The sequence below is a fragment of the Amblyomma americanum genome, chromosome 2, assembly GCF_052857255.1.
Source record: "Amblyomma americanum isolate KBUSLIRL-KWMA chromosome 2, ASM5285725v1, whole genome shotgun sequence".
Classification (NCBI taxonomy): domain Eukaryota; kingdom Metazoa; phylum Arthropoda; class Arachnida; order Ixodida; family Ixodidae; genus Amblyomma; species Amblyomma americanum.
Window position 1 is genome coordinate 176,182,476 of NC_135498.1, and position 72,089 is coordinate 176,254,564.

The following is a 72,089-nucleotide window of genomic DNA, read 5'->3' on the forward strand; positions in this document are numbered from 1 at the left end:
AGCGCCGTTCTGCAGTTGACATTTTGGTTATGTGACAATAATAATAATATTGTTACGTACTCAGCACGAACTGAACCCGTACTGGGGCGTCTGACTACAACATTCGGTGACTGGGAGCTCAAGACGGCCAGGCCGACTAATTTTATCTACCTGCTGGCGGAAGCTTGTCAGCCTGGCCGCGTTGAGCTCACCGTCCCAGTCATAGAACTTTCTAGATAGGCGCTCCAGTAAGTGATCCATGAGCGCTGAGTACGTAAATATACATAATTCACAAATATTAACCGCTAACCTATTTATTCACATCACGTTCTCTCTATCCATACGCCACAATAAACTACGTGGTATGCAGTGAAATTGTCCTTCAGATATTTTCTTAGCGGTGATGAATAGGTAGTTTTGGAAGCTGCCCAACATCTACTACCCTGCAGTCCATGCATTTCTTCTCTGCCCTATTAGCAATGTGTTTAGTATAAGCCATGTGAACAACAGCACTTCGTATTGGAATTCGGGGGTACTTCGGCGCAGAAGAGAGTACACAAGGACTCACCTCCCATATTAAAATCCCTTCTTACAGGGACGCCTAATTTTCTTCAAAGGAAGTGGCGAGACGAATCTTTCTTCAGTCGCAGCACAGCAGTGGCTATTTCTTGAGCTTTTGCGTTCTACGGGTGAAAGCCTTCAATATTACTCTATACTACACGCTTCCCGTGTGCGATCGACATCTGTCGGCTCGTGTGTTGATACACGCCTTGCTTGCAGAGGAATTCCCGCCGCAACGCAATTTCGCGTTGAACACTTGTGCGCTCGTAGCAGGAAGACCGGTATAAATTACCACCAACTGGTTCATCTGTCTGAGTTCCATAGACGCCGAACTGTAATGAATGCGGTTCGCGTGCATATCAAAGGCGTGCTGCTCTGCCCTTAAAGAAATAAAACAATACCAGTTACGACTTCGTTGCTACCAGGGTAGTTCTCATCGAGCCGATAATTTTTTTTTTTCCGAGCGATGGTAGAATGAGTGACCTCTAAGTGCCCGTGCATCCGGTGCCTGTATTTCCAGCTGTGTATATTTTGTACCCTGTGCGGAGAAATGTCTCCAGGATGCATGCACAGAAAGCGAGGTTCATCGCTCTGCTATTATTAGAAACTTTTTGTTGGCCGTACGGAACGGGCTCACGTACGCAGGAGCGTCGTGGATCGCGAGTGCGCATGTGCAGAACGTTCCGTGCCGCTGGGCCGTTCCCATACGTACGCACGTATTGTGTTGTGGTGAGCGCGCGCTACCGGCACGTTACGGGATGCGTTGACAAGATGCCGGCGGCCAGCTCGCCCGCTTCGGTATAAAGACATATCGCTGCTACATTCTTCGACAGGATAGCGCGCTCAAATAGTGGCGGTTTGCTTTTATTTCGCACACTATCGCCCATACATAGAGGTATATGCAAAAACTAGTCCATGTTTTACAGACAACTGTCGATTTTCAAGCTGTTAGGCCTAACAAAATGCATTTTGTTTTCCTCGTAGCAACGACACCTGACGAAACATTTCTCTTGCTTTTAGTGAATTGTTACTTTTCTTCTTCTGCTTGCATAGTTTTTGTTCCCGGGACAAAAAAGACTCGCATTGCAGCCAGCTTCGTTACCAGCAATTACGGACGATAATTTCTACAACACAGCCTTGATGAGCTTTGACGTCTTGTCACTACATGGCGCTACTGTATACACGTGCGCATAAAGACGCCCCGGCACGGCCAACTAAAAGCGTCGTGTTTACACTATTCACAGCGTACGCAACGCAGTAAGCTTGCTTACTCAAGCTTACTACGTACGCCCAACTAAAAGTGTCTATTAGAAGATCAGAGATCGCATTGTGGAGGTAAACGTAGACTCACTTTCTTTAATGTATGCAAGTGAGCTGTTGTCATCGGCGAATATTTTGCTGCACTTCGCATAGATTGCATTTCTAGCATCATGGAGACTTTTGTGCCTGATATCTACGTATGAACCATAAGTGTGCTTTTATTTTTATTTTTGTGCCTTTTCTCAAGTTCACTAGATTCAGTATTTCTAGGCAATTCCCTCACCCTGGCCTCCGCAAAAGAGTTGATAGCTGCCTCCCTTCAGAAAGAGGCCAAGGGTCATCGAAACCAAGGAGCATAGCGGGATGTTTATCTTTTTATTTTTTAAACGGCGTTGTTGATCAACTGTTTTTTCAGTGTAATTATATCATCGCTGAGAGATAATTGATTAGAAGGTGGAAAGAAAACAGCCACACCCCGGCGGCGGCATCCGAGCGCACGCCCTCCGAACTTCGGATTCTTTCGGGGATATTCATTTTGCGTGTTACAAACATTTAGAGTGTTCACCTGCACCACCGTCGTCCATAGCAGCGGATGTATTATATCCTGCATTGCCGCCAGTATATATATATATATATATATATATATATATATATATATATATATATATATATATATATATATATATATATATATATATATATATATATATATATATATATATATATATATATGTATATATATATATATATATATATATATATATATATATATATATATATACGACCATACCACTTCTCAGTCGTGTTGCTGAGCGCAGCTACAGCGGTGTTTACCCGTCCCGGTGGCACAGTGGTAAAGGTGCTCGCCTACCGAGACGGAGCACCTGGTTCGAACCCGACCGCGGCGGCCGTGTTTCGATGGAGACAAAACGCATAAGGCACCTGAGTGCTGTGCAATGTCAGTGAGCATTAATGGTTCCCAGGTTGTCAAAATTAATCCGAAGACCTCCACTACGGCACCTCTTCCTTCCTTTAGGGAAAGCTTCCACTCCCTATTTTATTCCTTCCCTTACGGCGTGGTTCGGGTCTCCATCGAGTTGTGAGAAAGACTTACTGGGTTATTTCCTATCCTCAAAAACAAATTTTTATTTCGTTCTTTTTTTTTTTTTGCTTTCAGCGGCACTTGAACGGTAGGCTACCGCATACGGAACACGCAATGCTGAACGAAGGCGGCTTTTAGCTTCAACCTGGGCATCGCGTGCAGGTATTCACTGCCGCTAAACCGTTGCTCGGGCATGGCCGGACTGGAGCGAAGGCGGCGCGCGCGACGTAGCTCAGGTGAATTAACTGCCGCGTGGGCTACACCGGCGCCATCTCCGAGCGCGCGGTGGCCACAACTTGCACTCACCGCGACGCGCTCGGCGCGTACCTGATCCGCGACATGACCGGCGAGGAGCGGACGGCAGCGCGCACTACTCACTTGCAGGCGGCGAAACGTGCCTTAATGCGACCGCCGCGCCCTCCTCCTCCACTTTACGTCCTCTCGCTCTCGTCGATATCGGCGTCTTTCATCCCCCGCTGCGCTCCGTTACGCCGGCGAAGGCGAGGCACGGCACTCAACCCGGCAAACGGCGCCCAATAGCTGTGCTCTAAAACTGAATGTGTATGGTATCTTCTTTGTTGGGAACTGTTACCGCGGCGCCTTCTTTCTCGCAGTAGGCCTAATACATAAACCGCGTTCAACTGATGCTTAAGGCTGCCGTTACCACGTTTGCGTGAGCTATATAAACGTATCAGCCATTGAATGTGCGCTTTGCTAGTTTGGCTACCTGTGGCGATGTTGACCAGATTTTATTTACCAAATTTTACATAAATTTAATATCTCAGTGCCAAACTGCCTATTTATATATGCGGATACCTTTAATGTATAAATGTTATGGTCGTATTGTTAAGTGGTCCAAGGCGGGAACGACGCAAGAACGCCCCAGGTCAGCACACAGGCCAAGAGCACAGAGCCCGCGCAGAGCACACAGCACAGAGCACACCAGCCCGGAGCACGCGCACCTCGGAGACGCTTCGTTCACCTCGTCTTCATCAAGAATATCCTTGCACGGCCCCCGGTCGCAAAAACACCGTCTCGGTGTAGATTAGGGGGTGGCAAGGGATGGCGTTAGCTAGGGCTTGAGGCGAGAGACGTGGACAACGTCACGCTGAGGTGCACGGAGGTGGTCTCCGGGAAGGCCGGGGTGATCTCGTAGGTGACAGCGGTGACCTGGCGGAGCACACGGTGCGGGCCAACGTACTGGGACAGAAGTTTTTCGCAAAGCCCGACGCGGCGTGATGGCGACAACAGCAAGACGAGGGCTCCAGGGTCGCCGGCTATGAGTTCTTAGCCTGCGTCGCTCGGCCATGCCCCCGCCTTTCAGACCCGAACCGACCTCGCCGTTGTCTCCCCCCCCCCCCCTCGCACCGTCCCCCGCCCAGACCACTGAACACGACGAACTGAACCTGACTCAAAGACCTAACCTATCGACTCCACCGACCCGAGACGTGGCTTACATCTGAAGACACCGTTCTCCCGCCCAGGCCGTTCGGCGCGTCCTGGGGCCTCGACCGTCGTCTCTTGGCGACCTGCGACCCGGTAGCTTCGTGGACCAGGAATCATTCAGCCATCTCATTCATCATGACGGCCAGCATCTCGCCCCTTTCTTGTTCCTGTCCAACCATCCTCTTAAGCCCGTAACCACTTAGCGCGTCTCTGTCACTGAACGGGATGATCGCTCGGTGTCCCTGGGTAGTGTGACGAAGACGACGACGAACTGTGCAGTGGCGCGGGCAGGAGCACTCGCACTAGGCCAGCAGCCATTAAATCATCTCATTGCCATCGATCACCGTGTCTGTTTTTTCGGCTGGCCGCCACGTAACAGTATTATGTAAACGAGTACCGTAGGTACACCGGCACAAGTTTAGTGAAGCTTCTGACATAGATGAAAGCGTGGTTTTGAAACGCGGCGTCTTTGTAATGGTGCGGCTGCTAAATTTAGTTGACACTAAGCTAAAGTTACACGAGATACCAGGTAAATTTGATGCGTGAAATTGACAGAGCATTGCCGTAGCATGGAAATAGTGCGCAGCATTAAGGGTGCTGCGCTTATTTAACTTTAAAACTCATACTTGTAAACTCTGCTCAAGTATCTGAATGTTGTGATAGTGACAAGGCCATTTATAACCTGTTACGTAGCACACATAATGCAACCAGCAACAAAAACTTGAACACAAGAAGAAGTACACAGGACAGAGCTGGACAAACAACTTATGTTTTAATGAAAGATAGCCTACCGAGGTAACCAAACAACGCTTATGTATCACCTATCGAGAACATGCACCTGCAACGTAACGTAAATCTCGATCAGCCTTAACCCTTTCGCCATGGAGTTTATTTTCGTCGCAGAATAAATGGCTCTGCGTTTGTGTCACGAAGTGGGAGCGCGACATCAATGGCCTCCACGCTATATGTTGCCAATCCCAGAATAGGAGAGACAAACACCTCCACCCAGCTGAAAGATACTAAGCAGGACCGGTGTGGCTGACCAGCGATAGGTCCACGCCTGACCAGGCCCTGACCGGAGGCACGACGCAGGAGTCGGGAATAAGAGTGAATAGAATTTAATCAACAAAGAAAAAGAACACTTCTACCACGTCATCAAGAATAACAGAGCATATGCACAGGACGGACGCAACAAAATTTAGCTCTCACACACAGCGTCCAATATGACAAGTGGCAGAAAAAACAAATAAACGGTACTTTTGAAGGAACGAATTTGCGGTAGAGTTCGTAAATATGAGAGTGGCGGGGGCTCGAGGTCCGGTCCGAGATGGGCATCGGCCTGTCGAGGTCGGGTCCTCAGAGTCGCTAGTCTCTGGTTATACACTTAGCGACGAGCGACCACCTCTCAGTTGACACTTCACACCCCGCCACGTACGCGACTACTCTTCGCCGAATTCCACAGTCCCCCTCCTGGCATCGCGCTCTCCCCCACAGTCCCCGGACAGTCGGGGTCCGGGACCGACGAATCAGAGGCTGCAACGAAACGTAAACTATTGCGCCGAAACGTCTCGCGCCGAGCCGCCGGCTGGCCTCGCAGACGCCCGAGCTGGAATTCCGCGTACATGGGGCCATTGGACAGACAACTGCTTGCTCACGGTCGGGTCCCGGACAGCCAATAGTGCGTGTGTGTGTGGTTGAGGGATGCGGCCGTGGGTGTTTAGGACGGAGTCCCCGTCGCCGGATTCAACCACCACTTGGGAAAATCGCAAGCGGCACAAATGTTTCACCTTTTACAAAGTCTAGCATCCAAAAACCACGTAATGATAATTTCTCGTGGTGCCAGTAATAATTTATTTACAGATATACTGTAAAAATAGGAAATCACGGTTCACTGGGTGTAAAATGCGAAAGAGACCACTTTAGAGGACTCTAAAGAAGCGTTTTTTACTGTGTGATGGATAGATGGATTTTGCAGCCGATACCATAGACGCTGCTCTCTACTTTTTACTTTGCGTTCTGCATCATTTCTCCTCGTTGTTGTAGCTAACAGGAGTGCATTCGAGTTCCCAACAAACAGAAAACCTCCTCAAAATCTCCCAGAAATAACCCATCAGGACATTTGGAATGTCCCCAGGGGGTTCTCATTTTTGCGGAAGACGTCCATAAAACGTCCCCGCAACAAGCCGTGTCCAAAAAATTGTGCGTCCCAGGGACAGCCCCAAAATGTTAATGCCAGATTTCTCGGCTCTGGCTCAATAAAAAATTATTGTTTTTTATTCAGACTTCAGACATATAAGCGCACATATGTGCCAAATTTCAGGGACATGCTTACGTTACAGGTGGTGTAATACATCTGTCAACTCGCGTGAATGCTTGCTGGCTAGGCCATTAAGTCTTACCTGTTTACATGAAATGTGCTTTAACAAGGTGAATCTTTGGGCTGGTTGGTGCATGATCTTGTGACGGGAGCAGCGCAGCACGAGACAAAAAGAGAGGCGGGACACGACGCTGAATAACAACCAGATTTTTAATGCACGTTCGTCGAATATATACATCTCGCTCGTATAAGAAGGAAAAGAAACAAGAATGAAAAACGCATAAGATGTACACGTGGTGAAATATTAAGACATCGCACGCAGATAATCAATTTCTCTGTCACGAAGCGCTATTGTAGGCATGCAGACGCATATGTCGCTCTTTGGTCGGATGTTGAAGGCTTCTTCAATCTCCCTGGTCCGTTGATCAAAATACGACGGGATGACCATTGTGTTGATAAGATGTGGAGCGCATTCATGCTCTCTGCAGTGTTTTGCTAATTCACTGCTGATGGCGCCCTTTAGGGATCTTTTGTGCACTCGAAGCCGTTTATTGAAACAGTGCCCTGTTTGACCAATGTATGTGCGTCCGCATGACAGAGGTATTTCATAAACCCCGCTTTTCGCACCTTTCACATGCTTTTTCAGGTGTTTTTCTTGCATTGATTTTTTTCTTAGCTCGCTGTTGACTTTGGCGCACAGGCTCCTTAACTTGAGCACTTTTACACCAGCTCTTGCTCTTACCCTTTTGAGACTGTGGGAAATACCATTAATATAAGGAATCACCGCGTACGGCTTCCTTTATTCTGATGTGGTTGTGACATATTTTCTGCCTCTAGGTGCTTGCCGAATCCCTTCTGCGACACTGGATAGCAGTCTCGTCGTGCAACCTGCTGCTTTCAGCCGACGGTTCTGGGTGTCAAAACTGCATTGAACCTCATGATGACAGGATATCGTCAATGCCGCTCTCATTGCTGTTTTTTTCTACCCCCGCTTGATGATCTTGGAGTGCGCAGATGTGTAGGGGAGCAGTCCCTTCTAGCTTCGTGGTCCATACCGCCAGCGTATGTGAGCACCTAGAAAGGCTAGCGTCAAGTCAAGAAATAGCATAACGTTGTTTTCTGGGAGTTCACTTGTTATTTCTAGTCCTAGTTCTTCTAGTCCTTCTAGTCCTTAGAAAAAGTAGCATTGAGAGCCGCATTGCCGAGATCCTGTCATCATGAAGTTCGAGGAAGTTTTGACGCCCAGAACAGTCGGCTGAAAGCAGCAGTTTACCCGACGAGACTGCTATCCAATGTCGCAGAAGGGATTCTGGAAGCACTTAGAGGCAGAAAATATGTCACAACCACATCAGAAGAAAGGAAGCCGTACGCGGTCATTCCTTACATTAATGGCATTTCCCACAGTCTCAAAAAGGTAGGCGCAAGAGCTGGTGTAAAAGTGCTCATGTCAGCACCCAACAAATTAAGGAGCCTGTGCGCCAAAGCCAATAGCGAGCAAAGAAAAATCAATACAAGAAAAAGCACCGGACCCGCCGCGGTGGCTCAGTGGTTAAGGCGCTCGACTACTGAGCCGGAGTTCCCGGGTTCGAACCCGACCGCGGCGGCTGCGTTTTTATGGAGGAAAAACGCTAAGGCGCCCGTGTGCTGTGCGATGTCAGTGCACGTTAAAGATCCCCAGGTGGTCGAAATTAATCCGGAGCCCTCCACTACGGCACCTATTTCTTCCTTTCTTCTTTCACTCCCTCCCTTATCCCTTCCCATACGGCGCGGTTCAGGTGTCCAACGATATATGAGACAGATGCTGCGCCATTTCCTTTCCCTCAAAAAACCAATTATTATTATTATTATTATTAAGCACCGGAAAAAAAAACATGTGAAATGTGTGAAAAGCGGGGTTTAGGAAAAGTTCTGTCATGCGGACGCATCTACATTGGTCAAACAGGGCACTGTTTGAATGAATGGCTTCGAGAGCACAAAATATCCCTAAATAGCGCCATGAGCAGTGAATTAGCAAAACAATGCACAGAGCATGAATGCGCTCCGCACCTTATCAGCACAATGGTCATCCTGTCGTATTTTAATCAACGGGCCAGGGAGATTGAAGAAGCCTTCAACATCGGGCAAAAGAGCGACGTATATGCGTCAGCATACTTTCGATAGCGTTTCGTGACAGCGAAATTGATTATCTGCGTGCGTTGTCCTAATCTTTCACCATGTGTACATCTTTTGCGTTTGTCTTGCTTCTGTCCTTTCCTTATTGCACGAGCGAGATGTTTATATTCGATGGAACGTGGATTAAAAATCTGGTTGTTATTCAGCGTTGATTCCCACCTCTCTATTCTTTGTTTCGTGCTGCGCTGCTCCCGCCACAAGAACATGAAATGTGCTACAATTTTACACCACAAAGGAAATAATAATTCAAAAAGTCGCCCGATCCGACCCATATAACAGGAAATAGCAGCGCAATACAGATATAATTTCAGCTTATTAGATGTGCTCTTCGCATTTAAATGAATACAAACAGGAGACGCATATGTATGCACCATTTAACACAAAATGTACGGAGCACTACGACACCAGCAAATAATAATGGCCAAAATTTTTTCAAGCTCTGAGAAATCTGAAAAAAAAAATGGAGCAATAAAAACATAATACAGGCTGAAAGTTGATGCACCTTAAGCAAACATTCTAAAGGGTACAAAAGCATATATGCACACGCAAAAGCAAACGCATGTAAAGAGCAACCTGGGTGCCAATAGAAAAGACGATATGGGCGTACGATATAGATACGCGGTTTCAGGTTACGGATATTCTGCAGGGTGAAACCTCCCTCTCCCTTTGCCTCTCGCACGAGCCTCGGAGTAATCTTGAGCGTGTTATCAAAACAGGAAAAAAATTAATTCTACGGGGCGAAAATAAAAAAAAACGAGCATAAACCACATACCTTGACGACGTTGCCAACAGAAACCCGGAGATGAAATGAAATGCTGCAACTCTATATATATATATATATATATATATATATATATATATATATATATATATATATATATATATATATATATATATATATATATATATATGAGCTCAAGGCAGCTTTCTGTCTTGCGCATTCTCACGGCACAGCAACCGCTCAAACATACGCGTTACATCCTCCTTACGCCCCCGTTTTATTTTCTTGTGACTAAGTGTGGAGATAAGACTGCTTGGAGCCGGATGGAAAGGGGGGACGTCTTGAGGTAGGAGCCCTGGCTCGCCGCATCCATGGTACAGCAGACCACGCGCGCGGCACAATACAGCGTGGGAGGCGAGATCAAGGTGATAGAAGCACAAGTAATCCGGTGGGGGTGGGTTGGGAGTCAGCGACGCGAACTCTACACAAACTATACCGCTGCGACACGACGGCAATGCATGTAGAGCAGGTTAATCCATGGGCACTCGCAGCAAGAGTCTGGTGGGCTTCCGAAAATCTCTCCCGCCTATGACCACAGTGGACGGCCACGCTGCCGCCAACAACACGCCACAGTCGTCGGAGGCGCTGAGGGATGCAGAGTGCGCGCTAGGAGTCGCCCATTGCCTTGAAATCCGCTGCCGCGAACGACGCCTGTAAGAGCGCCATTATGGTGTAGGGCCGTGAAGCTGTGCAAAAGACTTGCGATACGCCGCGCGCCGCTGCACCAGTTCCAAAAGGAATTATGTGAGCACGCCGAGGTGCGCGGGAAAGCTGCCATGAATCTGCAGCTACGAACTTCACGACAGCCCAGTGATGAGATCAAGAGCTGCTGCGCACTGGGGCTTGCGCGCGAGCGACTAGGGGCTGCGCGAATACGTGTGCGCAAGATGGCTTCCGTCCAGCGAGGAAGCCGGGCGAGCGACGGGAGGCCCATGACTGCGCCTCTGCTAGACAGCGGCGCAGCGAGGACTGCTGGTAGTTGATGCCTGCAGGGGCCGCCGCACCGTGCTGAAGTTGGAAACGCTATTGAAGACGGGCACGTTGGTGACCGCCACTCCCGGCGATGCGATGAAAAGGCAGACCGCCGTCGCCTGCCTGCCTGCAGCATGGAGCCGACGGCCCACGAGAGAGATGCGGGGTGAATTTCGCTGCCTTCGGCTGTTCGTACAAAACTGTCTGATCTCTCAAAACGGCGAATGCAAGCGCAAAACCTTCTCTCCCCGTAGCTTTTGGCGAGAGGGGCAAACCCAGTTTCGAACAACTCAGCCTGCAAAGGTGGTTCGTGTTTCACTCCCCAGTGAAGAGTTCAGACTCAAGACTCGTACGCTCTAACCAGCGTCAGGTTCAACACTATGGTCCTTCGTCAGAAGCGATTCAGAGTATCACTACTACTACATGGACGGGCGCAGACTGTTCGTCCTTGTTTGTATTATTTTGCGCAGTACTTTTACTCAACGATGTACGACTGACTCGCCCAACAACATGCACTCTTGAAACCCATTGAATTGTAAGATCATCTCTCGTGTCTCTATCTTCCACTACTACTCTTCGTTACAGGCAACAGAAAATTCCCTATCATGCATAAGCTTATGTTGCCCGTACTTCTTTCGGCCGGGGCGAAAGCAGAAGCTGTTTGTGAGAACACGGAACAAGTGTTGTCAAGAAAAAGCAGCCACACACGCTACATTGCTCCCAGTACCGAGAATGCGCCACATGTGCTGCACGAGCAATGGTCCGATGTGAATGCCCCGGTCGCTTCTTGCAGCTTGCTGGCGGTACTCACAAGAGGAGGAGGGCGGTAGAAAAAAACTTATAGTGCATGGTCAGGAGCTCATTTATTCTCTATCTTCTTTTTTTTTCGGGCTGCTGTTCACCGACATCCCTACTGTCATTTCCATGCTCTAACCCATCACTCACCTTGTACGATAGCAAAAATTTCCATTTTCCAGTTCATCAGAAGGTTAATGTTAAGATTTCGTCTATTTGCTTCGAAGAATATTCACATCAGCCGTCCACCAAACTCCACAGTGTAGATGCATCCGCAAGAAGGCAAGCAAAACTTCCTCTGGGAGGGTTACCGATCATCTCTCAATGGCTACCGCTGGCGACCATTCAGCCCTGGTGGCGGGAAGATCGCACATGAGAGAAACGAGTTGCAGCGCCGCTCCTATGTGTTCAACAATATTAACGACGCGAATATAAGCTTGAATAGGCGTTTCACAAAACGTTTAAAAATCTGAGCGGAAAAAAATGAATGTTTAGTGAGACATAAATGTATGAATTTGCTATACATCAGCTTCTTCACACCATGCCTACCGAGCTGGCGCTTCTTCTTCCTTAGACCGCATAACTCGCTGGAAATGTGTGAACAGCAATGCCGATATCAACAGTAATGCCGGAGGAACTTTCTTATTAAAAATGAATTGTATTTTCTTCCGTTACTGAGGCGCGAGCGGAATATTTGTGTTTTGGTGTCACTTGACGCCACCAGAGCCGAAAGTGTTAATGCGTAGGCAAAAAATTCTCCCACAAATTTACAAATCGTTGCCATGGTCATTTACTTGCAGGGATCAGAAACTAAATAGAGCCAAAATGTTCTCTACCGTCCTGGCATCGCGCTTACCAAATGTAAAAGTTCTGGCTGACTACGAGCACAGCAAAAGTTAATGACCTTTAAAACTTGAAAATTGTCGCCATTTTCCGTAACCTATGCGGCGAATTGAGACATTGCATGGAACAAAATGAGACGCCCTTCCAAAATCACCATAATACTCAGCCACGCAACAACTGAGCACGAAGACAAATTCGTGGGTACCTAGAGAATCTTTGCGAGCTTATTTGAATTACAGGCACTTTACTGTTGGACGATTGGCACTAGGTGCCCACGGGAAAACCACAAATGAGGCAGTACAGGGGGATATGGGCTGGGCATCGTTCGAAACGCGGGAAGCTAGGAGTAATATACTATACGAAGAACGCCTGAGGAAATTTGACGATAACAGGTTGGCAGGTGAGGTATTTAAATACCTATGCAGAAAGAGCGTTGACTCACAATGGCGGAAAAGAACTAGGAAGCTAACCAGTAAGTTTGCCATACATGAGACCGGAGAAAGACAGAACATTAAACGACAGGTTAAAAACGCGGAAGGAAAAAATTGGATAAATTCAATGTAAAATAAGTATAGTGTAGAACTATATCGATACTGTAAACAGCAGATCAGGAAGGAGGCGTTTCATGATAACTCAAGAGGCAGTGCCCTACTCTTTGAAGCTAGGTAAGGATGTCTTAGAATGCGCAGCTAAAAAAGATATTTAACGAAGAAAATGACACATGTGCTGTGTGTGGTAAGCCTGCAGAAACAACAGAACACATCATACTATAAGATGTGATGGTATCCATTCCGATGTCGATGCAGGTACAGCCGCTCTCCCTGAGGCCCTAGGGTTTACAGATAACAACAGTCATGTAAATAAATCTGCGGTGGAAATTAGGAAAAAGCGATTGGTTCAAAAGCAGAGAGGTGACATAAGGTTAAAAGTGTAGGAAGGCGTATTTAAAGAAAATGGCGAATTTTAATAACTTATAACAAAGTCAAACAAAAATAAAGGATAAAAGCGGAGCATAGTGGTACCTGCCATCACCCCGTATCAAAGAAGACGCTCCTACCATCCATCCATCCATCCATCCATCCATCCATCCATCCATCCATCCATCCATCCATCCATCCATCCATCCATCCATCCATCCATCCATCCATCCATCCATCCATCCATCCATCCATCCATCCATCCATCCATCCATCCATCCATCCATCCATCCATCCATCCATCCATCCATCCGCGAGAGTCACTGGAAGCTGTTCCAGTTACTCAATGTGTGCCAGCGCGCCCATTACCTAATGAGGCCAGCTTAAGCGTCGTTGTTGCCTCGCTCCGAATGTGCCGCCAGGACTGCACGAGCGGCTCTTGGGCCTCCGCGCTGTGCTGTATTCTACAGCTACGTGAAGACACTGTTGTTAAGAATGCGCCGTATTGGTGGCGGCACCGCTGGAAGGACTCTTGCTCAAACTATTTCGATACCAGACTAAACAGATGCTTTCGCACGTCTACTTAGTGTAACTACGTTGAAATCCTACCACATTTTTCGTTCATTTGCTGTCTCAGTAACGTACATGTCTGGGCTCTGAGCCTTGACAATATAAGGGCCCGGTATTGCGCTCGTTATTTTGTTCTTGTCGCTATGCGCCTTCCCATGTCGTGACTTAGTAAATCAGCGCGAATGGAAACTGAGACAAGGAAACACACACAAGGACGAGCGCTCATCCTTGTGTGTCTTCCTTCGTGCCAGTTTAAGTTCGCTCTGTTCCTACCCAGAGGATTACCAACTCACGCAAGCTTGTGTTTTGCCACAAGCCATGGCTTTGCTTTCGTCCGTTCTGGCTTTTTGTTTCGACTACAGTAGAACCATTACCTGATAATATGCAATAAAATTTTTGCAAATTCAGCTCCAGGTTTTTTAGGCTGGCATGTTCTTGGGGGTTGAAACTTCTAGAGTTCAGAATGTCTAATTTTGAATCGCCTGAGTGTCTGAAATGCCTCAGAGAAGCTGTATGTGGTAGATTAGACTGCTAGATACCAGATTATTTGCACCGGTTGCTTTTGACGAACACTGCACGCGTTGTTCTTTCATAACACATTTTAATTCCCTTCTCGATTGCTTGAGTGACAATGCAAATTGTGAGAGTGGACATTTCTTTCTTTCCAATTTTCGAGCGAGACAAAAATTAATAGCACCTCTATAGAGCATTGGAATGCCGCAAAGGGTTGAAATGTCCTTCGCCACATACGGTTTTAACGGGCATATACTACTGACTCACTCTCCATCGGCTTTAACGGCGGAGGATTCTGCCGGCACGAAAGGAGCCAGGAAGATCTTGCAAGGTCACTATCTTGTGTTTATTACCAGCAGTACTCGACGTTGAACAGAAGGTGTTGAAAGTTTCTCACGTCTCACACTGCGATACAGCTCAGAAATGGCAGCGGTCCGGAGTTTCAGCTCCAAGAGAGAGAGTGAGGGTTTATTGACGGGAAAGACAGAGAGGTTGGCCGGAAAAATAAATATCTGGCCTGCTACTCTGCACTGGGAAACGGAAAGAGGAGAAAAAAGAGGGTCGCTATGGAGGATGGTGATGATGAGAGGAGGCAGATGAAAAAAGAAAAAACAAGGCACGCTTTCTAACATTACAAACGTGAGGCAAGGCCCGTGTCGCTTAAAAAGCGTGAGAACGCTCGAGTTGCCTGTATACAGTTTTCAAATTATCTGGCCAAGCGCTGAGGATCAAATCTTCCGAAAGGGCCTAGTGTTAAAAGACTTCAAAGCAGATGCTATCATGAGTCTTTCTCGTGTATATGCGGTGCGCGCCACTAAGACATGTTCTACAGTCTCCAGCACGCCACATGTGGTGCCGCCCATGGAGTCCGCTTGCCCAATTAAGTGCAAGTACTTGCGCGTGAAGGCGACGTTTAAACGTAGCCTATTTATTATGCATGCAATAGGCCGTGATATTCCGCGAGGAACAGAAAAGGTCATCGCCAGATCTAGCCGTTTAAGGCGGATGTGTCGAGTGTCTGCCATGGCCCAGTATCTAGCAGTCGCGCTCCTCATAGATCCCGAAATGAGACAAGCGGTGTCCGGTCTAGAGAACGAAACAGCTGTGCACAGGACACTGCTGAAGGCGCGCGCACTGCTGTGCCGTTCTCTCCCAGTCTGATAGAGATGTTTGAGCGTTATGAGGCTTATCTCGAAAGTGGCCCTTTGTCTTTGTTTGTTCTCAGGAGCTGTCAATTTGACAGGTCCTGAAAACAGCGAGCCATTGGCTGCCTTGCGCTGGCGTCGTTCCTCGTCGCCGCTGAACTCCTTTCATTATTGGGCAATTGTTAGCCGATGCAAACATCCAGTTTCTATGTTCAGTGCATGACAGTGTGTCTTCCTACCGGCAGCTGCCAGTATGCGGCCATATTTCTCTTCAAAGCAGTCACGCATGATTTAATTGAGTCATTTACATACTTACACGCAGTTGCTTTCAATAGAAAGGCCGCTATTCTCCAAGGAGGGTGCATTTCGTTCTTAACGAGAAAAGCACAAGACTACAGTCAAGATACGTGCCGTGAAATATTTTTATTTGCATTCAAACCGGCAGCCGGGTAGTAATGCGCAAGAAGGGTTAGCGAGTGGTCATGGAATTTTTCCCGTCGCCGCATAACGAGGAATCTTGCAAGCCGACAATATCCGTTTTTGTCTTCAAAACCTCCAGGCGTGTTTCAGAGTTTGCAGATGTCACTTCAGGAAACTTGGACTTCTTAAATACAAGATGGAAGCGTTGGTGGTAGAGGACCATTTCCCACACAAGACCCCTCGTTCTTCTTTTTGAGTAATATCGCAACTTTTGCGTTATTATGCGTTAGGAAACTCACTTGCTCTCGCCGCAGCATCATACATCGTACGCAGTCATCCCTTGTAGCCATATCCACCGTATCCACCGTAGCCACCACCGTAGCCAGCACCGTAGCCACCACCGTAGCCTAGACCGCCGCCGTAGCCCAGACCGCCCCCGTATCCGGCGCCCAGTCCTGCTCCTCCGCCGAGGCCGGAGTGGGCGAGGAGGGCTCCTCCGCTGCTGACCTTGTTGACATGATGCACCGTTCTCACGACGAAGGCAGGTCCAGCCACAGCCTTCGCAAATCCGGGCCCGCCTGAGAGAAGAGCGACACTGCTGCCGATGCCCACGCCGCCAGCGCCGCCCAAACCGACGCCAGCACCGCCCAAGCCAGCAGCGCCGCCCAAGCCGCCAAGCCCTCCATATCCTAAGCCGCCGTAGCCCAGGCCTCCGTAGCCCAGGCCTCCGTATCCGAGCCCTCCATAGCCAGCTCCACCGTAGCCCGCTTTTGGAACAGCCGATGCAATGGCGAAGACCAGAAGCAGAACGAGGGGAGTAACCTGGGCAAGATTCAGCAGAAAAATTTTAAGCGAGCTTTATAGGCATAGGCAGAGAGAAACATATACTTCGAGCTATTGCTCTGCCCCGTAATATGAGCACAGATTGCGAGAGCAAAGTGCGAAATTTGAAACGGGGAATTTGCTCCCTGCATGCACGTATCGCAGTTACATAGAAGGGTGCTGTAAAAATCAGTCGCCATTGATTTTAATAGTGAATCAATACGGAACTGAAAGAAACTAAGCGAGATAATATCCCTCCCAAAAATCAAAGCGTGATTTCCTCGTGCAATGCGTACTGATACTTTGTATATTTATTGTCGGTTCTCCTTAATAAATTTATCTATGAGCGTGGAAATGATGCAGGTAATACAGGACTGTGTGGGTGTCATAGAGCTCTCCGCTGCACATCCTTGCTTTGAGTGCTTTCTTCAGTATTCAGTTTTGAAGCCCTTGGAAGTCTGAATGTGCCATGAAATTGATAATGTTTCGCTTTTGTTCCCCTCTTTACCGCGATAGAGACCACTGAATAAAATTAACGTCTATGAATAAGAAGAGGCCTCATCAGGCGTTTCAGACATTGTCAGTGCACGTTAGGATATCGATCCTGTTTTCAACTCTCTGTCAGTCGACCTATTCTGTCAGAATAAATTGTATCGCATTTCCTCAAGCACAGCGAAATGAAAAATCCTCTTTCTGCCTCTGGTTTCGTGCGCTTACTTTTCCTACATGAGCAGCATCGAATTTGTTGTGAAATGTTCTTGAAGAATCATATATGCAGTGAAGTACATCTCTCGAATGCGTACGCGAAAGTTACGCTTCAGAACCACTTTTGTACTACTGGCATGTGATGATGATCAATTTGTGTGATGAAAAGGCAGCTTAAGCCAAAGTGCGTCATGGGTTAAGGTGTTTCGCTTTTACTCAAGGTTGGTTCACACACCCATTCCTCAAGCCTATCACTCTATATAGGCTGGGCGCTAGGCCAGGGGAAACCCTGTCTTCATGTATCACACATGAGTACCCGGCCGCTCTGGGGACCAAACTCTTTTTCGAATCCATTGCGTCCTACCAATTGTTTGTTGTTCAAAATGCTCCGCTCTGTTCTTGTATGTTGGTGTGCTCTCCAATATTCTGCTCACTAAATCAATTAACTGTTCTCAGTTTATTTTCACTGAATCTTTACGTTAATTTCGATGTTCGCGCAGCAATAGTTAATAGCGGAAAAAGAGAACTATTAAACACCATTACTTTCAATGATTCTGCTTTGATTGACCTGAGAGTGCCTACCATATCCACTGCACTCCTATTGTACTTCTAATTTTAGTGTTATACTCCGATCCACGCTCACTTGCTTGCCCAGGTAGGCGAATCGCCGGAGGAGTTTGAATACTTCGATGTAAACGGTCGTTTTCTTAAAAGTGTTTTTAATTGCGCTTAATTTTCATCTACAGAGATTTTATGTCCCCTATCTTGCTCTGTAATATATTCAGCTATCATTCAGCGAATATTAAATTATTTTGCATCAATAATCCTAGGTATTGAAATAATTAGACGAAATTTATAACATACTTCAAGGAACTCCACACGATGGCAATCAACAAGTAATTGATTTTAGCAAGGTGCGGTACACCACTTTTTGTTAATAATTAGCTCACGTTACGTGAGATGGCCTGTATATATACAACACCTGTAGCACACTTGGAAGTTAAGCAGTTTCTTACCATAGCAGTGAGATTAACTGCAGTGGAATCATTACCTCTGCGGGGGGGGGGGGCTTGAGATATTCCTTAGTTTGCTAGATTGCTAAGCATTATTCCTTGCGAATAGCATGAACTACGCGGCCGAATGAACGCATGTAAAAATTAACACAATCAAAGAAGGCATCCATTTACTGGCTGCATGGTGACTTTAACGGGGATGAGTAAAACACCATCGTTTGTGCTAAAGAAAATGGCTGGCAAACGACAAAGCATTACCCCATGAGCAATTGACATCTGAGGTATCACAATGGAGAAGGAAAAAGCAGGAGCTCCCCAAGGCGTTATGATGATACACAGTATTTTTCTCAGCACAATAAAAAATACCAACAAAGTGCTGGTGCCTGCTCGTGCCGTTCACTTGAAAGAATGTTTTGTTTTCACAATTTCCAGGGTGCATGTTATAACAGTGAGAGAGAGAGATAAAATATTTATTATTTCATTGAAGTGTTCTACGAGTCAGGTAGGCCGACTCCTCAGTTCAGGACTCCGGTGGCTAACAGTGAATTCTTTGTGGATTCATGGTGTCCATGTTGCTCGCTGCTATTTATTTTTTTATCTCGTGCCGTTGCATCACTTGTGGTTGCGGGATGCAAAATTAAAAATAAATGAACAACAGACAAAGGAATGTCATGAGCACGAGGCCAACAGCAATTTTGTTCCAAGCAGGCTTCGTTGCACAGGTAACTAATTTTTCGCAAAATAATCAGACTTCAAATGGGAGGTATCAAAGAAATGTTCTGAAACTAATTTTTTCATAGAAAACAGGTGCCTTAATACGGGAGTTCACTTACCAGAGCGTACATCTTTGGTGTTCGAGCACGGACTACTGCGTGAATGGTGTAGAGGTATGGTGGAGCCCACCTTTATATACACCTGTGTACAAACTTTATCGGGAAGAAAGAAGGACGCATAACAGGTTACGCTGGTGGAACTGCAGTGTATAAGATTGAAATAAACAGGTACTGGCGAATAAAAAGCGCGAGCGTTATCTTTGCGGGGCGGCACGTTCTGTAAAATCGTCTGTCTTATTTAGGTTCGTGTGGTAAGGAGAGTCCTCTCAATTGGGTTTGTAAAGCGTGCATCTGATCGGACATAAGAAGGACTTGAGAAGGAAGCTTTCGTTCAGGTACGTCGGCACCGGCGCGAACAGGAAGCCGATCAAGAAGAGCAGACGCTGGTGTTGTTCCGAAAATAAAAGTCCTCGGTTTTGCGAAGCGGAATGCCTTAAGGCGGAAGAAGTCTTATCGAGACGTGCAAGCCATTGTGTCAGACCTGCCCTTCCCACAACAAGTAGATGTTGGAGGGTTGGTAACGATGTGTGTAGGTAAGGCTCTAGCCAATGAAAACGGCTATTCTTAACAGGTTCACCGTCGTTAATATTGCTACCATTTTTCCGAATTCTGTCGCCCCACCATTCTCGACGCTGGAGAGCTTGTAGACCGCCATTCGGCGCCCTGCCTCTTTGTTTGAGGATCGTTTTGAAAACACCATGTTTCGTCTTCAGCAATGATGCTGTCGACGAATGCAGCATCCTTCTCTGCCTCGGAGAGCAAATCAGCGCTCACTGATGCCCGCGTGTCCTTCTGGTCCTGTGTGAGGGAGTGCGGCACAAGTCTGGCATTCAGCTTTCGTTTCCCCATGTTCTCACGCAAAATTTGGTGGCATGTTTTCTTACTAATGTCGAGAGCATCTGATTGCATGCGGATTGTAATGGTGCGGTCTTGCTGTACGAGTTCCCTGATCCGAGCCACGTTGTTTTCATTCTGTGTGGTTGAAGGGCGCCCTTGCCTTGTGTTGTTTTCCACCGACGGCCTCCCGAAACAAACCTCTTGTGCCACTCGAAAAATTGCGCCCGCGATAATGTCTCTGTCTATTAGCGTCACGAAGGAGCTCATACGTCTGTGTGGCTGTCTTGTCAAGCTTCGCACAGAATTTTATGTTTACACGCTGTTTGAAGTGGGCGTCCATCTCTCAACATTCACTCACAGTAGAGTGCGCAGGCGACTAGTGACGGCCTATTTTTCTACATGTAGTGCCATCTAGCCGCTGCCAGAGCAATTAACATAAATAGCTCAGGTTAGCCCGAAAAGATAGCGCTATACATTCGTACCAACATTTGTTTTGGGGAATCAATTGTAGAGAAAAATAAATCAATTTCGAAATTTTACGGACAAGGGTTGTACCTTTTTTGGGGTTTGAGCCCAATCGCACCATATAAAATGAGATGGAAGGATACGCAGAAAAGCATAGTAACAATTGCTTGATATTAGCAATTGTGTTATGTCAGGAAACAGTTAAAATACCGTTTGTGCTCGTTTATAGAGACAATTATAGTTAAAATAATCTCCGAACTTTGTACATTATTTGAAGTCTGTGAAGAGTGAATAAATGTTCTAAATCTTATAAAATTGAGGGTCTACTGAAAGATAGTGTAGCATTTGATGCAAGAGTTATGTGTAAGTTTTTAGAAAACATCGATAGCGGCTGTACAGCCACCAATAGCATCCACAGAGAGTGATAAAATCACAATAACGAAAGGCGTCAGAGTCAGAGACACGACCTCTCCATTAATATTCACAGAATGTGTGCGGGAGGTATGGAGTGATCTCAAGTGCGAAAAGCTGCGAATAAACGTTAATAGAGAGCATACCTTAACAGCCTCCAAATTTTATGAACACATTGCCTTGCGAGGAAACTTATGGGACGAATTGCATTGCTGGCAATCACTTAAAAAGGGAATGCATAAATGTAGGTGTAAAAATAATATGCGACAAAACAGCACTATACGAAAAATGGCTAGGAGCTGGAAATGGTCAAGAGATATATCCGCTTAGCGCAGGTATTTACCGTGGATCGTCGCCACGATATTGAAATCACTAGAAAAATAAGAATAAGGTGAAGCGCCTTTGACAGTCATTCTCTGACCAGGTATGCCAGTTAGCTGGTGCCCTTCAAAAAAAAAAAAGCATATAATACCTAGATCTTACCACCACCCATCCACGGGGAAAGTAAAGAAAGAGAAACATTTAGCGAAACAAAAGAGATCAGTTATTTTTAGGTCGAGTGGGTGGTTTCCTCATTCCGTGACAGCTCTGACCGTGGCTTCTTGACGAACTTCCTGCACGAGAGCTTCATGTGCCGCCAGGCTGTCGCCAGACTGCTGTATCTTCTACAGCGAAAATGACGTTCTAGCCATCTTGATTGTTTTTACGTTGGGTGAAATTGGGTTTGTACCCGCACCCCCATGAAATGTGGAAGGGTGTGGGACTTGTGTCGGTGCACCAGGAGCAGACGCCACGATATGTTAGTACATCTTGCTGTATCTGTGTAGGTTAGGGAATGTGTTTGAATAAAAATGAGAGCCACTGCGTCTTCAGTGCTCAGCTTTTTGTGAGGGGGAGGATAAATCCTGCGATAAGCCACTGGATCTCAAGATGGTAGCCGCAATTAGATGGCAGGGGCATGAAAGTAAATGGTGGAGATTGATCGGACGATTGGGTTTGCCCTGCTCGACTGCTTAACGCTCGACCTAAGGCGTTCGCTATTTCATTCCCCTCCAGTCCCGCGTGGCCCGGCATCCACGTAATATGATGGTATTCTTCCAGCTTTGGACCCATGATCTGAGGCGCCAGCAGCGCTTTTCGTTGCTTTGTTAAAGCTGCGTCTGCCTGCTCTGAGTCGATGACGAATTTAGCTTCCCTACCCACCCTGTCGTAGAGTTTCATGCCTAGCGCCACGGCTATGTTTCAGCCGCCGCCCTCCTGTGCGCCTCGACGGAGGCAAAGTCATGGAGTCTAGTGTAGCGGTGGCCTAGAGTTAGAACTTCCACCTGGCCTGCAAGAGGACCGGGCTTCGAATCCCGATGTCATGCAATTGTCCATCGGATAAAAAATCCGCGTGCCGATGTAATTGCACAACCAGGCCTGAAGAGCGTCCTGATCTCGATGACCAGAACCGACCAAGCACTCCCTCACCAAAACAAGATTTGGCCACCCTGCTGTACTACTTGGCAACAATCTCCTAAATGAACACAGCAATTGAAAAGGTGTGGCGATCTATGGAATAGAAAATTATAGATGCGACGCTAAGAGATAGAAAAAAAGATTGGACCAGAGTATAACCACGAGTTAACGATGCCCAAGTCAAAACTGAAATGAAACGGTCTTGGGCAGGGCATGTAATGCGAAGGGAAGGTTGTGGAAATATGGGGGGACAAAGCCTTTCGCCCCGCCCGCACTCCCACTCCGCGGATGCAGCGTTCCCGCTCGCTAACCGCGGAGGGGTTCGTGCTCGAGGGACAAAGGGAAGGGACGACACAGCGTGAACACTCATATGCTATTTATTACAGTTGCAATCAATACACAGAGCGGGCCAGCTAGCTACAAAACATCAACGAGGCATTCCTCGGAAATAGAAGGCTACGTAAGAAGGACTTCCGACTTACCGGCTGGAGCAGGGGCGCGACTTCGGAGGTATCGGCGGTGAACATTTGTATGCGCCGACAATGGCGGCCGGGTTTTCCCTTGCGCGCTGCATTCTTGAGGCAAAGCCATTCCCTAGCATTTGCTGGGGAAGGCGGTCAGAGCGCGCGTTTGCTGCGCTCGCTTCTCTGCCTGGAACCAGAAGTCCAGCGGCAAGGCACAACGGATCCCCGTGCGCCTGCGGCGGAAGGTGGCGGGAGCGTGCGGCTCCAACCGCTCGCGACGCTGGCCGGATCCCGAAGGGCCTCTCTCCGGTTCCGCAGAATTCCGCGTAACCTACGAGGTGGCGCTCCCGTCGCCGTTTCCTTTCCCCCATGAGGGAGACTTCCCTCCTCGCCCAGCCGGGGCTGCCCGTCCCGACGGCCGACGATGAAGATGGGCCGCATCGAAACGGAGGGGGGGAAACAGGTTCTCCACATCCCTCCCTCCTTAAATGTCGGCCTACGGTTGAACCCGTCCATGGATACCATCGACGAAGGGGCCACTAGCGTTGCGATGATGACTGCAAGACAGCTCGTACAGGCGGGGTGCCGGGGTCATCTGATGAGCAGCAAGGTCCCCGGGCACCCGTCCTTGTCCCGCGGCAGGCATCCAAAATTAGCCTGTCGGGAGGGTGTTCGCGCCGACGCGCCTTTGTTGGAAGGTAGAGGGGCTGGCCCTCCCTCTCGTAGCCGCTGCAAACTGCTCGCCGGAGACTCTGCAGCTCGATGACTCATGGCCGCAAGGCAGTAGGCAGAGACCCATACAATGGACAGCAGGCCAGGGCAGCTTCTCTTCAACTCTGCATATCGCTCCTATAGGATCTCCAAAAGTTTGCAGCAAAAACAATGGAGGCCGCGTAAACTCACCATTTGGTAAAATGCGGAGTAATGCAAGTGCCAAACAATCCTATCCGGCACCGCCCAAACGCTCGGTTCATTTGAACGTAGCTGGCTCTCTTCGGACGAAGCACATTCGCGGTTCGCTTTCCGGCATGGTGATGTTAAGCTCACTTGAGCTGCGTTAGCGTCTCTGGTTCCGCGAAATTATAAATTCGCTTCGCAGCCAAAAAAGGAAGTTCGTTCGAACAAAGTCAGCTTTCTGTAGTTGAGCGAGACCTCTCGGCTCTAGCGAGGTTAAATATACAACAAGCAAGCCCGTTTGCGCGTGCTTGTGCCACGGTACGACTGTGTCCTCCCAAAAGCGACAGGCAGCTCCCGAAGAGCCTTAGGCCTACTCGCTCTTACACTTCCGGGTGCCAACAAAGGGCCAAGGACAATAGCTAGAACACAACGCCACGAGGAGATACGTTTCTGCCAAGGGGACCCTAACGCGAACGGCGCCTACCGCTTCCCGCGGTGTCGCAGCGCCCCGGTGCTTTTCCTGTAATCACGACTGCAATCCAAAACAGCTGACTACGGCACCCGGCTCCCAGAGCCAAAGAGACAGAACAGAGAATATTTACAACTATGTACAAGAAAAATCGGGCCACCCTCCAGGCTTCCGCATTCACTCGCTTCTGGCTTGCTGTTCTCCGTGGGCGTCTCGGTCTCGCTCTCCATGAGCGGACCTCGTAGGTTCACCTTCCACAGGTGTACCGATGAAGTGCTCATCAAAAGCTTAGCATGCACGGCAATCCTCTCATGCTGCTATTACGCTCATCTCGCTGTCAAGAAAGCATCTTCGCCTTGCTAGCAACTCCGAATTCGGTTCAGGCCTAACGCTGTTCCAAATCCGGGCGGGCATTCCACGAACCGAACTGACTGCCGTCCCTCGTCCCAAGAGATTGCCACACGTTGGGACGCCATTGTGGAAATACGGGGGAAACAAAGCCTTCCGCCCCGCCCGCACTCCCACTCCGCGGATGCAGCGTTCCCGCTCGCTAACCGCGGATGGGGTTCGTGTTCGAGGGACAAAGGGAAGGGACGACACAGCGTTAACACTCATATGCTATTTATTACACTTGCAATCAATACACAGAGCGGGCCAGCTAGCTACAAAACATCAACGAGGCATTCCTCGGAAATAGAAGGTTACGTAAGAATGACTTCCGACTTACCGGCTGGGACAGGGGCGCGACTTCGGAGGTATCGGCGGCGAACGTATGTATGCGCCGATAATGGCGGCCGGGTTCTCCCGTGCGCGCCGTATTCTTGAGGCAAAGCCATTCCCTAGCATTTGCCGGGGAAGGCGACCAGAGCGCGCGTTTGCTGCGCTCACTTCGTTGCCTAGAACCAGAAGTCCAGCGGCAAGGCACAACGGATGCCCGTGTGCTTGCCGCGGAAGGTGACGAGAGCGTGCGGCTCCAACCGCTCACGACGCTGGCCGGATCCCGAAGGAGACTCTCTCCGGTTCCGCAGAATTCCGCGTAACCTACGAGGTGGCGCTCCCGTCGCCGTTCCCTTTCCCCCCATGAGGGAGACTTCCCTCCTCGCCCAGCCGGGGCTGCCCTCCCGACGGCCGACGATGAAGATGGGCCGCATCGAAACGGAGGGGGGGAAACAGGTTCTCCACAAGGTAAGCAATGGTCGTTAGGCAATGGACTGGATTCCAAGAGTACACAAACGCTGCATGGGGCGGCAGAAATTTAGGTGGGCGGATGAGATTACTGAGCTTGCCCAGATAAGACCGCCGCACCCGGATCCTGACAAGGTTAATCAGGCTGACGATTACGAAGACTTAAAGGTGCTGAAAACTATGTTTTTCCAAAGTTTGAAGCAATAAAAAATGGAGCGCTAAAATATGTGACACCTCTGCAATATTGCAGCAAGCGTTTATAGTAACTGTCATTTGATTTTTTTCACACATCTGTAAACCTGTTCGCACTTGCGTTGTAGTTATATGCAGTTAGCTGTCTGCTTTGGTTATGAGACAGCACTGTTGATACAGTATTTGCAAATCAAAACAGCTACCGTATTTAGTAATTTCAAGAGCATTGCATAAAAGGTGAATCTTGGACTGCTTACCAAGCACTAAATTACTTAAAGCTCACAGGGGGAAGAAAACATGAGGAACCAGCACAGAACTTCAATGTCAGCTCCTCGCTTAGATTTTTATTTGGACCTCTTTTCCTGAACTCAGTGGCCGATGTGAAATGCGTATTAACTCTAACAATGTTAATTGTGTCAGTTGCATGGTTTCTACATCGTTTGGGCTGGATTTCTTGCCGCCAGCGCAGTGAACATTTCTCTGGACTGTTGCAGGCGATGGCGTGCTCAGCCAATAAGCCTAAAATGAGTGTTTTCCAGCCGAAAATCTACGCGGGCAAGAAGTCTGTTTATGTCAGAAATATTTTTATAAGATAAGCCAACATTTTTTATTCTAATCATTTAATAAATTTACTTTGTTTTGTATGGATACAATTCGTGGTAAGTTCAGTTAAAATTTTGCTGAAGACATAGCTTTAACAAATATAATATATGATACTATAATTAGACAAAAAAGACCTTAATGAACCTCACATTAAACGTGTAAGTCATTACGGACTGGCGTACCTTTAAAAGTACACTGGCACAAGGCTGAATGGTATGTCTGTAGGTATTGCATGCTCAAAAGTGTTCGAACGAGCCAAAGCATATGCCCACACCGCCTGTGTACTGGGCTACTTTCGTTATGTGTGCTTGTTTTCTGGCTGGTTTGAACTCTTTTTTTTTTGACAGAAATACTGCGGACCATGATTAGCTCGCAGCAGGAAGGACACTTTACACTGTAAAAAAGCAAACAAAATTATACAAAATATACAAAATATAGAGCAATTCACAACATAAATGAAACTTATAACATAGAGAATTTGAGAAGTTAATAAACCTTAAGACGCACGAGGAACTCTGAGGTGTAATACAAAAGATATACAAACTTTGCAAGGAAGATGTCAGCATAGAAGGCACTTGAAACATTCGAGTAGCCAGCAGATGTGGAGCTACAAGACGTAGCACAGTTACACAATACATGCGCTATTCCATGTAGGTGTAAATAGATCTGGACAAACAGTTCCAGTCAGAGACCATGTGAGGGAAAAAGAAAATTTATACAAGCCTGTTCGTGCAAAATATGTCGATAAAAACTAGTATGGTAGTGTCGAGTGCTTCTAGCAGGCCGTAGAAATAAATAGTGGGACAGATTAAGTCCAAGCTTGTTTTTTAATAACAAGGAAAAGGATTCTAAACAAAAGATTTTTGGCCGCATTTGTAGGCTCGGTATATCGTGAGTTTGCATTAATTCTAAAATAGAACCGGATTTCAAAAATTTCGACAACACGGACTTGACAGATTTCTTTTGCATTTTATCAAGCTTTATTATATTCGATGTAGTGTGCGGATCCCAGACTCTGCTCGCGTATTCAAGCTTTCGCCTGATTAAAGAAAGGCAGGTATGAAGTATTGGATTGGGTAGAGAATTATGGAGCTTATGCCTCAGGAAACGCAGTTTTTTAAATGCTGCTGCACAGATATTGTCAGCATGTGTATTCCAAGATAGATATAATAGAGAGAGACGGGCTAGTTGGTGACTATTAGTAGAATGCATCTTGAAACCACGCCAAAAAGACAAGGTAAGAGGAATAAACCAACAGCACAGAGCACGGATGTCCTGTGGCGAAAGCTACTTCGGACAAACTGGACGTTGTTTATACGTCAGACTTCAGGAGCACCACGCAAGAGTAGGCGCATTGGCGGGGGGAGGGCATATGGCCGACCATTGCCGCCACTGCCGTGGTTGCACGCCTCGGTTCCGTGATACTACTATCCTCAAAACGTTCGGGTTTAAACTAAGCAGAGAAGTGTATGAGGCCTACTGTATCAAGAAGGAAGCCGGCTCATGTGTCAGCAAAACCTCGGTTAACCCGTCCGATAAAGAGTAATCATATCTAGATTGCATGATGTCTCGTACACGCCTGCGCACAAGTGTTACGTGATGATCGGTTGTCATGTTACCACGTGATTACGATGATGGTATTAATATGACGCACGGTTGTAATAAACCAGTTGAAGTTCCGCGCTCTGTCCTGTTGGTTTCTTCCTCGTCCCTTGTCTTGTTTGCGTGGTTTCAAGATGCATTCTACCAAGATAGATCCCTTGTGATTGCAACACCTAAGTATTTGACAGCGGTGACTTCCTTTAGCTCAGAAGATCCGAAGTTATAATTATAATTTGTGAGATTCTTTTTACGTGTAATGCAGATGGAGAGAGTTTTTTTCCGGATTATGAGCCATGGCCCAACGGCTTCATCAGTTTACGATGTTGCCAAGGGTTGCCATAGGGTCAATTTGACGTTGACTATTACTGATTTAACGGAATAATATGCAATAATCGGCGTACAATTGGATCTGAACACTGGGATAAACATCATATACAATGTAAATAATAAATAACAGAAACAGTAATGGCAGCAGGACGCTTCCAAGGGGCACACCAGGCCAGGACGCTTCCATACCTACGAAGAAACATGCTTGGAATATCGTCAGGTACAGAGGAATTCTTAGTATTTAGGTTCAGAAGCATAGTAGACACACCTTTATAAGTTATGAAATTCACCTCAGACGCATGAGTGCACGTGACGCTCAGCGTGCATGGCTCGAAGGCAGAAAAAAACACTTTGGAAATATTTGTTGAAGTGGTGAGCAATGGCCCTTTGATCATTGATTATTTACTGCACTTACTGCACTTACAGTAACTGGACTTACAGAAACCGGGAAATATTACTCAGCCATCTTTCTCATTCATATACATTTCCTGCGTGTAGAAAATTCAGTGAATTAATTATCTTTTCATCTTGAAAATGGACCACCGCGAGTGCACCCCGTGAGGTAAGAGTTCATTCGATAGAATGTCTACGGTACGAAGACCGGACGCCGTTCTCCGGGCTGTGTGTACTCAGTTTATACAAGGGTGTCATTTCTTATGCTTCGGTGAGTGTAAGATATTTGTCTTAATTAAGCCATCGCTGAGCTCTGTCCCTGCAAGCGAGGGCAGCTGAGATTGCCGCGATGAAGGCGCATAACTCGGAGAACACCACGTAAGTTATGGGGAGCCCTTCGTGTCACGAAAGCAGCTTTGTAAAAGAAACGAAAGAAAGAAGAACTTTAACTCACTTAGCTGCAAGCTTGGTCTCTTTTGGTCACAGAACTCAAAACAGAAAAGAAAACAAAGCGCACTCGCCAATAATTGCTGGCCCAAAGAGCCATGAAGGAACAATTATCAGGTCGGCCACTCCACAGCAGAAGCTACCCTTGATGACCACCATGCATTCCCCGATCAGAACAATGTTAATGCACAGGATGTATCCTTGTGCCTACTCCAATATAGTCCTTAGGGCATCCATATCTCCGCGGTTCATCACCATGGTAAAAAGTAGGAAACAGCCGGAAGTGGTCAAGAAGGTAGCGACCGCCATGATGCAGCGAATGCGGAGTATCTTGTTAACGATCGCTCCATAATTCATCGCAGTTATCCCAGCCACCTATCACGCCTAGAAAAACGGACAGAACGGTTTAGGACAGGAGTACCTACGATAGTCACCTCATCGAATTCTCTTTTTCTTCAAAATTTTTGGAAACGCTCCTTTGAAAGAAACTGGTCACTGTTTAAAGTTAGAATGCGCAAACTCATCGGCAAGTACATTCCCACCAAAACTGTCACCACATGCATGATCATCACCACATCAGTTCAACCGAACTCTAAAAAAGACTTCTAAACGAAAATATATCTTCTTTCGAAACGACAGATGCATTAACATTCCCCAGACATGGATTAAGCACCAAACCACCAAAAATAACTACCGTTCTCGCTCAACCAAAACTAAACAATATTTTTTTTTCTTGCACGTTACTAGCTATGCTTCGAAATAGCCCTCGCCAGTTTTGGTCAGTAATTAACGCGAATCTAATATTAGCCATATCGCTGTGTGACAAAGATGGTTCACGAGTTTCTGTGCACGTGGGGTTGAAACTCTTAATTCCGCATTTTCGGCAATGTTTACTAATCAGCGCAAAGACGACCCCTCATTTCGGCCATCCGCTAATGCCTAACATCAGTTTTGATCCTAACGTAGTCATAGCTCTTATCGATTGCCTGAAATTATCATCAACAGAAGGCAACAATGAAATGAATGCCAGTCCTCAAGAATGCTAAGCACATTGTAGCCGTTTTACTGTCCCACATTTTGCTGCAATCACTTCTCCCCAGGGCCATACCTCGTGACTGGAAAGCAGGAAAGATTATTGCTATTGACAAAAAGGGCCCTCCTTCATCAAGTAAGAATTATCGTTTCATTTCACTCACAAGCGTTCCCTCTAAACTGATGAAGCACGTTACTACTCACATATGATGTAATTTTTTGAGGCTGTCAAATTCTTTCGACCTAACTAATATATAATCTTACAAAACTTTTCCTCTTCAGCACAGCTACCTCTATTTACTAGTGATATTAGTTTCAGTATGGATACTGATATACCTGTGGATGCAGTTTTTAAGACTTCGTTAAACCATTTGACAAAGTAGCCAATAAACGTGCCTTACACAAAACATCACGCTTGAACTTAAACAGTTATGCATTCAATTGGCTGTAATTTTCTTGACGAGCCGCCGGTAATTCGTATTCGCTAACAACTACGTGTCTTCAATGTCTCCTGTAACCTGTGGTGTGCCACAAGATACCGTTCTATGCCCTCTACTGTTTGTAATCTATAATAACAATCTTCCTAATAATATATCAACGAGTGTTAGATTGTTCGCTAAAGACTGCGTCATCTACCGTCCCAGTGCCCATACCTGAAAAAAATAGCACTCACTCTATGAAGTTGCATCATTTGATTCCCCTTTGTTAGAATAAGCGCATTCGAAAAGTACGGCACTGTAAAGGTCTAAGCGCTGCTTCTTGGCTGGCAGGACATCATGTGAATCTCCAAAAAATTTCTTTAATAGTGGCCTTGACTACTGAAAAGCAGGCAAACGTCGCTGTGTTTAACTAATTATTCAAAAATTGAGACAGTGCCGTCCCTCGGCACAGAAGGCGTATGCAAATATAAAATACCCTGACTGGCAAAATGTTGAGGCTCAATCGAAGACCTGGGTTGACACAGCCTAACTAAAAATGAAGTTTTCCGTGTCCATCGCAGAGCTGTAGCACAGCCTAGCGACAGGAAGAAGCATTTTATGTGCGCTCTCGTAGTTCCCTTTCACAACCCTTGCCTGCGCTTGCAGGCATGAGATTGCGCTCTCGGTCGAAGCCACGTGCGGAATGCCCAGCTAACCGGACTACGTCGAGATCAGCGAGGCAGAGTAAGTTATCAGCCAAGCAGGCACCTCTAAACATCCAAAATCGCGTCACGTGCTTGTCGCCACTGCTGACGTCAGCAGCTTTGAAGCGCGTTTCGGTAAAATTTCTGCGCAGCGTGGGCAATGCAGGATCCTTTTATTTCCCTACGTCATCTTCGCCTAGAACATTCCTGGCCAGGCTCGCCCACGGCATGCAGGCAACCCCCACGCTCGGGTCAATACTGCCGAACGTCACACATGAGTACAGCCTCGACGTCGCTGCCTACCTGCAGCGCAGACGCAGCCCGCCCACTTTCGCGACTGCGAAGTGAAGACTAACTACCGACGCGGAACGCTAGCTCGACACGACCATTCATTACCGCAGACTAAGTGAACAAAACAATTGCCTCGCCTTTTTGGCCCATACAAGATACTTCGTAGAATTTGAGAACCTGACTACGAAGTTCTGCCTGACGGAGCTACTGCGTCCTAGCGGCGCCGCCCGCGTCCATAAATTGTGCATGTCTTGCACATATTAGGAGTAAGATATAGATAAGAGCGCCGACTCTGGCGCCCCGCAATGCATTCGGCAAGCTCGATTTTGCTACAAGAACGTCCAGCGCGAGTCCGGCGCCTAGCGTTTCCATGTAACGTCTCCCTGCGCTTGCCTTCGCTCACCGACGTGGCTTTGTGCAAGTTTTCTTATAAGCATACCTTTAATGAAAACTAATACGTTTGTAATATAATTCAGGATATTTATAATGCAATTTAAACATATTTTATATTCGTGAATGCACTAAAAATATACCTGAATTAATCTCCTGAAATGCTATGCTTGGTATTCAAGATATATTCTTAACATTTGCAAAAAAATTGCGTCACTTAAAGCATGCTTCGAGCACGTTTGAAATACGTGAAAAAATATGAATGCTGTTTTAGCATTTTGTAAATGTATTAAAAGTGTACTTTTGTAAATATGAAATTAATTCATTCGAAGTATACGTCACTTAAACCATGTTTCAAGCACGTTTCAAACACCCCCGTAGGGGCGTCTGCTTCATGCAGATGTTGGTGAGTTGCGACGCCACGAGTTCCTCACACCGCTTTGACATCCCCGCAGGGGGATAATGGTGAGCAGTGCGTCACCACAGACCCGAGCTCCCGCGCTTAGCCGTGCTTGGCATCACACTGTCCGGGGAAAACGGGATCCTTGTGGTTGAGCCAATGCCGAGTGTTTGGAGCTATAAGGCTCCTCGGCGGAGGCAACACACCACTTTAGCCCAAGCTTTCTGCAGACGGCACCTCCGGCCTGACCCGACCGGTGGAAATCGGCAGTCGCCTTTTCCTATCCTCCCCTCTATCTTTCACTTTCCTACCCCTTTCTCACAACTCTCCTGTCTCCTACTGACCTGCTTGTTTTTCCTTTTTTCCTAGTGGTGAGGGTTAACCTTGTGTGGCCAACCACCCTGAGTAGCGTCATATTGGGTTATAGTTGGGATGTACAGCTGCCGTGAGCAGGACTTGCTTGCAAGTTCCGGTCCCGCCCCCAAGTTGGGCTCCATGGTGGGCGGCTGGCACCGTAGCCGAAAAACACAAATATTCTATGGCTAACCTTCTCTCAGCAACTGATCGCCTTCTCAGGACAGGGCGGACCAACTGAATATTTCATGCAAAAAAAGAAGCAAAGTTTCTCTAAGTTTCAATTGATTAATTGCGAACAAACAGAGAAATCTGCTAGAATAATCTCCCGATTCATTGTAGAAAAATGCTTAACGGGTGCCCAAAGATTAGGCTACAAGATTACAAAAATCGCTAGTGGAGACCTCTTGCTCGAACTCCGAGATAGCGTCCAACACACAAAACTTTCCAACACTGTGTCCATGGGTGACATGCCTATCTCCATCACTGCCCATCGATTCTTCAACGCAGTCCGTGTTGTAGTTTTTGAAACTGACTTCCTCCACCTCACACAACAAGAAATCAAAGAATGGCTTACTGAACTAAACGACGTTGATGTCCACAGAATCAAAATAAGAAAAGAGGGCAAAGAAATCCCAAACAAAGCACATATTCTTGACATTTGCACATAGTTCTCTCCCAGACTCAATTGAAGTGAATTATCTGAAAATAAATTTGTGACCCTACATTCCTAACCCTCGACGATGCTTTAACTGCCAGAGGTTCGGCTGCGGTTCACAGAGTTGCCGCGGTCTCAAAACTTGTGCGAAATGCGCTTCAAAAAATCACTCTTCTGGTGACTGCGACGGCGCCCCACGCTGCGCAAACTGTGAAGGAGACCATGCTGCATACTCCAGGGCGTGTCCTTCCTGGAAGAAAGAAAAATAAATAATCACACTGAAAACATTTCTTTCAAAGAAGGAATAAGGCGATACACACAAACAAGCACATTCTCCTTCACCGCAAAAACAAACTTCGCTGATGTGGTGCGTAGGCGCGGCATACAACAGGCTTCGTCACCTGCCCAGGTCACTCACAAAGAGCCTGTGGCAGGGCCATCCGCGCCCCTGGGAAGAGTAGCTAACACTACAACGCCATACCAAAAAGAGGCCTCGCAGACCTCCGGGTCGATAACCCCCAAGACCTCCTCCCACAGGTCGAGGTCTCGAAACGTGCTCGAAACATCCACGTGCCCTCTGCACGGTCGCCCAGCCTTCTTCAGAGGCGATGAACACGACCCAGGGCAGCCCCGTGTCGTCCACGTCGGACGGTCGGCGGAGCTCTCTGGATTGGTCAAAAAAAGACAGGCCCTGTGTTAAGGGGTCATATATAATTTGATCTAGTTTTTCACTGCATACAAAAACAAAGATGGCTTTCATAATTCAATTGAACTGTAGAGGACTTCTAAATAACTACAGAGACATAAAAGATATCATATAAAAGCACACGCTGCTGTTGCGATATGTCTACAAGACAAAAATTTAGGTCCTATAAATAATTTTCGTAAGAATCATACTGTTTTCCGCCGCGACCGATAACAGGCGAGCAGGCTCTCAGGAGGCGTCGCCATCATAGTTGAAAACGGTGTCCCGGCTAGTGAGCTTAAACTTAAAACAAGACTGAAGGCTGTATCAGGCACCCTGCTGGCACATAAAACCATTACAGTGTGCTCTGTATATATTTGAACCACTGCTGAAGGTAATACTCGTTCACTTAGAGTGTCTTTTAAAGCCGCTACAAGAGCCATACCTGGTAGTTGGCAACTTTAATGCACATTCTCGTTTTTGGGGAAGCGAGAAAACGGACGCTCGAGGGCAGCTCATCGAGGATTTTATTCTATCCATTAATGTCTGTTTGCTGAACTCGGGTAAACCCACACACTGTTCCCCATCCTGAGGAAGAATGAGTGTTTTAGATATGTCTTTTAGTTCATCGTCTGTTTTTATCGATTTTAACTGGAGTGTATTAGAGTATTCATATGTAAGCGATCATCCTCCTGTTATAATAGGTCTGATATCCTCGCCAAAAGTTATTCCGACCAAAGCGGGGCATTGGAAACTACATTTAGCTTAGTGGGCGTTGTTTACAAAGAAAGCCAGATAAGAGGACATAATTTAGAAAACCATAGCATAGATGAGACAAATGAAATGTTCACAAGATGCATTCTTTCGGCTGCACATGTTTCAATTCCAAAATCCACAGGAATGGTGTGCCAGAACCACAATGTTTGGTAGAGACGAGACTGTAAGGAGGCAAAAACACAGCCAGGGGAGTCTTTGGCAGATACTCAACTCACGAGAGCCTTATTTTTTTCAAGAAGGCGAGAGCACAAGCACGGGTTATTCGGAGCAAGGCCGAGAAAACTTAAGAAAACCACTAAAAAAAATGTGGGAGAGAGTTCAAAAATTAAATGCCCGCTGCTCACCTTTCACAATTCCTCTTTTAAAAAAACTAGCACACAAACATGTATAGGGGAACAGGCAGACATATTGGGTGACCACTTCGCTGCGGTTTCAAGTTCTTCGCACTATAGCCACTCATCTTTAAAATACAAAAACTTCGCCGAAAAACAAAGACTCCCAACAAGTGGAGGTGGTAATGAAAAATACAACAGTCTTATTACACTCCAATAAATCAATACTGTACTGTCTGCAGGCAAGAAAGCTGTTCCAAGACTTGACCAAATACACTATAAAATGCTCGCCAATCATTCAATGTCTGCTGTAGAAGCACTTTTGAATTTTTTTAAAATAGTATTCATACAAGAAAAAATACCTGAGGAGTGAAAAAGCCATTATAGAACAATTCCTGAAACCTGAAAACCCACCAACGTCCCCCAGTACCTATATGCCAATAGCCCTGACTAGCTGTTTCGCTAAATAGTTTGAAAGTGTTGTGAACATTAGGCTGATGTTTTTTTCTTCAATCTCTTGAACTTCTCGACATCCGCCAGTGTGGATTTAAAAATCTTGTTTGACAACTGACCATCTTGTCCGCCTCAAAAATACAATTAGAGAAACATTCATACGTAAAGGATACTGTCTAGCAGTATTCTTTGATATGGAGAAGGCTTATGGTACCAGCAGCATTCTTCGCGAGCTTGCAGACATAGGGATCCATGGAAGGATGCTGAACATTGTAAAATATTTTCTGTCTGAGAGCTCATTCCACGTGCGCCAAGGTTCTACCGTTTCCAAAAAATTCCATCAAGAAAATGGGGTACCACAGGGGTGTATTTTAAGTACTACCCTGTTTGTCGTGAAAATAAATTCCATTGCTAAGATAATTCCAGTCCATTACGTATTCCCTGTATGTCGATGACCTTCAAAAGTGTGCACATCCTCCAGCCTGTCAACTCGTGAGCGACAGATACAACTGACAATAAACAGACTCGCGGTTTAGGCAGACATGAATCGGTTTTAGTTCTTCCCACAAAAAACAGTTGCTGTTCTGTTCTCGCTTAAAAGGGGTATGCAGATTGATCCCACCCTGCACTTAAATGAAATTACACTTCCAGTGAAACAAGAACATAAATTTTGGGCATAAAATTTGACAAGAAACTCACATTCCTGCCACACATCAGTATAATGAGAAAGAAAGCCTCCCAGTCCCTGAATATACTATAAGTACATTCATGAAAACGCTTTGGATCTGTTAAAACGTGTCTTTAACAAATCTTTCGGTCTGTAGTACGCTCTTCCTTAGACTAAGCGTGTGTTGAATATGGGTCCGCGATGCCATCATATCTAAAGCGACTGGACCCAGTGCATAACCTTGGTTTACGTCTTTCAACTGGCGCATACAGAACATCCCCCCTAAATAGCCTCTTTGTGGAAATTCATGAATCCTCTCTTGCCGACAGAAGAACTAGGCTAACATGCACATAAGTTTTGAAAATCCGTTCCTTGCCGAAGCACCTCTGCTATTCCATAGTTCCCAAGTGCACCTACAGGACACTGTTCAGCAACAAACCCCACTCAGTCATACCCTAGCTTCTCCGCTTCGAGGATATTTGCCGAAACTTGGAAATACTAAATTCCCTTCCTGATGTCGCCTCTGGGCACGACCCACTGCCCCAATGATACTGTCTTCCTGCTGTGTGTGATTTTACATTAATACACTTTCGCAAAAAACAAACACCACACGAACACATAATACAAGAATACCGGGCACTACTAGAAAAATATGCGAACAACATAGAATTTTACATTGATGGCTCAAAAACAGCACAATATGTTGGAATCGCGGTTGTACAACGACACTCGCAAAAACAGTAAGTCTTCCTCACTGCGCATCCATTTTTACTGTCGAATGTTATGCAGTCTCTATAGCTGTAGAGAGAATAATAAAAAACAGCATTAAGAACAGCATAATCTACACGGATTCACTTAGCATGCTCACGGCATTGAACTGCAGGAATGTAATCCAACCATTAATAGGTAGCATAATACACAACGTAGAAAAAAATCAAAACACGCGGGCATGCTATAAAAATTTGCTGGGTGCCTAGCCATGTCGGAATAGATAGAAATGAAAGAGCCGACCTGTGTGCTGCAGAATCCTGCAGTCATGAAATAAATGAGAGAGCATCCCTCATAAAGGCTGCATGAAATTAACTTATAATAATTTGAAGGCTAAATGGTAGACAACTTGGGACAATGAAAACAGCAATAAGCTGCATTTTGTAAAGTCTGTCCTCAGGGTATGGAAGACCTGTACACACCAGGAACGGTTTAAAGAAGTAATTTTATGTCCTCTCCGCATAGGACGCAAACACCTGACACATAACTTCCTACTAACGAATCAAGAAAGCCTCTTTGTGAAAGATGTGGACACGAGCTCACAATAAATCATATCTTACTGACATGCTCAAAACTCGAAAAACTAAGAAAAAAGTATTTTACTCACTTTTATATTGAACAAATTCATTTTCATCCATTTCTACTCTTAGGAGATCAAGCGATTTTTGAGATACCTTGTGTTTTTAGATTCTCAAGAGAAGCTGGTTTTCTTGATAAACTGTAAACTATAGACCGGCCCCTCACTTGTCTTTTATACACCTCAGGCACTTTTTCATTCCTGAAAAAAGGGCTGAGCTGTAGATTTCGTTGTTGGGGAGCCTCGTTATCCTTGCCCCGGCAAGGATGGCCACTGAACTTACCTCACCTTTTTTAAATGTTTTACCATTAGCTATTTTCAAAAAATTCCCCTTCACTCACATAGGTAGTATAAAATTTTTTTAATGCCCGTTACACCACCGTTGTTTTGCGCAATTTTTATAAAATCCAGTTAAAAAATTCTATGCCTTGCGTTTGGCGCATGCTAGCCTCAGTTGCTTATGCGCCACTAAACCCAACACAACACAGACAAGTTTCAGATACGTGAAAGTAATGAATGCAGTTTTAGCATCCTGTCAATATTGCAACTAATTCGTCTGAAGTATACGTCACTTAAAGAATGTTCGGACACGTTTCGAGCACGTGAAAAAAATATGTATGCGGTTTTAGCATCTTGTCGATGTATTAAATGTGTACTTTCGTAAATATGAAATTAATTCATTAGAAGTATACGTCACTTAAAGCATAATTTGAGCACGTTTCAAACACGTGAAAAACTATTTATGAAGTTTACCATCTTGTCAATGTATTAAAATTGTACTTTCGTAAACATGAAATTAATTGTCTCAACTAAACTTCAATTTTAACAAACGGGTAGTCCTTTTAAACATATTTGAAGCACACTTTTGTCTGCCATAGAACAATCTAGTGCTCGACATCGCGTTTCGGGAACGGCCTTTGCATGTTGGAAATGTATTGAAAGTGTACTTTCGCAAAAACGACACTAATTTGTCCAAAGTACTCTTCAATTCTAACGAATGAGCTGTCCGCGTAAACCTATTTGCAGCACACTTTAAGCTGCGGTTAAACAGGGCTCGAAATCGCGTTTCGGAAAATGACATGTTTGCAATGCATATAAAGTGTACTTTCGTAAATACGAAATTCGTGCGTGCGTAGTATACTTCAATTCTAACAACTGGGTAGTCCGCGTCAGCATCTTTGCAGCACACTTCAAGCTGCCATGGAACAACCTAGTGCTCGAAATCACGTTTCCGAGAGCAGTGAAAACTCTCCCTTTTCTGTCGTCTATTCGTTTATGTTAACTTCTAGCAGAAAAGCAATCACCACTTATTTAAATTACGTGTGGACAGCGTAATAGCATTATACCGGCAATGGCGCCATGCGCGCCTCAGGCCCGAACATGCTAGCGAAAAGGACCCCGACTGGCAAGGCCGACCGGCTCCCATAGGCTACCATGTATTTGTTGGTTGACAGTTAGACACCTAAGCGATGCTGGTCGCAAGTTACGACTAGCAATTCGTCGGTTCTAGACAGACCGCAGATTCGAACGCAGCCACTCCGACGCTTGTGCGACCATTTTGGGGCCCACAGTCTTTTCCAAAAAGCGCCTCACCGGGCAAGATGTGTCTCCCCTCGAGGGGTATAGATAAGACAAGCCAAGTATCACGCTTGTCGGACCAGTTCCTGTTTGCTGACGTCACTTTCCGTCAGCGTTTCCTGCATGACGGCATCCTTCCCGTCAGCGAAGACGCACTGATTAAATTTTATGGCCATGCAGTAAAGAAAAAGTAACGAGTGGTACTTTTTTTCGGTAACGGTAAGGCGTTATATATTTTTTGTAGCTAATGTAGGGCAGTAACGCGTTTCATTTTTTAGCGGAAAGAGTAACCTATTTAGTAATTTTTCGGTAATGCCTACAACACTGGATGTAGTGTAATGGAACGGCGACGACATCAATGTCCGTGGCCTGCGAGGCGACCGCGTCTACGTGAACAGGGAGACGAGAGCACCCACAAAGGTACGCTACCGGCTCCGAGGCACGAGAGCCGATAAATCCTATACGACGACTGCAGAGGCGGGCTGCAACATCGACGATGACCGCTACGGTAAGAGCGCGGGAAGCTAGTCTCAAGCGGTTGAAGAGGCGTTGAAGTACGCAACGAGAAACGGACATGAAGCGACAGAAGCGTGCGGCCAACGTCAGGTTGCGGAAACGTGAAGCGGAAGCAATGCGGCAGAGGCGCGAACAGGAGGCTCAGGTAGGTGGTGGTGGTGAAAAGTTTAATGGACTCAGGGGAGTTTAAGACACGCAGGTCCTTGGGCCTCCTCACTGCCCCACTGCAATGATACGTTAAACGTTCCCCTCGCGGGGATATACAGCTTTCTGATTCAAACTCGAAACCAGTCTTAAGTGTCAGTGGCGAATTTTTCTGCCCGCCGTTTTATCGTTGATAAGCATGTGATCGATTCTTCTGCAATACAGGCAATGCCGCGAAGGCTCTTAACCTTTGTTCTTGCTCAGAGACGCCGGTGCGCGGCTTTAACATTTTCTGCCGCGAGAACTGGCTTGTTTTATCTAGAATGACTGCAGCCACGTGTCAAAGACTTTCATTGCTGGAGATTGCGCAGTTACCTTTCAGGCTCAATCGGAGCGGAAATCCCGTCTTTCGTGGTCCGCCCAACACATCTCGTGCTATCTCTGCCGCCTGCTTGTTCAGGCATCTGTGGCCGAAAGTCAGCCCTATCCTTTTAAGAACTACTTCAGCAAACGCAAACTAGACTGACAAATCCTAGGCATTTTGTCCTCCTCGCGCTATGGGCGCAATAAGGGTACTCGACGTCTCCGCAGCGGCTCGAGCAAGAGTCGAACTAGCAAACTATTGGACAACATTGATTCGTCCCGATTGGTCCCTATGCGGCGGCAGGCGCGCACGCAGCTGCAGGTTAACTGGCGCCATCTGGCGCCATGAAAGCAATCTGCGCATGCGCACTGGCGACGCGCGGACTCACGGTACTCGGGTAATGGTATACAGCACGTTACGCGTTATGGTAAAAGCGTCTAACATCTGCGTGGATGGCCATTGTTTCTCATATGGGTAAATAACATAAACCGCTTGTTTCATCCTGACATGCGAAAGAAAGCACACCTTTGCTATCATGGATGCTTCCCCGAACAAAATGGAGCAATGTTTATTTTCCCGTGAGGTGCGGAGAAAGGACGCAGTCGTTGGTTGGTTCAGGCGTCAGTGACGCTCCCGCAAGAAATAATAAGGCTACCTAAGAGCGCAAATGCGAAAGCCTTTCCCTCTCCTCATTCCACCTTAATTTTTCATCTGCTTTTCGTGTAATTTTTTCCTGGTATTTATGTACATGTTTATACATGTATACACTTATAAACTTTATACATGTATGTGTATACATGTATGTATGTACATACATGCATGTATAAACATGTATGTATATGCAAGTATGTATAAACTTTCTAACATGTATGTATAGACTTTATACATGTTTGAAATATTTTGAAGGGCCATCTTTATATTTTGCCTGTCTCGGTACTCGATTTCGCTTTGCTATTAGTCTCCTAAGGCACATATCAAGGCAGAGGGATTAGCGAATCGCGAATTGCCAGGCTTTCGCCGATCAGCTTTTACCGTTAACTCTTCTCAGTCCACGGTCCTGAATACATAATTTTAACGCGCGGTGAATAGTACTGAGTAGATATTGTCGCCCTGGACTGACGTCCTTTCCGACTTGGATATTATCACTTTCCTTGCGGATGGATATTGTAACTATAAGGCCGCTATAGTTGTATTTCTCAGCAGCTTTGCATATTTATCTTCTAAACACTGGAAAGGCAATGCCCACTGAACTGCTGTAAATTCATATAAGTGAAATGTTTTCTCCTACTACAAGCAGGATAATATCGGGGTTGCTTATATTCTGCGCATATCTTTAACTGGTTCAAGGTGTAAATATGAGCCACAGCCACTCGCCGTTAGGAAGCCCAGCCACCTTCGTTGGTCAACAAAAGTCTAAGCTCCCTCAAACTTTTCAACGATTACCTTAGGAAGCACCTTGTATGGTCATGGTATGTTAGCTGATGCAAGCTGTGCTACTTTGGTATCGAGAAATTTTTTTGCTCAGCTTATCCCGCTGTCTGTGGTGTCGGTAATCCATCTTGAACTGTATTACCTGTAAAGTATTTTCAGCACTGAGCGCCAATTTCACGGACCTTAATGCACGGGAGGCGTTGCAGTGAATCTTTTAACCAAAAAAAAAACTGATGATGATGACTGCCAGCGCCAAAACCCAGAGCATTATTACGGACGGAATGGTGTTCGTACCGTCGTCTTAGTCGGAATTGTTTTACGATTCGGCATGGTTTACTCCTTCAGTTGAGTAGAACCACAACCCGGTGAAAAAATAACTTGATTTACATGTGGAATTAGTACAAAATATACCTATAATTAAACGTTCGGATAATCATGGGACACCATCGGCAGCTCGTCGAAAGCTGCTCGCGCCAGTCACGCCGGACTTGTATGAGAAGTTATCGCTGGAAATTTTTACGAAAATTTCAATTCATGTGCCGCGTGCATCTTTATTTCCTTTGTCTGCAGTTTGTCCAGTGCTTTTGCTGGGCTGAAATTCAGGCAACAAATACGCATCTTTTTTCTTATCGCATTCCTATCGTGGCAAGATCAGACTGATTTCTGAAGCATGAAGAGTGAATGAGGTGCATTTCTTCACTGTAATTTCTAGAATCGCCCAACTGCCAGCCTCAGCGGAATAACACTCCAAACAGCCGAATACAGAGACTAATCCATTGAATTTGCCATGCTTAAAGAAACGAAGTTTCGAGCCATTTTTGTTCAATGAACACAAGCCACGCAGAGTAGACGGCATCTCGCGTCTTGACCTCGGCAGCAAAATTTGCAATTAAAGAAATTTTATTTTCATTCATGGCGAACCACCTAGCTTCGCTACATGCATTGTAGACGTTCAGGTTCAAGGAATTCCAAGAATACAGATTTGAAGGAAGGAATGCATGCTTCGCATGATAAGCTAAGGATTATTTCACTCACGTAGCGGTTGATGATTTTCGCTATAGGTTTATGGCTCCTTAATTCAACTGGTATTAAGCAGCAATCCACATGCTAAAGAACTGAAAGTTAATGCGAGGATGTCAGAGGCAGACACAATGTCAACGCGACAGCGTTAAGGAGCTCGTGCCGCAGAAAAGCTGGTGTCGTCGGCGTCGGCCGTGAGAGAAAAATCCCTCCTCCTCCTACTCGCAATGTACGCCACTGCCCCAACAGATAGCGCGCGACGGCAGCGCACAGAAAGGAAGGGACGCCTGTCACATATTTCGGTCAACTAGAAACGCGCCGCAAGGGAAGGAAAATGAAATGAAAATTGGTTTTGAGCAAAAGAAGTGGGCCCTGTATCATGTCTCTGTGGGCGCCCGAGCCTCGCCGTAAGAAAATAATAATGAAATGAAAATTGATTTTTAAGGAAAGGAAGTGACGCGTCTGACATGTCTCTAGTTTGGGCGCAGTGGGGCCGTGCAGGCACGCAGGAATTCCGCGTTGAGCGGCTAACAACGCAGCGCACGTCCGAAGCGGTTCACTACGAAACTTGCGGCGTGCTGCCCGTTCGTTCAGCGCGGAAGCTATGCTGGCGTTCGTGGCATCGGGTTTGTCGAGAGCGATGTGCAGAAGACCACGTAGAAGACTGCGACTTGAGTCCCGCGCGTTTCGGCAAGGCGCCTGGCACCGCTTCTACGTGGTTTGCCGCTCCGCGCGTTCGTTTCACTGTACGTAGCAGAGCGATTTGTCTAAAGGGCAAGGCGTCACGCCGAACGGGGGATTGCGTTCCGTGGACTCCCTTGAAGTGCTGCAACACGCTGTCACGTTCCACTCTGAAAGGCGAAATTTAAGGGTCCTACAATTTTTTTACAATGTGAATATGAGGCGACGCTGACGAAGAATTTTGCAGTCCACAAGGTCCACGATGCTTCGGCCCTTCAGTGATAAGGGCGCTCGACTGCTGCGCCAGAGTACACGCTATCAATCCAGTCGGCTGAGGCAGCGCTTCGATAGAGAATAACCGCAAACGCGCCAGTGTGCTGTGCGATGTGAGTGGAGATTATAGACTCCCAGATGGTCGAAATTATTCCAGAGCCCTCCACTACGGCACCTCTTTCTTCCTTTCTTCTTTCGCTCCCTCCTTTATCCCTTCCCTCACGGCGCGGTTCTGGTGTCCACCCAGACATGTGAGGCAGTTACTGCGTCATTCCCTGTCCTCAAAAATGTAAATTGTAAATTGGTTTTGGGGAAAGGAAATGGCGCAGTATCTCACATCTCGGCGGAAACCTAAACCGCACCGTAAGGGAAGGGATAAAAGAGGAACTGACAGAAGAAAGGAAGAGGTGCCGTTGTGGAGGGCTCCGAAATAATGTCGAGTACCTGGGGATCTTCAACGTGCACTCGCCAATTTTTGAAGCGAAAAGCTTCACTATTCTAGTCAACACCGCGCTTCGCGCGAGCCGCCGTATGTCGGAGCACGAGGGACGTCACGCGTCGCGCAGGGGGCCGCTGCCGCGCGCCATGCGTCATCGTTTCACGTTCGCCGCAAGCGCGTGTTTATCGCTGAGGCCGACTGAATAACCGCTTGCCAGAAAATAGGCGTGCGCATTCAACATGGAAGGAGAAGAATGATACTACCGATACAGAAGTGCTACCACGGGAGTTGGATGAAAAGCAGCGAAGAAATGAAAGGCTGAAAGCTCAACGAGCGTCCGAGACACCCGAACAACGAAAAGACGTCTCGCGAAACAACGCAGGAAAGCCGAGTCTGAAACGTCAGATGTACGACAGGCACGTCTAGATAAACGGCCTGTTTCTCTCTCTCTCTCTCGCTCCGTGGTGTCCATCGAGATATGTGAGACGGTTACTGTGCCATTCACTTTCCTCAATATCCAAACAAAACAAGTGAGACGACGGCGTTCATAGATTTTATTGGCGTTGACAACTTTGCAAAGGCCGTTCATTTTCACGAAAGGAAAGGCGCACAACTGGCTCAATATAATGAAAATGATAGTTTATAGGAAAGACATGGCGCCCGAGTTCTAATAAAGAATAATATTATTGTTTTTTTTGGGGGGGGGGGGGAGGAAATGGCGCAGTATCTGTCCATATATCGTTGGACACCTGAACCACGCCGTAAGGAAAGGGCTAAAGGAGGCAGTGAAAGAAGAAAGGAAGTAATAGGCGCCGTAGTGGAGGGCTCCGGAATAATTTCGACCACCTGGGGATCTTCAACGTGCACTGACATCGCACAGCACACGGGCGCCTTAGCGTTTTTCCTCCATAAAAACGCAGCCGCCGCGGTCTGGTTCGAACCCGGGAACTCCGGATCAGTAGTCGAGCGTCCTAACCACTGAGCCACCGCGGCGGGTCGGTTTTGTGCAAGATCCACAGCTGGTCTAAATTATTTAGGAGTCCTCCACTACGGCAACTCTTTATTTCTTCTTTCACTACCACTTTCCTCTTTTCTCTTACGGTGCGTTTGGGGTGTCCACCGAGCTTAGACAATTCTTGCGCCGTTTCCGTTCTTGAAACAACCTATTTTTCAAAGGCCAATTTTCATTGTACAGAACACGGCTGTTTATTTTTTTTTTATTTCTGTGCGTCGTCAACAGGGCAAAACAAAATTAAGACTAACAATAATATTCCCGCTTCCCTTTAATCTCAGATTCTAATTGGCATTGATTAAAATTTCGATGCAACGCCGCCAGTACACTACGCGCTGAAAGCAAGCAAGGGTTCTACTTAGACTTCGAATTTATTGAGCAGAAGCCTCTTACTGGACCACAGATTTTTTGTGCGCTGAATGCATTAGTAACAGTGCCTAATCAAATACGCACCGGCTCCATTTTCGGTGCAGCTCTTGATTGCACGCACTCGAGCTTGCTCATGTTGATGCTCACTACCTCTTGGTTTTTTAACTAATTGTCTCGGCCAGGCATATCAGTGCAACCATGTACCCTTGTTTGTACACACTGATTGCTGGTGTGGCGGTCAAGGTTCCTTTTTGTATTTAATAAGCGTATGTAGCTATGGCTAGCCAACCCGTATTCATAAACATTATTCTATATTTAAATTCACCTTGTAAATTCAGCGAGATAGTTTTATATTGTCCGTGCGGTCGCTTGGGAATTCCTTGGCGCACCATTACGCAGATATCGGCAGGTTTTCACGTGGCATCACATCCTGGTGTATTACACGTCATCGCACGTAATCCGAGCGGCTGATTAGTGGCCCTTAAAACTAAGTTTTCCTTTAGCGTCACTCTGCACGTTGCTGTGCGACGTGCTTGTACAAATCCACTGTTTATCTTCCTGAACGAACATCCTCATTGGTGAAGTTGTGCCTTTGCTCCCGACCAAAGCGACTCCGGTTCACTTCCGCTTGACAACCTTTTAAAGCGAAAGCTTTACCACGGCCGCTCAATTGCAACGCACTTGGTGCCATTGAGCGGCCGTGGCTTTACTATCCACGCGGCTAAGATTTATAATAATAATAATTGTTTTTTTGGGGAAAGGAAATGACGCCGTATCTGTCTCATATATCTTTGGACACCTGAACCGCGCCGTAAGGGAAGGGATAAGGGAGGGAGTGAAAGAAGAAAGGAAGAATAGGTGCCGTAGTGGAGGGCTCCGGAATAATTTCGACCACCTGGGGATCTTTAACGTGCACTGACATCGCACAGCACACGGGCGCCTTAGCGTTTTTCCTCCATAAAAACGCAGCCGCCGCGGTCGGGTTCGAACCCGGGAACTCCGGTTCAGTAGTCGAGCGCCCTAACCACTGAGCCACCGCGGCGGGGCGGCTAAGATTTCGCTGTCTGTTCGAATGACCTTGAACAGGAGGAGCGGAGCTTTGTAAGTAACCACGTGACGTACCACGTGACTCGCACCAGCTGCAGTCACGCGCGGCGCCGTAGTCGCGGCGGCTGCGTGCTGCCTATCCACCGTCTCGCTGTAGACGACGGAAGTTAGCCGGAGCCGACGTCCTCGAGAGTGGGTACTCGCAGACGTCGGACTGAGTCTGATCACCCGGTCGACATTGCCAACTTGTCGAGGGATTTAGCAATCGATAGGGAGCGTAAACGCGCTAAACGGCCAGTCGAAAGGAATGGAGGGCGAGAGCTTCGCCTGCCTCGACGGCGAGCGAAAGATGCCAAGTGAATACAGCGACGAGCCCTCTTAGCAGCCGCAGCGGAGACTGGCGAGACTCTGGAAGCGAGTTCTCGCAGTGCGGAATCCGCAACGACCGACGTGGTCCGTCAGCCTGTCAGACTGTGCTTCGGCCCCAAGAACCTTAGAAAGTGACCTCACATGTAATCCATGCTTTCGCTTGCATAGCTTGGGTTACCTGAGCTAATCCGACCCATTTTTTTTTTTTTTGCAGCGAGCCAGTTTTTCTACGTCACTACAACCATTCCACGAATCTGAATTTCCCAGTCGCGCCGATGCCGGGTTTTCCTCCGAACGGGACCATTAGCGCTTTTCCTTTAGGGCGTAATGCGTTATCAGCGCCTTGATGTCTTCCAAAATCAAGAAGGATTGATACCGGTCATATTTCATGGCAGTTGACAGGCGTAAATGTATTTCGTTTATTTTCTTAATGCTGTTTACTAGCAGTAACAACTAGCTCTGCTTGCAATCCAATTTATGAGATAACCTACGCTGACTCTATAAAACCCAGTTAGAGGGCTGTACCCCTCGCTTGCTGTAGCCATCTGAATGGGAGCACACCACAACAACGTGTACTCGCCATTCTCGATTAGTCTTCCAAACGTTGTAAAAGAAGAGATGCCAGGTTAGATAACTGGTTTACCATAAATCGGAGGAGGGATGTTGTTGAGTTACCCTGCAGTGCTGCAGAAGACCCTGTAGAGTCTGCGAAAAACGCATGAGGGCTGGACGTAGTCGGCGGAGCTGCAGCATTGATTGGCGTGGAGTGGGATTCTGATGGTTGTCTACAGCGAGCAAGCAGTTCACGGTGTTGCCGTAGATTAGAGACCTCGGCTAAAAGGCGTGCAATTTTGTCGTCAACTGCTGCCATGTCCTCAAGCAGAGGTTCCAGTATGCTGTGCTTTTGTGTAGCTTGAAGGCGACGGCGATCCTTGCGGACTTTATCACTGTACGACTGTTGGGCAGGGGCTGCAGGTGGAATGGGCTCAGAAAGCTCCGGCCAGTCGTCTTCATCCCACTGAAGAGCCGCAAACCTGTTGGATGTCTGTATCGGGGCTCTGTTTTCATTCAGACGCACTTCCTTACGGATCCCACGCCGAACCTTCTCAGTTGCTTTCTGTTTTGTTGGGCAAGTTGGAGAGGCGATCTCGTGGTCATCAGTCTTGCAAAGTCCGCACCTGTAAGACGGTGTGTCTTGTGGTCGAGCCTCATCTTGCTTTGCAAAAATGCATGATCGGCGCATGTGGCCAGGTCTGAAACAGCTGTAGCAATAGACAGCACTCGGTTTGTAAGGGCGAGGCCGCAGAATACAGCCATAGCAGTAAAGTCGTTCTGGGAGAGTTGGTGGGCCTTGTAGTGTGACGATGCACGAGCGCCCCATTCCTATACCGCGCTTGGATTGCACAGTGCGTTGGACAGTACAGCTCACGCTGGAGGGTCGTCTGGTCTTCGGCAACGTCGACGTTATAAGCAACACAGCGTTGTAGAGCCGAACGTTCTACTATAGGTACACCTGGACCGGCACCGAGATCTCGCTTGTAATCGATATGCACTTCAGCGTTTGCAGACGTTCGACAGAAGCCAAAGTCAGGAGCCACACAGTGACGGTATTAGATTTCGTTCTAGACGTGAGGCCACGAAAACGTTTGGTCCCAAGACACTCGTCCAGAATCGCCTGAAGAATCCTGTTCGGAATGTCAGTTAGGCTTTTGGCTGCCAGAGCTTTAGTGGCCACTTTATAAGATACCGATCTCGATGTCGGCACAGCCAACTGGCTGGCATACGCTGAGAAGAACGCTTGTCTTGTGAGCTGCAGTTGGCAGAAGACGAATCCTGTGCAGTGTCCCCTGATGGGCGCTTTGAGAACTGCGGGACGCCGGTGGCACGGATGGAGGTGCTGAAGACAGGTCCATTGGAGAGCTCTCCTCCTCACGCTGCACGGTTGAAGCCGCATCCAGCAGGGGAGACTGGGCAGCCATTGCCTAGTTCCGCCCAGAGGGCATATGCATTCACGGCTGAGGTGCATTTGGAGAAGGCAGGATGTGCGCTGCCGCTGATGGACCGGGAGCAGGAACCAAGAGCTGCGACCCAGGCTCAGTTGTCAAAAGAGGTGTTGCTGAAGCCGTGGTGACCGACGCCGGCGAAGCCACCTCTGCCAGCGGCGTCACCGGTGGCTCTAGGCCTAGCCTCGGAGCCCAGTCCAGCTGCCGGGATGACTGAAGGACATTTGCTTACTGCCACCCAGACATACGGCGCATGAGCTTCGGGAGCTTCCTCAGATGGTGCGAAGACAGTTCTCTTGATATAAGGAACGTATTTATGCGGATGGCGAGATTTTTCACGTGAGCGATGTGCAGCCACCTTTGTAGGGACAGTTCGTCTTCGCGGAGTGCCTAAAGTGATGTTGAAGATAAACAAAATGTACAGCTGTCTTCGACAACCCTTGATGCGGCTCGCGTGCATGCCAGAAACACCTGCCCTTGACGACGCGCCCAACTGAAAGAAAAAGACTGAATACCCATAAAGCACAAAACACGTGCACGAACACGCATTCACACACTTGTCTTCACCTACCTCCCTTCCCAAACCACTGCACACAAAGATCTCGAAAGAGTGGAAGCATGCCCGGCATTTTATAACATCACATTGTTCAAAATTACTGTAAATTTGCTGAGAGTTTAGCGATGTTTTCTTTGGAAAGCTAGAATTGATGATGAAGTGTCATTTTTGTTTAATGTCATGTTCAGAAAATGGCTTCACCATGTGCCACAGTGTCTGAAGCCATCACAAATAACTCTGCAGGACTTTTGAGGCCACTCTAACGTAGTTGAGCTCCTGCACATTTGTGTAAATTATTCTGGTTAAATCAAGATTTCTGGTAAAATCGCTGTTCTGGCTAAAACCTTTAAATGAAATATAACATTTATAAAATTGTTATCGTGAGTTTTCCCGTTCAAGTCCCGTCACTTGACCTTGCACTGGCATGACAACGCGTTTTTGTCCTGGTCCGGGGTACGACCAGGACGAATTTTTCTTTGACTATGAAGTTTCTGAGAAAACGAGTAATCACTCCCTTATTGCAAGGGGTGATGTGGATGAAAGAAATGTGCTGGTGCCATCGGCGTACATAATGATTTTTGCCTGTTCATAAGCAAGTGTGATGTTGTTTATGTAGATGTTAAATAGAATGGGACCTACTCTATATACTCCGTTGCTGTGCCCCGGAAATTGTTTCTCGGTCATATGATGAGAAGCCATTTACAGAGACAGACTGCCGGTGGTTCTGTAGGTAAGACAGCAGTAATTCAAGAGGAAGACCCCGAAGGCCACTACGTTCAAGTTTCTAAATTAAGAGTGCATGAATAATGTAATTAAACGCCTGCGTAATAGCGACGAAGATGGCGAAAGATAAGCTTTTATGCTCAAAATTTTGTAGGAGATATTCTTTTTGATCGAGAAAGGCTAGCTTTGTCGATCTATCTTTCCAAAAACTGTCCTGTAAACTACTTATCAGCAGGAATTTCGAAGAGAATAAAGAAAACTTTTTAAATATAACCTTTTCGAGGCATATCTAAATGATTGGTATAAGAGAAATTTGTCTTTTGTTATTTTAGCCAAGGTTATGTTCCTTTTTATATGTTGCTATCACATTGGCTACGATCATTGTATCTGGGAAAACACCTGTACTGATGGCGAAATTGAAAGTTTGTCAAAGAACTGGATCCATGTCCCGGATGAGATATTTATTTGGTGCAATCTGTATACCATCCGCATAACAATGGTATGAATTTTTGAGGCCTTCGAACACTCCACATACCTCAGCTGTATTCGCTGGAGGAAAGAAAATCGTCTTCTGGTATGATGGAAGATTTCGATTGTATTGGCTGTAACTGACGTGAACATCCCTGGAGACAAAGTACTCATTGAAGGCGTTTGCAAGGTCAAGCTCAGTCACGACCTCTCCACTGAAACAAATTTTTTCTATTAGTTCAAAATCACGTTTGCGTTTCATAACATGAAGAAAAAATATGAACAAAAGAAAGAAAAGAGAAAAGAAAAGATATGAAAATAGTAAGCGCCTTTTGCCTTTCGTAGGTCTTTGGTCAGCCTATTACGAAACGTCGTAAATTCTTTTATGACTCTTGGATGTCGGGTCTTGATAAATTTTGCCTACAGCTCTTCTCGTTTCTTTGTCTTCAAACAGCACCCGCGAGAACCATGGCTTGCGGATATTTTTCTGACGTCTACGGACCCTATTAATAAAGTACTGATTAGCCGCCGCGGTGGCTGAGTGGTTATGGCGGTCGGCTGCCGGCCCGAATGACGAGGGTTCGATCCCGGCCGCGGCGGTCGAATTTCGATGGAGGCGAAATTCTAGAGGCCCGTGTGCTGTACGATGTCCGTGCACGTTAAAGAACCCCAGGTGGTCGAAATTTCCGGAGCCCTTCTTTACGGCGTCCCCCATAGCCTGAGTCGCTTTGGGACGTTAAACCCCCATAAACCAAACCAAACTAATGATTGTATTGAGCGACAAATTCCTTCAAAAAATATTGCATGCTTCCTCTTGACAGTTTCGTTCAAGAACTGCTCGCCACGATACCTGCCTTATTCTTTTCTGAAAACCCTGTAGCGCTGACTCAGTTATCTGTTATGTTAAAATCCCCATTTGTAAAAATCCCCACAAATGTCACGTATTTTCGTTACTGAACGCAAGAATGCTCTCAAAGAACCTAAGAAGAACATGTAGATAGCACAAAACATACATCCACTCTCGCGCTTCAACACATAACACCTTATAATCTCCTGTTACACATGAAGACTTTCTCGACAGCTCACATGGTATAGATTTATCTATTAACCTAGACACCCCCCCCCCTCCCTCCACGTCCAGACGTTCTATTTAAAAAGACAATTTTTGTTTGAAGCAGCTACAAAATATCAAATTCCTTAGAGTAACATGTTAGCAAGATGATGTTGTAATGAGCACACGAATCAAAAGAAAAAACTTTCAATATCTCTTACTTTAGCGGTAATTGATTGTAAAATCATATGCAAACAACTTGAACCCTGTTCCCTATCAATATTTAAAGTACACCATTCTTGCTTTGTTAAAAAACCTAAATGGTTCATGAGGAGGGAATCTCACATTCATCACTGGGCTAAGGGAGTGAAGATCCTGTTCACATGTCACAGCTGTGCTAGATTCTTCGTTGGTCCTTCGTACCAGCACTTTCCCATGCCTATGCCACGCATATTTCTAACCCAATTCCTTCATTCATTCCTTAGAATCTGGCAGTAATTTCCAAGACCACGCGGAGATGCCAGGAGGCGTGCCAGTCATAGCTGCTAGCCTATGAAGGGCTACAATGTCTTGTGCGGCAAAGGTCTCAACCTGTATTATCCTTGCTAGGCCGATGACCTTTGACAACAGGTGCTCACACTCAGTTATTGGAACTCCAAATATTTCAAAATTAAGGCACCTGCTGCGCCACTCGAGCGCCTCCACATCTAACTGAAGTTGAGTCAGGTGCTGAGGCAGGCATGCTTTCTCATACTTGTCTATCCTTCGTTTGACGTCATTGATTTCACAGTCCTGTCGATCCAGACGCTGCTGAATCTCGTCAAATTTATCCGACAGCAGTTTCGCACACTTATCAATGGTGTCAACTTTTGCTGGCAGCTCATGAAGCAGAGAAATTTTCTTATCTAGCAAGGCTAGCAATCACATCAGGATCAGTCTCTTGAATTGACGTTGCCTTCTTTTCCGCTCAACTTTACAGGCCTCGCTCTTCTACATCTTTTTGAAAGTTGATTCCCGTTTACTCTTGTACACCGGCTCAGTTGACCACCGAGGTTGTACCAAGGCGAAAAGAAAACCCACACTCTCAACAGAACAAATTCAAGGCATCGTGATTTAGCAAGGTTCGACGAGAACAGCAGCGAATCATGATGTAGAGTTAATGTGGTACGAGATTTTGTCACACCAACAGCACTACACGGTAAAAAGAAAGCTGTATTCGGAATGAAATTTAGTCTTGCACAGGCACGTTGCTTCTCGCGACATCTTTCGCAATGCTACGCTGCTGCACCTCCCAGTTCACGACAGAAGTTCCCTCGCGACTACTCGAAATGCAGGTATTAGAATTTAAACGGCTCAATTTTTTCGGGGACCTAACTTTCGTGTTCTTTGTGAATAAGACCTCGCGAAAAATTATTCCCACGTGTAATTTGAGAAAAAAGTAGTTCTAAGGGACCGAACAGCTGTGCTACGCGTAATTTAGTACTTTCTAAAAGAGCACTTGCGGAATTCCAGGTAGGCGGATTGCCACAAATTTCGGCTCATATCCGAAAAAAAGGGAAGCACAGCGCGGAAGCAATCGCACCCGCGCGCATGGTAAATATAACTAAAACCCAGGAAAAGGACCCCGGAGAGCGCGTAACCTTTAGTGTGCTGCTGCCCTTTACACTGCTCGTCGGCGCGGCGCCAAAGGAAACATGGCAGCGCCGTCGATAGTTCGTGAACCTCCAAATGATTTCTACTCATTTTCGACGGAGAGGGCATAGCCTTTCTCGTGCTAGGTGATACCCTCTCCCCTTCGCTCTCGCGACGGTGGCTTCGCCTAGAGTGAAGCACAAAGAAAGTTTTCGAAATCGGTTTCTACGCTTGACCAATGAGATCGCGCACCCGGAGCGAGAAGGAGAAGGAAATTGTGCAGTGCGCACAGCGTGGATTGTAGAAATAAACATGCGGCCGCCATACACTCGCCGAAAAGGAAACACGACGTTTCGGGGCCCGTACGGGTCTCTTGATCACATATATAGCGCCGCATTAAACGACGGTGGCTTAAGTACGGTTAAAATTGCATAATGTCTGATTGTAGATATATAGAGTGAATGTATATCCAGAGATCTACAGTCGGACATTACGCAATTTTAACCGTACTTAAGCCACCGTCGTTCCATGCGGCGCTCTATGTGATCAAGGGATGCGTACGGGCCCCGAAACGTCGTGTTTCCTTTTCGCCGAAACTTTTGGCAAGTGTATGTTTATTTCTACAATGTTCGCCCCCCGCCACATGGTATTCCGTCAAACTCTGGACTGTACTGCGTGTATGTGCGCGCCTGCCTTGGTGCGAAGAACAAACAGACGTGGGCCGCGCCTGTGAATGAGGTGCATTGACCGCTGTCCATCAGCCATAGCTATCGTTTAAGCTTCGGAGAAGCGCGACCGCTCGACTCCTGGGAGAACGCCACAGTCCCAGTTACGGACCAGTGAGGCAGCGTGCGCCAACCTGCGGAACGGCTCCGTCTTGTCCCTCACGTCGTCGGACTGTCGCAGTGCCCGGTGAACAAAATTTTTTTTCTCTCTCCGGTGTCAGAGCACGAGAAGAAAGAGAGAGAATGGCAGGGGAGACAAGAAGCATCGAAGCTTGCCTTGGAGCGTGGAAGAGAATTTGAAAGAGAGCATGCAATCCATGCGAGGAAGCTTGCGGAAGTTCGGAGTTTGAACGTCAGGAAGCGATTGGAGCTTACCCCCGAAGAGCCCGGGTGGAAGACCAACGAGTCTGATTTGTTGGCAGCTACAGATGAGGTTGTAACTAGCTCCATGGTGAGAGCGCAGTTGTGGAACAGCCGGTGCCGAAATCTGAGAGTGAAGGCAACACCAGAGTGTCGCTTCCTCAGGAAAGAGAAATTGTAGCTACTATCGAGGTCGTAGGCTCTGAGCAGGCCAACCTTACGCTTCAGTCAGAGTGCACCTCAGGGAAGTCGCCTGAAGATGAGGAAGAAAGCTGGAGCTCCATCGAGAAGTCAGAGGGGTGCCCGCCTGAATGTTGCAGTATAGAGACCATGAGACGAGTGGTCGATTGACACAGGGTGCGGAAGCTCCGACGTCACTGTAGCTAAGGAGAGCCTAATAATAATAATTGGCTTTTGGGGAAAGGAAATGGCGCAGTATCTGTCTCATATATCGGCGGACACCTGAACCGCGCCGGAAGAGAAGGGATAAACGAGGGAGTTAAAAAAGAAAGGAAGAAAGAGGTGCCGTAGTGGAGGGCTCCGGAATAATTTCGACCACCTGGGGATCTTTAACGTGCACTGACATGGTAAAGCACACGGGCGCCTTAGCGTTTTTCCTCCATAAAAACGCCGCCGCCGCGGTCGGGTTCGAACCCGACCACGGCGTGTGTTCAATATAACTGAAGAATTTCTTTGTAACTGATAGCCGAATTAGGTTTTGATACCTCAGGCGGCGAGTGTCGCGGCGATGCCCAGTGGGGCTGAGGCGTCTGCAGCCTTGTTTCCCTCTATTCCTGCATGTGCTGTGGTCCAGATGACAACACATGTGTCCGGGCGATCCCGCGATCGCATCTATGCAAAAGATTTGTGGCGCGTTCAGATATGCGTCCTTGTTCTAGATTCCGACATGCTTCCCGGCAGTCGGTAATGATAACCCGGGAGTCTGGTTCTGCAGCGGCGAGTGCTATGGCGATCTCATCGGCGTATGTAATGTTTAGGGCACGGAAAGTGAGTCCCTGAACGTACGTGTTTTGATGGATTACTGTGGCCGTATACCATCCCCCGTGGTTTGGGCCAGCAGCATCCCTGTAGAAGACTCTGTAGCCAGAGCCATAGCTGTCGTTAAGGGCGGTCGCGCGCGCGGTCTGACGGCCCTCGTGAGTCTCTGTTGCCATGTTCTGTAGCAGATCCTGGACCTCTAGCGCGTGGCGCCAGTCTTCCGGCGGCCGTCGGCGGTTCGGGCACCACGAAACACTCCAAAGAAGACATCCGTTGCCGATCGTGGCAGTCATGCGCTGCGCAGCCCTACGTTGCGGCGCTGTTTCTGGATCCTGCGGCGGTCGGCTTATCTTCCCCGCTGCTACGTTGGTTCTGTCGCACTCGTTGTGTGGCGGCGTGCGGGGGATGCTGCTGCTCCCGCCTCATCCTACTCTCGCAACAATCAACTTCAATCGAAAGCCCACAAGCGCACGTATTTCAGCCAATAAGAAGCGTCCAGGGGTCACGTGATCTTGGAGTCCGACGGCTAGTGCTCGTGCTCCTCAGTGCATTCTTGGCAGCTTATACGCTTTCAAGCTCCGTCGGGATGGGCCCCGTTGAAGAGCGTTTCTTATAAACCGCTACAGGCATTCCAGTGTGTGGCGTGCATGAGAAGTTGAGAAACCGTGAGCAGAACCTTAAGTGGCTTGCAGTGGCGTACAGGTTTCGTCACTCCAGACATTAGAAGAAATCGCTTTTGCTTGGTTTGGTTTATGGGTGTTTAACGTCCCAAAGCGACTCAGGCTATGAGAGACGCCGTAGTGAAGGGCTCCGGGAATTTCGACCCACTGGGTTTTTAACGTGCACTGACATCGCACAGTACACTGGCATCTAGAATTTCGCCTCCATCGAAATTCGACCGCCACGGCCAGGATCGAACCCGCGTCTTTCGGGCCAGCAGCTGAGAGCCATAACCACTCAGCCACTGCGGTGGCCTCACAGAAGAAATCATCTGGTATATTGTATTTGGGTGCAATTTAAGAGAAAAATATTCGTGACCGCCGTGGTGGCTCAATAGCTTTGGTGTTCGCTCCGCCAACCTACGCGAACGCATTTCTGCACGTGCAGAGTGGAATGAGAACTACAATTTCTTCGTCAATTTTTACGAAGGAGCAGGATTGCAGACGAAAATTTAAATTGGGTGTTTCAAAGAATCGAACCGATTTGAAGCCAGCTAATGTAGCGAAAAAGTGGCCGCCGTGGAGAGTCCGAAAATTTTCGTCCACCTATAACGACAACAGCGGCGGCGGTGCAGCCACGCGTCGAAGACAGCGCCAACTTTGTCGTGAAAAAAGATGTTGGCAAAGAGACCGCACTCCCATAAGGACCAGCGGCCCAATTGACTGTAGCGCGCAAAGCTGCGTGAAGAGATACTAGGGCGTTACTTCTTATTTCGGTTTTAAGCGCGCGCAGTTTGAATAGTAGCACGTGCTACCTTTGCATCCGCATTTTGGCACCGTATTGTTTCGTGGTGTTATTTATTGTTTATGCCTGAAAACTTTTTGTCTAATAAAATTATGTTGCAAGTGGTCTTCCCAGCCATCAGCGCAGGTTTGTCACAACCCTTGTCTGAAAGCGCCATTCCAGGAGACGAGGCATAAGATGTCCTGGAATGAAATTTTATTTCGCTCATTATAAAACAAAAACAAATGGGCACAGTTGGCATCGCCATTTAGCACATCATTAATCTCGTTCCGGGCTTCTTGTGGATCATTTCTTACGGCATCACGGCACACAGCAGTGCTGTCGCTCCTACCGGGCAGAGCCAGCTGAAAACTGTAAATTACGAGCACTTGTCATTATGATACACCATATACGAAAACAGCGCGAGCAGGCAGAATGCGTGCAAGCGGGGAAGCGACAAAATTACGAACATAGACATCTTCCTTTTAGAAACACCACATGTGGAGCATTGATGCCCACATACAAAACTATACACGATGAAAACATCGCCGAATAATTTTCAAGCATTCCTGTATTTCCCTCTGCTATTCCCCGCCCCCTCAAGACCACACACACAGCCGACTGCGCGTTTTGTTTGAACAAAATTTGATGCTGGGACCCCACAACACGGACTTCCAGACTGACATCTTCAGAGTGCCTCGTGTTCGGACTGAGGACAAATGCGCGGGTGCAAATCTCGATTTGAGTAGCGCAGACGACAGACTTTTAGACACTTATGTTTCTGGTTTTCGAGCTTTTAGTTTTATGCATTGCCTTTATTCCGCCAGTTTTGAAAAGCGCACTCACGTGCGTCACTAAAATAACGCTCACCTTAGGGGCGTTTGCCTGTTTTTTCATGCTAACCTCATTTTGCCACCCCCTCTCTTCCTGAACAGTTTATTGAGGCATAAGTCTTACTTGCCCTGCTGAGCACAAACCCGTGTGTGTGTGTGTGTGTGTGTGTGTGTGTGTGTGTGTGTGTGTGTGTGTGTGTGTACGTATGTGCGCGCGTGCATGTGTGTGCGAGTGTGCGCGTGTGTGTGTGTGTGTGTGTGCGTGTGCGTGCGTGCGCGCGTGTGTGTGTGTGTGTGTGTGTGTGTGTGTGTGTGTGTGTGTGTGTGTGTGTGTGTGTGTGTGTGTGTGTGTGTGTGTGTGTGTGTGTGTGTGTGTGTGTGTGTGTGTGTGTGTGTGTGTGTGTGTGTGTGTGTGTGTGTGTGTGTGTGTGTGTGTGTGTGTGTGTGTGTGTGTGTGTGTGTGTGTGTGTGTGTGTGTGTGTGTGTGTGTGTGTGTGTGTGTGTGTGTGTGTGTGTGTGTGTGTGTGTGTGTGTGTGTGTGTGTGTGTGTGTGTGTGTGTGTGTGTGTGTGTGTGTGTGTGTGTGTGTGTGTGTGTGTGTGTGTGTGTGTGTGTGTGTGTGTGTGTGTGTGTGTGTGTGTGTGTGTGTGTGTGTGTGTGTGTGTGTGTGTGTGTGTGTGTGTGTGTGTGTGTGTGTGTGTGTGTGTGTGTGTGTGTGTGTGTGTGTGTGTGTGTTGTTCGGACTGTACCTAGAAAAGAGGGCGTCGTGATGCCACCTGGCCGGTGGCGGTAAAAATAATGACTCGTCACGCGAGGTTGCTCGGGAACCGATGGCAGTACCTGCCATCACAGGGCAGTGACACGCCGCTGAAATGCTGCACTAGTGCCCCCGGAGTGGTATGAGGGCTTCTAGGAATCCATGGATTCAAGGCTGACAGTGATACCATGAGGTTGACATTGAATGCAACCTGATACGGCAGCTGGTGGGGGAGGGCGGCGACTGGCTTCATGAAGTTACCGCGCAGGTCAGAATGGGTGCGGCGTTGCGCCGACGGTTACGTAGAGCCATGCAGAGGTAGAACTACCACCTGCGTGGGGGCATCCGGTCACATCATTTCGCAGCACGCGGCGGCTGCGTTCATGAAATGAGCGGGCGGGTTAGCATCTTCTTACACGTAAGCAATCTTAAGTGTCTTTGCCGACTTCTTAAAAATGAAATCATGTGTTATTGGAGCCATAAAAAAACAAACAGCGCGTCGCAGTAAGCGTCAAAGCGAAACTACCCGCGTCGAAACAGCAGGCACGCCATGCGGACTCTTCGCTAACTGCGTAGAATGTGACACCGACCTGCTCGGCCAGCGTGCTCAGCCTAAATTTCGTGCAATGCAGCGTAGTCTGGGAAAAGAAAACATTTCTAACGTTGGCATTGTGAAGGACAGCAGGACTGGATTGTTGATCAGCAGCAGGGACGCGTACACACTGAGACACTGAAGCTCTGCCTTTAGAGTTATGACGCGACAGAAGTTTGTCTTGCCCACGCAGACATGTACACTGTTTTCTCTTCCACAATAGTAATGATTATGTGAAAGACTGTTACACCTGCATGTAAAGTCCCGCTTTAACAAAGCCGTACGAATGTGCCTGCGTGGCTCAGCGGTAGCGTGCTTGTAAGAGCCATCTTTACGACAAATCCCGATTGTTCTGCGATAAACGGAACGCCGGCGGCAATGCCGGCACCGGCTTTTTTCCAGAACGGGGCCCTTGCGCTGTCGCATACAACAGATAATACCGAAAACTCACTTGCGTTGGTTAAATCTGTTGCGGTAGGCGGCTGACACGATTTGTGCTCGGAGACACGTACTGGAGTGGCGCCATTCTTTGATTCGAGGGTTCGCTAGTTCCCTTGGCCGCGTGACGTATTTCTTGAGGCCAAGTTTTTCGAGTGCCCGCTCTTTACCAATTTTTCTCTATGGCTATACTTTCCACGAAAATAAGGTCCCCAACGCGACTGAAAGTTCGTATTTAAGACTGGTGAACACTACTTTCTTTTTAGACAAGCCTTTTTTGTTTTGACGGTATCACCTGCACCCTGCCACCCACATTCAGATTGCAGCTATTTTGCATACGTGGTCATCTACGTGTATAAGTGCGTTAGAGCAGAGCTTTCAACGTTAACACATTTTTCTTTCACCTCTGGAAATGCTAGTACGGCGGTGCCTTAAAGCCGTAGCTCACCAGCATAGAGGCCGAATAGCCGCTGAAAATGATGGGCCGTACCCCACAGAACAGCGTTAGAAAGCAGATTCCTCAGTCGCAATGAAAGAGTTTATCTATCTTATTTTAGACCAAGTATTTATCGTCTGGCTCTTTATCTGAGGAAGGATACTGCGCCCAGAAATGTAGGGACTAGCGGTCAATTCTGCTCCATACACCCGACGATACAAGTTGCAGGGGCCCACTTTTCTTCAATGGGAAACAAATGCTCTTTGCAGTTCCTACCATACTAAACGACAAGCAGACCGTTGTATACATATATTTCGATATTTCGTTGTATACCATCGCACAATGATGCAAATGTTCATACCTTGTCGCCTACTCCCGAGGGCGACGACGCTCGGTATCACACTACTAGCTAACGCTTTTGCAGAAGAGTGCAGTTTATAAACCTTACTTATTCAGAATTACGACTTTTTTAGTATACGCGAAAAATATTTAAAAAAGCGTGCTACCAACATCAGAGGCAGAAGAGATTTTATTTTCAGTGAAATAGGCAGCCTTAGAATACTATGCTAGAATGTGAACGAGCGACAACATTGCGGCGTGCTGTCACACGAGGAATATCGCACTATAGATATTAAGGAGACCTTCGAGTATAGTCAGATACTTTTACACTGTAGTAATACAGTTCTGAGTGCGAATTTGTCATCACCTCAAGGTGACACTTCCGGGAAATTGGCTTTTTCATCAACATGAAAGTGCCACCGACAAATCGTCAACATTTCCTACAGGAGCGTCGTTGTACTTCGGTGGCACATAATCACATACTTCCACTAGCATTAATTAGAACACAACCTTGGGCTCTCTGTACTGTAGCATGCACATTCTTCAATCAACCCTTGTAGCCATAGCCACCGTATTTCCCATATCCACCGTAGCCCAAACCGCCGAGGCCGTATCCTCCGCCCAGGCCGTATCCTCCACCGAGGCCGTATCCTCCACCGAGGCCGTATCCACCGCCGATGCCGTATCCTCCTCCGAGACCATATCCTCCGCCGACGCCGTATCCTCCTCCGAGACCAGAGTGAGCAAGGAGGGCTCCACCACCGCTGACCTTGTTGACGTGGTGCACAGACCTCACAAGGAAGGCAGGTCCAGCCACGGCCTTAGCAAAACCGGGTCCTCCACTCAGAAGAGCCACGCTGCTTCCGATGCCCACGCCGCCGACGCCTCCTAAGCCTCCTACACCACCCACACCACCTACACCACCCGAACCTCCCAAGCCGCCAAGCCCACCGTATCCCAGGCCACCGTAACCCAGGCCGCCGTAACCAAGGCCTCCGTAGCCAAGGCCTCCGTATCCGAGGCCTCCATAGCCGAGTCCACCGTAGCCAACCTTTGGAACAGCCGTGGCAGTGGCCAGGACCAGGAGGAGGACGAGAGGCGTCACCTGTGATAGATTAACAAGAAACAGGTGAGGCAACATTCTAGAGCATCAGAATGATTGCCATACAGTATGAATTTCTTATAGCCGGTTTTTTCTGTGCAAAAAAACGAGATATTAGGCCTACCGTGAACCATCGTGTTTGCTCGTAGCTTAGGCAGAAAAGAAATCGGTAATCTGAGTCTAAAATTCTATTGGAATTTGTGTTCTTCCTCAATGAACACGGAACAAAAATGGAATAAAAAATATGTCCTAGTGAAATCTTCACGCATTAACGCGGAAGTGTTGAAGCTCCAGTTCTGCAGAAAGGTCCGGCGATGGAGTTTGTGTAGCATGAATGTAGCGTAAAACTGAACACTAAAAGTTTTAGTTTGCTTCTTTACCGTCCAATATGCCGGTAACTGAAATCCATTGGTTCATTTTAGGAGACTAGACATTGTCAGGAGTTTCAATGCATCTCTCTTCCCGCTGATTTCACAATTGTTATTTAAAATTAGCTTTGCCAATTAATTTTTGACGTGTCTGCACCCATTCCCTAAAATAGATTGTGGCCCTGTCAAAAATGCGAAAAATACATTTAAAAACGTGTTTCTGCATTCTTTTATACGCCACCTAACCGTTTATTAAAACAGCAACATCAACGTTCTTTTAAAATATGAATTGAGCACGTTAAAGATCCCCAGGTGGTCTAAATTATTCCGGAGCCATTCACTACAGCACCTCTTTATTCCTTTATTCTTTAACTTTCTCCTTTATCCCTTCCTTTACGGCGCGGTTCAGGTGTCTAACGATATATGAGACAGACACTGAGCCATTTCCTTTTCCCCAAAACCAATAATAATAATAATAATAATAATAATAATAATAATAATAATAATAATAATAATAATAATAATAATAATAATAATAATAATAATAATAATAATAATAATAATAATAATAATAATAATAATAATAATAATAATAATAATTACTATTATATTATATTATTATTATTATTATTATTATTATTATTATTATTATTATTATTATTATTATTATTATTATTATTATTATTATTATTATTATTATTATTAATATTATTATTATTATTATTATTATTATTATTATTATTATTATTATTATTATTATTATTATTAGCATCGAATGTGCAATATAGTATACAAATTTACGGAATGTACTACACGCACAACGCTCGCTTCAAAGCCTCCATAGCACTACTGCGTCCGAAAGCCTTGATTTAGGCTTTTAACCTGGCAGCCTAATAACCGAATCTCACATGGGGCCACACCGCCATGATTTCGGCGGGAAACATCTGGACACCACATTTGCGGTGAGCTCTAGCAAGGGCATAATAATTGCTAATCTGCGGTAACCATATCCTTTTTTCATCTCTTACCTGTGCTCTGCATGGCTAGACCCTGCCAAATGGATTCTTCTGTGTAATAAGGACACAGCACACTACTAATACAGCACACACAGCACACCACAGCACAGTAATAAGCACAGCGTCACGAACTACCAGCGGAACCGTCCAGGCACAGATCAGAGAGCGCGTTCAGTCCGGAGCACGCACGAGCGACCGAGCGTTCGGCGCTCGAGCTTCGGAGTGTTCGGCGCTTCTCGTCGTCTTCTTCGTTGAGCGGCAGCCTCTGAAGATTCTAAAGCCCGTGTCCAGTCTTACATCTGCTTTATTTCTCTCAGTATATCAACAAGCTCATTTCCTTTTCTCAACCTACCCAGCTCGCTCTTTACTTTAGCTTCATCTTATCATTTAGCTTTCGATTCATCACTGAATTCTCGTCAATTTACTTTCATGACTTTCGATAAACTGCAGGTTTCCACCGCGCAGGTTAATAGCTAAAAATGCAACAAATAAAATTTCCTTTGCGAAGATATCGCCAACAACGTCTTCGGATTAGCTAAAAAATTAACACCAACCAATCCTTAATGTCATTGTAACTTCATTCTGATGGTGCGGAGTCAGGAGCTCGAATACTTCCTTCTAAGGAATTGTTTTTCTAAGCCTGTTTATTTATAATTGACTTCTGTATATTAATTACAATGCCCAGAGTTTGCTTTGAGTGTTTTTCTAGGATTACAAGCTATTATTCTTTGTCTGAGTTCTTTACCCGAATTGTGTCTTCAGTAAACCGAAATCTACAGAGCTTTCAATAGATGTTCGGTTAATTTACGCAGACTAATGGAGCACATAGGTGACAGGACAGGGGCCTAACTACCTCTTTAATGACGACACTTGAAACAAAACAATCTTTCTAGAAGCTTCCCGGGTTAATGCGACTTAATTTAAGGTCTACGTTTCGCCGGTAGCCTGTCATGTGTATGCTTTCTAAGTCAATGTCAAGTAAACTCATATTGATCTCAAATATTATGTACCAACTATCGCTTTAGGGTCTTACTCTCATTCATTCCTTATTTATTTGCCATTCTCACGGTTGGACAACGAAGAGGTAAAAGCTGCATGCGAGCAGCTTGAGGAGCCTTCGACACCCGTAAATACACACACTCTATGGAGCAGTTTCACAAAGCGACATATCATAAGGGGTGTAATGTAATGAAATAAAAGAAATATATACAACGCAAAAATAAAAAGGACGTGATTGCTTAACAAAACATGAATAATAATGCAGCATGAAATATGTAGCCCAAGGTATGTAGGAAATTGTGGAATATACTGATTAGAGGTAAAATTTCATAAGCAACTTGGATTCTCACAGAGTTTGGTTGAGAATTTCAATGACTCTACTGTGGAAACTATTTAGAAGTTTGGGTAGGCAACACTGAGAAATTTCATCACCATAATTAGTTCAGAACTTGGCAAGTTTCGAAAGGTCTGTGATGAGTTAGTGGTGTTGGTGCAGACTGTACAAATTTGTTATTTCAGTGAATATCATGCAGTGTCTTTGAGAACTAAAACAAAATTGTTTTAATACTCTTTAATTGTATATTTGCTGACTTTAAAGACCATATTTGAGAAAGATAGGTCCAGTGCGTTCTATGTAGAGTCGGTTTTCAATAATACGCAACATTTTTTTTTTGCAATAATAGAAATTTGTTTATATCAATACTTTTTTCGAGATCCATACAAATGACAGTACTGTGTGTGAGCGGAAATAATGTGTTCTGAATTAAAGATTTACTGACGCAAGAAAAATATACCTATTCCTACTTAACAGCCCTAAAGTGCGACTATGTGTTTCAGCAACAAAATTAACTTGATTATCCCACAATAGATGGTAGTAAAAATACACGCCAAAGATCTTAATAGTATTGTGAAGATGGGCATTAGTCCAGCCGCACTGCCATCACTCCGAGCGAGACCCTGCTCAGGCTGATTGACGGCGGACCACCACTGCTTCGCCGCTTCTTCCATCGACGTCGCCGTTACGTGTAGATCTGTTGGAATATGTGTACCTTTAGTATGAAAAATAACTGTCCTTGGCTTACAGCTCATGTAAGCATGAAGTAACATATATATATATATATATATATATATATATATATATATATATATATATATATATATATATATATATATATATATATATAGCATTGTGCTCTGGTGCCATTATTGTTACGAGTGATTGATTACCTCTGCTGAAGACAATGTGATACGTTTTTGCTAAATTCGTATCTGGTCATGTTTGGAAGAGGAATGTAGTCGGCAAATAACATATTCAACTGCCGGCACGAGACAAATTTTAAAATCGAAAGAGGCTTTAGTATAGGGTCTAAGCGCTGGGCTTTCTGATCAGGAAAGTGCCCCAAGATTTGGGACAAAAAAATGAAGCTGGACTCAATAATCCTTAGCCCGCCAGCACGTGACGTCTCTCACAACACAAAGAGAGCAGACAAGAAAGTAGGCGCTTCAAGGAAGCATACTAATTTTCTTCAAATGTATGAAATCACAGCAGAAAAGACGGTTAGAAATCATGAGTGAGGGGGCAACAGCGCTAGTATAGCGCCAGCAGAGATGCATGTTTTGCAGAGGCAAGGATTATTTTCCACTATAAACGTACTTCTTAAAATGGGCAGTCCCAAATGCAGTTCTGCGCATAATATTGTTTCATGGTAAGGAAACGCTTTTAGGCGCCAGTCGACTTACCAGAGCGTACATCTTTGGTGTTGAGTCACAGAGTACTGCACGAAAGGTAGTGCATGAATAGTGGCGCCCGGGTTTATATACACCTCAGAACCAGCTTAATCGGAAAGGAACAAGGACGCGCAACAGGTTAGGTTAACGGAACTGCAGTGTATAAGAACAAAAGAAACGCGTATTGCGGACTAAGAGATGCGTACTTTATCGTTACAGGACGGACGCGGGAGAAAACAATCTATCCAGCTTTCGCTGATGTCGCTAGGAGAGCACTTTCCCGAGAATGCGCAATGCCTACGTCTGATCGAGACTGCGATGGACTTCAGAAGGAAATTCTTGGTCAGCTACATCGGCACAAGTGTCAGCAGGAAGCTGTCGCAGCACAGGACTCCGTGGTTGTGCTCCGAAAATAAACTGCCGCGCTCCTCTGATGTCGAATGAGCTGTGAGGGAACGGTATGGCCCAAAAAGGCAAGCCGTCACAGTGGCCGTCCAGTTTCGGTGACTGCATCAGTTATTGAGGTCAGCAAATACCCAAATGCCAAACCGTGTGAGAGTGTAAGGGCGCATTCATTGAATGAGGTTTTAATCTCGCTGACACCTCTTCGTTAACATTGGTGCCAGACGTGCGAATTACTTTTCATTCAGAATTACTGAAGTAGGCTGCAGTGCATTAACTAATATCTTCCTTGTTTGTTCAGCACTAAGTTGTGTTGTAGTATCGAGTGGGAAGGAAGTATATGCCGAAATAAATAATATGAAAGCTGCCTTATTCAGAAACCTCGTCACCTCAGCACCGGATTATTGCAAAGTTCGCGCAGCATTCCCGGAAAAATATATAATGATTATTAGCTCGGAACAGAGTGGCACATCCATCGTTTCAGGCAGAGTTGAAATGAAGGGCCTGACTCACGCCGCTTAAGTATAGCGAACAATTGAAGACATCATACAGGCACTGAATATTTCAGATGTAATAAAAAACAGCGAACACAAAAAGGCACCGAGAACCTTCCAAGCCTTAAAGTAATGCTTTCAGTCAGTTCACAATATACCCATCTCTATGCAGTGATCCAATTAAGTCCTTCCATTTTCGTCACTACAGCGCAAGCAATTGTAGGGCCGTACATGGCCGAATTCTATATCGCAGGACAAGAAAGAGCGTCAGCCACGTCTTCGAAGGCGCATGACAAAGCGGTGCAGGTGCCGCGTGCTCCTTTCGCAGCGACCGACTGGAAGCGGACGCCATGTCACAGGCGCTGCTATGTGACGCGCGCTCGTTGGCGTGGCTTGCGCTGTTGCAGGTCGCGCGAGTATTGTTTCGGCTGAGTGCGGCCTTACAATTGCTTGCGCTGCAGCAGTCACCAGAATGGCAATTTTTGAAATCTAACTACTGATATGAATATTATTTTTGGTGGGCTACAAGTCACTCAATAAATAATGAGCCTAACAGGAGTAGCAAAACGTTAACCGTTCAGTATTAGTTATCAGCCCGCTATTTAGCACGTTTCAGGTGTATTCTCATGTACTACACGACTGAAAATGCTATCGTAAAAAAATTGGTCAAATAACTCAAGGAATTTCATTTTATGATCTGTTGACAGTCTTAGGTAAATACCCTGCATATCTTCGCAGGCGCGATTTAGAAGGTTATGCCTGGTGAACATGCGTGCGCGATAAGGTCGTGCACGCGGGCAAAATTTTGCAGTACATTACATGAGAAACTTGCTCTATGCTGAACTACGCATTGGACTACAAAGAAATGTCTCATTGGACACGCTCCATGTGGCTAGAATTCGGCCCTCGCGTTTGATCCCGCACGCAAAAGCTGACAGACACTTCTGCACTGAAAATTGGCTGTCTCATTAAATAATGCCAATATGTAACGGATTTGTATGCCTCGTGTCTTCAAATTGATTGCTCTCTGCAATGCTCGCCTCTAGTTTTTCAACATCACCTCATGAGCCCAGTTACGTCCACGGCGTAACAAATACCTCTTTCTTTGATGCTCAGTTGTGACGCGCCCAAAAACTTCCATACAGAACTTTCTAATCTCATCTGCCAATCTCATTCTCTGCTGCCCTCTGAAACGTTTACCTTCTCTTAGACTGTGCTGCGTTAAGCGAGCAATCGTAGTCTTTATTTCTCAATGCTTGCGCTGCCAAAGTAATTTTCCTCTCTTAAGTTTCAGAATTCTTTACAGCTTCTTCACCTCAGCGCTTCTTTTTTTTCACACCACCGGAAATGTCCTGTCTTGGGATAAGTGGAGTGCGGGGATCGATGGCCCTTTTTAGCCATGAAAACTTCACGCGCTACTAACACGCCCCCTTCTCTTCCCATCCACCCAGCTTCGAGCGCAACTGTGCATGAGCGAACTGTTAGTCATGAATAGTAACATTGGCTTGGGCATGATCACCGCGGAGAAGAGAGAGAATTTTTCGTTTGGGATCTGTTGAATCCCCTGGCATTAATCGCTATTGCTCAGTGACGCTGCCGTGGATTCCAATCCCCTGTGGGAAGCGACCTTACCACTGGCAAATTGGCGACCGGTTTCACCATAACGTAGCCAATGGTGACGTCGTATCTCCAACAAGCCAATCGTTCACTAACTTCCGAATGACGCTTGAAAGCCGTATCAACGTTACGGAACAAAAGTGACCAGTGAGAAAGGAAGAAATGGAAATGGAAAATGGTAATGAATCCTTATAAACACGAGACCAGGGGACGAATCCACGAAACAATTAGCGTTGAGACTGCCCTATATCGAAATGCCGCGACGCCGTTTTGACCTAGACGTCGCTGCTCAGAACATTGCGGGAGGATGAGGGGTGGAGAGTAGCCAACGTTTTTAGGTATTAGAAATAGGCAGTTGGAAATAGCGCCGGCGCACCGGGGAGCGAAGCGGACCCACGCGATCGCCGCCTAGGCAGGGACGCTGCGGTCGCTTTAGGATGTGCGCGTCGTCTGCAACTCCCCCCTTGAGGAGCGTCAGTGGACGGTGGCTCTCATACGACAAAAATGTATTTATGGAATACAATCGTAGTTTTCGTCCTTGACCTTTTTTGAAATAATGAAACAAGATAGCTTAGTAACATATATAACAATAACTTTAGCCGGGCCCCTTAAAGACGTGTTGGCAAGCGGTTGCTCGTCTCGTTGTGACTTCCTAGCTAGACAAACTTTTAGGCGCCGAAATAGAGAGGCTATGCTGTATTCGGTCATTGAAGCTTAAAAGCTCGTTGTTCGGGCCACCTTAACCACATCTGTCTGCATGCCGAGTCAAGTTAGCCTCTTTAGCCTCCTAGAAGCCGGTTTTTGACGCTTCTAAACATCGAATTTCGAATTTAAAGCGGTGATTTTACGACGTAAATGGGAGTTCGCACTTAGGAATATGCTGCTAAATTCACTTGACGCTTCAATTTTTTGTGGGAATGTCAATCAGTCCGTCTCTTTCTGCTGCAGTCGGTGCTGCAAGGTGAGCACTAAGAGGCCCGCTCTTCGCGAAATTAGGTGCTGTTACTGCGACTTCAGCAGCAGTTTCAGAGGCGTTCTGAGTGACGTGTAAGAGTTGTTCCGCTTTGCATCGCCAGTAAGACAAGGAAGGCTAGCATTAACGATTAGCCGAGGTGCGCGGCCTGCCCACAGCTTACGGATCTGACCAGCAAACAACTTTACACAGCCGCATATTACCTACATGAAGAATTTTATCAAGCCAAACTACGAATGGGCCAGCGGCCCGTCGTGTTTCTTCAATCTTACGGTGTGGAACCACGGAAAGAAGCGGTTTCAGTTTCGGCTGAGATATACACCCAAAAGCTCAACCCCGAGAATCCTGCAATGCGATCAGCAATGTGTAGACGAATCCAAGCAGTGAACATCAACAGCGACACACGTTTAAGAACAGCCGCACTTGGCGCAGTCGATGTGATGCATGTGTCAGCCTAGACCAGTTCTGGAGCAAACTGGCCGCGTGACCAAGCTCCGGCAAAGGGCGTAGCGGCGAAGACAAAACGAAGAAAACTAAAACGGTAGTGTCACCAACCAAGAGGTGGCGCTAGCCTCTCTTTTAGATAAAATCAAGGACTGAATGGGGCCGTATTCTCGAGCGTTTTCTAACTCTCTTAATGTAAATATGTTGACAGCGGCCAATCGGCGATCGCGCGAGCTTTCTTTTGCATTCCCGGCAGAGCGCCTTTAAGTTTGAACTTGCACGAAAAGCCTATGGCACGGCAGAAGTGGCGTTGCTTTCGCTTTTATGTGATTCGGTGGCAGGTCCGGCGCTTAAAGGCTGCCATCTTGGTCTGCACGCCTCGCTGCGCCATTGTGAGCTGCTAATGTAGCTCATGTAGTAGTAGAAGTGGAGGTTGAGCTAGTAGGTGAACACTGATTTGAGGTTAAACGTGCCGGCCACTACAGCCGGCGTGCTAATGCATTTGGCTACTAAATGCCGCCTATATGCATCATCAGGCATGTCGCTTCAGTGTAAACATGATGTTCCCACAGTTTGTCCTCTTGTTATGTGCTCTGTTCTGGGATCGTTATCAGCCGCCGAACAAGCGGAAGGAACCCCTCGACATGCTTTATGGGACATGCCAAAACACCACCTGCGCTCCGATCTGCAAGAGAAACGCGGGGCACGCTGACCAGACACAGATGTCACGTGCGCGCTTTGGTTTTTAGTACGAAAAGCTCTACTCTTCCCATGCTGAGGGTGAAGGTCATCTGGCTTTTAAGTTTTACCTCTAACGGGTGGTGCGGCGCATTTGGCAGGTGCCTCAATCTTCATCGTCACCTTTGTTGCCACAGCTGCGCGCTTGGCAGTCACGTCCGCCGCTGCGCAGGCTGCTGCTCGGCTTCTCGTCCGCGCCAGTTGTGGCATGTGGTGTGTCACGTGATTCGCTCTTGCACTTGGCAATCACATCCGCCGCCCTGGACGCTCGCTCTTGCTATTGTGGCACATGATGCATCACGTGATTTCCTCTCGCTGAAGCAATTTGCCCTCGCTGAAGTCCTGAAACAATAAAGATGAACCAAACCTAAGCCATGTGTAACCATGCCTAACACAGCTTTCACTCTGTACATCCTGGCTCAGCTGAGTTGGGCCAAAGCCACTTTTTTCACCAGACTTTCTTCGAGGTAGATGTTGGAAGGAGGACCACAAGCACTCCTCGACATGAGCGTGCTGGATTTCGCATGAGATACGCACACAATGAAGTCTTCACCATGTAAGATGGCTGCTTTTCCTTGCGCCATGTTTGCTTTCTTTGAGATGTTAACCATGAGACAAAATATGTATTCTCCGTTTGCTTGATAATGAATGAGCTCCCGTTTTCTTGCGGTAAAGTTCTGACGGAGTTTTCATGATAGACCAGTGTAACCAGCTACGAATATTGTTGGAAGCTAACGAAGCAAGTTACTTCTTGACGAACGTTTTTTTGAAGGGCGATGTTAGACGCATTTTATTTGTCAAGTAGGTCTTGTGTGTATGCACTCAGTTCATTTTCCAAAAAGCTAACGGCACTGAGTTTGTTTCGTGAAGGCCGACGTGGATATGTGAGAACCGAATTTTCCGCTCTTGCCATCATTCTTAAAATGAAACTTCTTGCGGTCACGAATCGATTGTTGCGCCCCATAACGGAAATATACACCTGGGCTCTAGGAAGGGGATGCAACTGTGTTCTGTCAAATGTAGCAATCACTGACAATAAGGGGCATGCAGTGAGCTCTAGCTCGGTGCTTTTCTGATCTGAAGGCGGACTGGCACAACTTTGAATTGACGAAAAGCGCACCAAAATCTTTCGTGCAAACCTTCATTAACAAAACGATGTCATCACGTACGAAAAACAAAGCGAGGTGAGGGCATCTGCGCATCAAGCTTACCTCCCCTTCCTTCCTTCCTTCCTTCCTTCCTTCCTTCCTTCCTTCCTTCCTTCCTTCCTTCCTTCCTTCCTTCCTTCCTTCCTTCCTTCCTTCCTTCCTTCCTTCCTTCCTTCCTTCCTTCCTTCCTTCCTTCCTTCCTATTTTTTTTGTCCGCATGTCTATAGTCAGCTTTCACTGTACGCCTCCTGCAATTGTTGATCTGTGCAAAAGTTAACCTTCATGCACGGTGATTTTCTAGCGCATTTCATGCGGACAAATTCTTATGTGTGAACGAATTACATTTTTTTACATATCCGCGTGCGCAGGTACTTTCGGCAGCAGAAATAAACAGGATGGGTGTTCTCGGAGAAAAAAATTGTTCTATCGCTGCCTTGCGACCAAGTCTTTGTATTATTGACAGGAACGGAGCTTGCATGTTCTCTCATACCTTCATATATTCTAGGCGATCGGCTTGTGTGACTGCATCGAAATAATTTTTTTCCGCTCACTCTCTTCCCGTAAACTTGCGCTACCAATAGTACCTTCCGTGAAATTACTCTCTTGACCATCCGCTCTCACGAACAAAGTGACAAGAACACGCAGGAGACGCTACGGACAGGATGAAATCCGTTTGGCTAATGCTTTATATACAAAAATGCCCCTTATCTGCGAAGCGGTGGATATAAAAATGGCCTGGCTTAGGTAAGGTTAAGCCTAGGATGCGAAGCATGGGGCACGACGCTTGGCTTGGCGGATGGGGGCACGACGCTTGCCGAGTCGTTCTTCATCAGTCTCGGTGGCTCGCTGAAGCTTACGCTTTTCATTCCGCCGAGCTTTCCTGTCTGTAGGCGGCATCTCGCTGTATGACTGCCTCGGCGTGAGGGGCGGGGCTCTTTTATACAATGCCGCGACGACAATCGCCCCCTAGCGGGAGGAGTGGGAGTTAGCCTTGGTGGTCGCGGCCGCGTGTCTACCGCGCGAGTTGAGCCCCGTCTCTC

At 46.7% G+C, this 72,089-nt stretch overlaps 2 protein-coding genes across 2 annotated transcripts; both read right to left on the bottom strand.

Moving 5' to 3' along the window:
• Positions 1–15,777: 15,777 nt before the first annotated feature.
• LOC144119300 (uncharacterized) lies at positions 15,778–19,219 on the bottom strand. The gene is made up of 2 exons (XM_077651960.1): positions 19,167–19,219; positions 15,778–16,615 (listed from the first exon to the last, which is right to left on the bottom strand). Exons 1-2 carry the CDS (start codon positions 19,176–19,178, stop codon positions 16,127–16,129), a joined length of 501 nt encoding a protein of 166 aa, XP_077508086.1. The 5' UTR covers positions 19,179–19,219; the 3' UTR covers positions 15,778–16,126.
• Positions 19,220–58,168: 38,949 nt separating this feature from the next.
• On the bottom strand, positions 58,169–65,287 carry LOC144122011 (uncharacterized). The gene is made up of 2 exons (XM_077655516.1): positions 65,246–65,287; positions 58,169–61,125 (listed from the first exon to the last, which is right to left on the bottom strand). The coding sequence occupies exons 1-2, from the start codon at positions 65,255–65,257 to the stop codon at positions 60,568–60,570; spliced, it is 570 nt and encodes a 189-aa protein (XP_077511642.1). The 5' UTR covers positions 65,258–65,287; the 3' UTR covers positions 58,169–60,567.
• Between the last annotated feature and the right edge of the window lie 6,802 nt (positions 65,288–72,089).